At 38.5% G+C, this 53,812-nt stretch overlaps 2 protein-coding genes across 4 annotated transcripts; one reads left to right on the forward strand and one right to left on the reverse strand.

Annotated features, from left to right (window-relative positions):
• Positions 1 to 3,877: 3,877 nt before the first annotated feature.
• commd7 (COMM domain containing 7) lies at positions 3,878 to 12,903 on the reverse strand. 2 transcript variants are annotated; one of them, XM_088081708.1, is made up of 10 exons: positions 12,744 to 12,903; positions 11,436 to 11,489; positions 11,070 to 11,172; positions 10,296 to 10,352; positions 10,071 to 10,108; positions 9,142 to 9,232; positions 6,043 to 6,092; positions 5,882 to 5,930; positions 4,137 to 4,228; positions 3,878 to 4,088 (listed from the first exon to the last, which is right to left on the reverse strand). In XM_088081708.1, exons 1-9 carry the CDS (start codon positions 12,822 to 12,824, stop codon positions 4,152 to 4,154), a joined length of 600 nt encoding a protein of 199 aa, XP_087937834.1. In that variant the 5' UTR covers positions 12,825 to 12,903; the 3' UTR covers positions 3,878 to 4,088; positions 4,137 to 4,151. The 2 variants fall into 2 exon arrangements, with proteins under 2 accessions (XP_087937834.1, XP_087937833.1); XM_088081707.1 differs by having other exon boundaries at positions 3,878 to 4,228.
• A 1,358-nt stretch (positions 12,904 to 14,261) lies between these two features.
• On the forward strand, positions 14,262 to 52,301 carry dnmt3bb.1 (DNA (cytosine-5-)-methyltransferase 3 beta, duplicate b.1). 2 transcript variants are annotated; one of them, XM_042491547.2, is made up of 22 exons: positions 14,262 to 14,576; positions 22,358 to 22,466; positions 35,016 to 35,166; positions 36,090 to 36,175; positions 36,274 to 36,411; positions 37,630 to 37,773; positions 39,563 to 39,721; positions 39,823 to 39,930; positions 41,815 to 41,956; positions 42,053 to 42,175; positions 42,676 to 42,720; positions 42,872 to 42,951; positions 44,089 to 44,201; positions 44,338 to 44,521; positions 44,884 to 44,968; positions 45,082 to 45,227; positions 47,386 to 47,476; positions 47,590 to 47,735; positions 48,088 to 48,173; positions 48,414 to 48,483; positions 48,592 to 48,710; positions 48,943 to 52,301. In XM_042491547.2, the coding sequence occupies exons 1-22, from the start codon at positions 14,569 to 14,571 to the stop codon at positions 49,082 to 49,084; spliced, it is 2,475 nt and encodes an 824-aa protein (XP_042347481.1). In that variant the 5' UTR covers positions 14,262 to 14,568; the 3' UTR covers positions 49,085 to 52,301. The 2 variants fall into 2 exon arrangements, with proteins under 2 accessions (XP_042347481.1, XP_042347480.1); XM_042491546.2 differs by having other exon boundaries at positions 14,263 to 14,576; positions 47,587 to 47,735.
• The last annotated feature ends 1,511 nt before the right edge of the window (positions 52,302 to 53,812 follow it).

Genomic DNA, 53,812 nt, shown 5'->3' on the forward strand with positions numbered 1-53,812 from the left:
ATCCTGATACACCTTCTGGAGTAGAAGGAGGAGCTGATGAGTCTCACAGCCCGGGGAAATAAAGCTGCTCCGTAATCTGGTGGGACAGCAGCAAATACTTGAAATACTATATATATAAATATTACTTATTTACTCATATTATTACTTACTAGAAAAAATAATAAGAAATTAGTTAAAAGTACAAGAAAATTAGCAAAAAGAATTGTTTAAAAGTTAGAAAAAAGACAATGACCTAGGCAAAGTGCTAAATATAATAAATAATTTTCTAACATAATTTTAAATATGTAATTAGAAATAGTTTTTCCTGTTGCTTTTTAAAAATATTTTTCTAGCCTGGAATTTGTGAAACATTTCTTGCCAAGTCGCTCATTGCCTTTTTGGTTACCATTTGTTGAAAGATATAAAAAATATTTAAAAAAAAAAAAAACAAACTAAAAGGCATCTGAAAGTAGTGCAAGAACAAAAAAAACAAATTAAAATAGCACATTCAAACGAGTGCACAATTATCAGTCTGTCTGGAAAGAGAACGTGTGATGGAAGAAGGACATGTTAAATACAGTGCTGGGTGCAAAGGTTATATATGGCAGGATGTTGAACTGGATGCTTGACTTCCTGAGGGAAAAAGCTGTTGCTGAAGTGAAGTCTGGGGTTACAGACACTGATAGATAATGACACGCTGCAGAGTCATGAGTCTGATCATGTTCAAGATAATGATAAATTATGTTTGACAAAATACAAAGAATACTGCAGCAGTTTGAAAGAGAGACAGAAACATTTGTCATTCATGTGATGACACATAAAGCAGTAAATAAAGGGGATCCAGACGTGCAGCTTCAGGCTGTTAGAAACAAACCTCTGTGGTATCTGCAGCTCTCCACAGTAATACAACACCACAGATAACCTGGTGAAAAGTACATTTTATGAGTGCAACTGTTAACATGTTTACATGTTTGTAATTGTCTTACAGTAAAATATTGATATATCATATGCAGTTTGAGGATATTTGATATAAGAGCTAGATGCTGATGGTTAGTGAGTATAGCTAGCCAAAATTAGTTAATTATCACCAAAAAAAGAACTTAAATTATATTATATATTATAATAATCATCATAGTAGTAATCATATTTATCATTAATGAATAAATGAATAATTTATTTATTCATTGGTGATACTTACCTAATTTTAGCAAGCTATGTTCCCTATTTCTACAGCTGCACAGATCCACATCAGTTTATTTATACTGCCCTCACAAGCTATTTAACCCTGTGAAACCTGATTGGATTGATTTCTTTAAAAAAAAAAATAAATAAATAACATAACATAAGAAAAAAAGTGAGCAACATCACACGAAATGTCCCACAAATTGTGAGAAATTAGCTGAAGGTGACAAGAAAATCATTTCAAAATTTGTTTTTACAAAGGGGGGATCATTATAAGAAAATTATCAAAAAAAGGAAAAAAATGTCCAGAAAGATTATTTTGAGATACTAACTTATTATTATTATTTTTAATTTTCAATATCACTCATTAATTCAAGAAATTAACTCATTATTTTGAAATATTGTTGCATTATTGTACGTCACTAAATCATTATGACATACGAAGTCTTTATTTCTTTAATGTTTCTAATTATTTTGACCTAATTACTAATGATTATTAATGATTTTGAAAATTTCTTAACTTTGTTTATATTATTTATGTTAACATACAAACACATTATTTTAAGCAATTAACTGATTATTTGACATACTAAGTCATTCGGAGACACTTACTCTTTTTTTTTAGATTATTTAGTTAAAAGTTAAAATGTATTGGCTCCTTTTTATTCTTTTTTTTACCTTCAATATACTTTCCGAGCCAAAATGTCAACTTCAGGATCTACATTTATTAATTTGGCAGACACGCAATAAAATCCACAGCAGATCAAGGAGAAGCCTACGAGTATAAAACGAGATATTTCGTAGGCGGACAGCTGTGAAATGTGCTGAGCGAGTCGTAGAGACATGCAGACACATTACTTCGAAATGAGAGAGTCATTGTTTCCAAAAAGTTTGTCAGAACAAGTAAGAGTCCTGCACTCATATTTTTACCTAAAGTTAAAATGCACTGCGTCAAAATCCAAAGTATCAAAAGTAAAATCATTATTTCTAGTTTTCTAATTTTTCTGACCTTATTACCTATTATCTTTGGAAAAAGTATCTCATTATTTTAACATACAAATGCGTTATTTAATAAATGTAATAATTATTTTGAAATACTAAGTCATTTTGAAGTCGTTTTTCGAGAAAGTTACTCGTCATAATGACAAATGAGAGTCTTGCATTCATATTTTTTAAAGTTAAAAAGTATTGGCATCAAATTACATCTCAAATTACATTAAGTATCGAAACAGACAAATTTCTCTTTCACTCACTTTTTGGGACAAAATGTCATTTCAAGGATCTACATTTATTAATTCGGCAGACTCCTGCATAAAGCCGCATGCAATAAATTCCACAACAGATCAAGGAGAAGCCGTCGAGTGTAAAACGAGATGTGTTGTGCACGGAGAGCAATGAAATGTGCTGAGTAAGTCATAGAGACACGCAGAAAACATCCCACACGGCCGATAAGTCTCTGATGAGTGATGAGCTAATTATTGCAAAAAAGAAATTCTGAGGAACAAAAGCAAACACTTGTAGACACTCGAACATCTGAGACACTCAAACCTCCGAAATCTGTCTCGAGGTTAATACGTATCAGTGTTTGGTATTTATCACGATCAAGGCTTTTATCGACATTTATTAGTGGAGGTGTAATGCATCTATCTACTGTACTGAAGTGCATATTTCAGGTACTTGTCATTTAAGTATTGCAATATTATGCAACTTTATACTTCTACTCCACCACATTTACAAGTAAATACTGTACTTTTTACTGCACCACATTTATCTGACAGCTTTAGATACTTTACAGATGACAGTTTTTCATCCTGTCAGGAGAAAAAAACTGTATCTCAAGATGTAATGATGATGAATGTTTGTGATAAGCTAAAGGATAAAGTGTTTCCTTCATGTGTTGAGAAAACTCCTCTACTTTAAAGATGAATAACCTCTTTTAAAAAAAACATCCTGGATCAGCTGGAAAATGCAGTTACTTTTCATATTAGTACTTTTATAAATAAATAAATAAAATAAAACAGTAAAGTTATAAGAAAAGAACCTGAAAATTAGTGATAAAAAAGTTTTTTTTTAAAAAATCATACATATACTGCAACACAATTTTACCGATAATCATAAATATAGTTTTCTGGACATTTTTTCCTTTTTAAAGATCGTTTTAAAATGAATTTATTCTCTTGGTCTATTTTAAAAAACTTATTTTCAGGTCGTTTTAGTTTCATGTCTTCCCAGTGTTTTGCTTCTGGTCTTTTTTCATTGTTTTCAAAAGAAATCCAACTGATCTGCTCAAGTTTTAAAGGTTTAAATGTCTATGTTGCTTTTTAAAGGGCTGCTTATTTTATTTATCTTTCATCTATTAGAGCTGCTTATTAACATTTTGTCAAATGTTTAACAGAGCACAGTTATGCTTTGGCTGTAAAAAGCCACCACGCTCTATCATGACTGTGTAAATGAACTGTTTTATGGAATATTCTTTGAAATCAGATCATTATTCATTCAAAGAAACAACATCAGGACTGAACGTGATCAAACAGGTCTCTGAGGTTACATTAACTTTCTCTGCATAGTTTACAGTTTCTTTTTCTGGATCCAGATGCCAAATTTCCCCCACAGGGCTCGCGCAGGTTTCATCCTTGTGACAGCCGAAGAGAAAGTATCGACGAAACGCCAGACTTGATTCACAGCAAGGTTCTCAGAAAAAAAAAACACTATAAAGTGTTTTCTTCTATTCTCATGTTTATTGGTAGATTTCAGTAGAAATGTCGGCGGTAAATAAAAATTTGTTTGTGTTTGAGCTTCAGTCACTGGGGAGATGTTTTGTGTCTGTGCCACACACAGACACAAAACATGACGTAATACATACCACACACTGCCCTGCAGCTCCACACACATACGCACGCACGCACGCACGCACGCACGCACGCACGCGCACACACACACACACACACACACACACACACACACACACACACACACACACACACACACACTCAGCTGAAACACTCCATGCTGGCCTTGGCTCTCTCCATCTCATGTAGGAAGTTGTAAAACTGTGGGAGCGTCAACTCTGAAAGAGATGAGGGAAGAAAACAGGAAACAGTTAGTAGATAAAACAGTCTGAGTACTAATCTATGATACAAGATAAAAAAAAAAAAAGTTAGTTTTACTGCTCCCTTTCACACTTTGCTATAAACAGCACAGTTTTGATCCACAGCTTCATGACAATCCTTTTTTATTTGCCGTTGTAAAAACTGGTCTGGTGGCTTTAACGGAAAAATGAGAATGAATAAAGAGTTTGAAATGTCTGCTTTGCTGCAAATATACCAGAGAAGCACTGAGTGATCATGACCAGATGACGAAAACATCAGATTTTAATTTGATTGGGCCTTTATTTTGATTTTTTTTTTAAAGTCTTCTTACAACTCTAACAGCAAATTCATTATAAAGAGTCGGTTCACTCAAACTGAAATTATAATTATCATTACATTTTAAATTTTTGAAACATGAGTTGTGTTTAGCCACCTATATAGTTGTGGTTTTATCTATTAGAGGTATACTTTGCCGATTTTTAACCAGTTTTGTATCCTGACAAAGTGAGCAGTACGTGTAGATGAAGTGTAGTAAACTCAGAAATCCCTCCACAGAGAAACTTCGCTGGATGACAGAGCACGAGTAATTTGGCTTTCGGGACATTGCTCAATTACAGGCTGTACTTATGCATTTTTGTATTTCCTGCAATGCACGCCGCCGCCATGGAGACATAAAGTATGGAAGTAGACCAAGATCAAACTCTCTGAAACACGAACCAAACTCAGATCAAACGGTAAAACTAGGCAGCGCTGATCAAATACATGTTCAAATATATCTTTATTTGATTTTTTGTTTAAATGTATTAAGGTATGTATAAGGGTTGATGTATTTAGTAGATGCGTTTTTTTCTTTTTAGATGTATTTATTTACGATTACGATAACGATAATGATTATGATGATTATCATTATTATTATTGCTACATGTTTGTCTACATTTTTCCTTTAACCAGATGTTACTGCAAACACTCCTGGAGTGTGTAAAGGCAAAAAGGCAAAAGTTCACATTAGTAAAAAACTCTGCCAATACAGGATTTAATAAATATGATTTTTCAGCTGCAGGGGATCATGAAAAGAGACTCTGAACACCTGTTTGAGCAGTTAGAGGCACAAAAACAACTCATGTTGATCTCCCTTTTAAGCTCCCAGACAGTCTTTTTTCTGCCCCGCTAGACTTTTCTTTTGTAATGTATTTTTAATTATTGGTGCTCAAGAGTTAAAAAACAAAACATCTGTAAAACTTTTTTTAAAAGAAGCAACAGAAGTCTCCAAACATCAGAAGAATGTGAAAGTAAAATAAAATCTTCTTATTTTCTCTCCTCTGCTCCTTCAAACTGTGAATTCCTGCAGCGAAAAACATCTCTCTGCTTGTGTTAAGCAACACAGCAGCACATATTTACATTTCAGCACAATAAAAAGCGAACCTGCAGACCTCATTTACTTCTGGAAATGCTTTCAAATATTTGAACAGCTACAGCTCTGCATGATATCTCCTGCTTCCAGGATACACCTCCTCACTTGCAGCACAGAAAAAAGAATCGATCTACCGTATTGTGCACATGAGAGGTTGTTGCTGAACTGAAATTAATGATGTGAACGATTGCAATCAGTGCTGTTGGTGTCAGTCGCTCACCCATGTAGACGTTTTCAGTGGAATTCCCCTTTCTGACCACCAGCTTTAACTGTAAGAGGACAACAAAACTGTTTTCTACAAAACTGAACAAACAAGGGTAACTCTGTGTGTGTGTGTGTGTGTGTGTGTGTGTGTGTGTGTGTGTGGGCAGAGCTTTATACCTGCAGAAAGATGTTTCCCACTTTCTGTACTTCACTGGTGCCAACAGTCACTGTGGAGGTTAGAAAAAACACCATGACACTTAAGTTTTTTTTACACAGAAACTAAACAATGTGCACGCTCCAGTGTGTGATTTTAGACATCATGCCGGCATCGTTGGACCAAAAGAGGGATAACAGGAGTGATGTTTAACACAACAGCCTTGGCTAAGACATAGGCCTCAGTATGGATTAATAAACAAAAACAATGAGATAATGGCAATAATGATCATTTACCGTTTCTGTTATTTGGCAGCTGATCTCGGTCTCTGCTTAAAGGTTACGAAGCTGCCACGCGTCATTGTTTTCCCAATTTGTGATCATTTTCAGCCACTGTTCTTGTACTTTTTAAATCCCCCGTGGTGGGTCGCATGAATAGCATGTTGCCAAAATGTCACACCCGCAATGCGCAAGATACTGTCCTGCCAGCTGAGAAAAATTCTGCCGCTCCATTTCGTAACTGTACCTTTTACAGAAAACAGCGAGGTAGAAAAAACAAGTAAAATTCACGTCTTCAAGAGGTAACGTAAAAGGGGCCTTTAACTGTGCATGAAGGCAAATTTTCACATTTGTGGATGGTAAACTTTTTGTAAATTCATAAATGTCTTTTAAATGTAAAACCAACACCAAAAAAAAAAAACAGAGTCAGCTTATGTTCTCTGAAAATGTTAAATATTTCTACAACTCTTTTTAAGCAAATTATATACATTCAGAATTGTACAAGATGCTTCTAATTGCTATATCGTAGGCGACTGGCTGAATACGTCTCTTGGATGAGCAGTGAAACTTCTTCAATAAACTCAAGCAGGTCCAGCTGCCGATGTTATACACTTAGAGTTACGATGACCTGGATGACTGATGTAGCAGCGGCTTAGTACACCAAATTCTATATTATTTTTTATATTAACTTGTAAGTGAGTGCCACAAACTTTTAAAGATTTTTAAATAAGGACAATGGGTTCGAGAGCAACAGATCAGCAAAATACTTCGCATAATTTAGCCACGTTTAGGTAGCGGGTGAGGCTCACGATCATATCTCAATTAAAAAATGCTAAAAAAAAATCCCACGGTGAACTAACAGTCTTAAAAAAGTAGGAAATATGTGACCAACAAACACAAAACACACAAAAATGCTCTGACCTGCACACTACAGCTGAATTTTGGCTCAGGTTTACAATGACAGCACAAACATCTCGCTGTTTAAAATAACATAAACTCTAAAAATGAAAAACAGTAGCTGAAAACCGATGCAATGTATGTGTGTGGAAAAGCTTTTTTTGACAGTGGGTCCCTTTAATACTCCGAGCAACACTCCCCTAAACTGTGGACTCTGCCTGGTGTATTACTAAGTGTTCACAGTGCACCAGGAAGTCGGACCGGTATTACTCAGCATTCTCCGTGTCTCGATCGGCAGGCGACACACGCTGCAGTCAGTCCCTGAGGGCCACATTCTTCACCAACAATAGTATAAGATGGCCAGTTTGAATATCAACCTGTGAGACAATAAGTGGCCATAATGACTCTCGCACTGATCAAGTCTCCACAGATGTCCGACTGGATTCATCCGCCTCAGTGGGGACATGCAGAGACACATTCTGTTTGACCCTCTGAAGCTGTTTGCATGTCAATAACAGCACAGTCAAGCAAACTACAGCCGAGTGCAGCACGTACAGGCACTCCCCGTCCATAAGCTGCAGCAAAGTTTCCTTTAATATGAAGAGCAGCTCGACAAAAGCTCAACACAAAGCGAATGACTCGGCTGCTCAGCGTATTAGCATCTCTATTACCTGCGAGTCTTAAGGAGTCATTAGGGTTGTATGAATAAACAATGAGGCCTGATAGAGAGCCGTCAGCTGAGGTCTTCAAATGAGCCAGAACAAAGAATTAGAGGACATGAGCTATGCTAATGGCCATGTTAGAGCAGAGCCAGCGGGTTCATGAATATGTGCTGGATGTTTGGGAGAGGAGAGACAACTGCAGAGCTCTGCATGTGCGCAGAAATAGACTTTGAACGGATAGTTTGGATTTTTTTCATGGAGTTGCCTGGGGTGCTTATTCATAGACACTACATTAAAACAGTATATGTCAAATTGTTTCAGATATGTTACGAAAAGGATCATTTTTCAGTGTTTTAAAAGGAATTGTATAACTGTACTACTGTATAATTTGAAAAATGATTAAAAAAATAAAAATTTGAAAAATGAAGATGTCAGCAGGCATGCCCCCACTTTGGAGAAGCAGACAGGAGTCCAATACAAAAGCTAAGCAATGCACTGCTGTGGATACAGTTCAGCAACAAAAAGTATTTTATCCATAAAAAAACCCAATATAAGTTTAAATGTACGCTATTTTGAGAGTATTTTCATTGTTTTACGTTGCCTGTTCTGGTGGGAAAGCTATTAACCATTTAAATTTTTTTTAATTTGATTTTATTTAGCACATATTAAAAATGACAATGTTGTGCATTTTAAGAAAAGGAGACATGCAGGGAAAACCCCCAAAAAACTGATTGTTAGTGACAAAGTTCTCCATCTATGGTCTGGTCAAAGCCACCAGACTCCACTGACAAAAAAACTAATTTAACCTCGCTGAATACGGGAGCTGCCGTTCGACCGCTGCCTCGAACATTTGGTTATTTGGTGTAATTGTGTGACTTTAATGAATCTTAACTAACATTTTTAAATACCAAAGTCACACAATAACACAAAAACAGAGCTCATCATGGCAGTGGTAGACCAGCAGCTCCTGTGTTCGCTGATGTTAAATCACAGTTTTACGGCTTCATTTTCCTGCTGGAAATCACTGTCTGACATTATGATGAAACTGTGAAAATACTTATTATATGGCATACATTTGATCTGATGGATTTTTTTCGGTGGCTTAATTAGTACATTGCTTAGCCTGCTTCTTCAAACTCGGCTCGTGCTGACTGACACCTACTGCGTGTAATACATTAACTATAAATAAGTACTTCTTACAACTCCACTTCAAAAAAAATACTGACCTTTAATTGAACCTATGATTTTTTCAAGAGCTAAAATTCGTGGTTTTGCTTCGTCTTACCTCCAAATTTCCACTCCATGTCGACCAGCTGGTTGACCATCAGAGTTTGTGTCATGGCGAGTCTGGACAGCGCTGCGTAGTGCTCCCCCCACTGCAACAAACACAACAAAGACTCCCGAGCTCGAAATAATGACATCTGGCTTCATAAAAAGGCATTTTGTGCAACTTTTAAAGATGATTATAAACAATGAATTTAAGGGTTGTTTTCTCAAAAGGATCTATTGGATTGTCAATTGTATTTTTTCCATTAGAGAGAAGTTTGTGAATGTTTTTGGCACTTTTTTTAATCCTCTAACATGGAGTTGTAATATAACTACCTTCATTAAAACACTGTATTTTAGTGCAAATTCAAGGCACTTATATTTTGTATAAGTAAGTCATTATATGCTACATTATAGAAGATCTACAGGTAAATATTTTGCTTTTTACTACATTTTTCTGAAAGCTTTAGTTACTTTTTCAGATCAAACATTTTTATTCCCTTCTTTTAACCATCATGTCTTTACCAATGAATAAATGCTGAATGTTTGTGATTAATTCTCCTCTTTCTTAAGCTAAATAAACTCGAACAGCAAACAAGCAAACGTGATGATCTTATGGAAAATGATGCACTGCTGTAGATTAAATTACCCAGCAGGATATAAATGAGTTACAATGACAACAACCTGAAATATCTACAGCAGGAAAATGACACATACACATTATTGCAGTTGGAATATTCACCATATAGTAGTAAAACTGTCATTTTACTGCACAATGAATACTTTTACTTTTCACACATTAAGTACAGTCTGCAGATTACATAATATTATTTCACTGAGGTTTCAAATGCAGGACTTTAACTTGTAACAGAGTATTTTTAGGATCTAAATACTTCTTCTGCCACAGTAGCTGTCTTACTGATGTCCTCAGATCATAGTGAAAGTTACCTGCTGTGAAAAGTGAGCCGCCTTGTCTTCGTTCAGTCCTGAGGAATCCACAGACAAACCAGATTCAGTTTCACGTGTAAAACATTTTCAATAATGATTAGAAGCGTGAGAATTAGCTTCCTTCATACCATGACATGCCGTCATGAGAGGAAACTATCCAGCAGCTATCCTTAACCACCTGTTTTAAAACTGACCCAGTTAATGGCGAAGGATTCGGATGCGTACCTAACGTCACGAGGTCCTCTTTGATCTGCTCGGCTGTCAGGTTTTTCTTCAGGGCGCCTGAGGAGAGAGCAGACAGAATCTCCGTCACTGACACAGAAACCTTCCTGCAGCTGCAGCCCATCTGTCACTTCATCGCCCAACTTTCATGACCGTCAAGTTGAGTATCGTGGGAAAATTACAAAAGTGGTGCATTCAAACATGAAATGTCTAAAGAACAGATACTATCGGCAGCAAAAGTTGCAGAGGTGATTATTTAGAACTTATAGTTCAGTTTTAAATTGTATATTGTTGTATTTTTCAGCTGTTTTTATTTTTATTTTTCGTTTTCAGTTCAGTTTTTATATTCAGTGAGTTGACAGAGTGAGTTTGCTCATTTTAGGTTAGTTTTTATTACTTACAGTGTTTAGTTTTAGCTTAGCTTTTATTTGTTTCAGCATTAGTTTTTTTTGTTTTTTTACCATAATTCAGAGGGTCTTTGCCATCAGGGCCCCTCTGCTTTGCAAAGACCTGCCTGAGGAGATATGGCGGGCAGAATCAGTGACTTAAATCACTTTTTAAAACCCATTTTTGTCCGCTCGCTTTGATATAATGTCATTTTATGTCCTTTTTACCTCGTTTGCACTAACCTACAATTATCTCACAATGATAAAATTATGTAAGAGGACACACTGAGACTTATTTCTGCACCAGCAGGAGGACACAAACAATTCTGTGTGTGTATTTTCGTGTGTGTGTGTGTGTGTGTGTGTGTGTGTGTGTGTGTGTGTTTCCCACCTTGTGGCACCAGCAGGACGCTCTTCATCAGGTTCCTCAGAGGACCGGCACTCATCCCATGTTCCCCTGCAAACTCACCGAGCTGCTGCATGAACCTCTCCGTCTACACACACGCATGCACGCACACACACACACACACACACACACACGTATTCATTTGCACACACATACAATAGGACAGGCGATGTTTTTCCTCGGTTCAGTTATCATGGCTAATCACTGAGTCCAAAGTCCCATTAACATAAAAATTGTGTGTATGTGTGTATGCGTGTGTGTTTGTGTGTGTGTGTGTGTGTGTGTGCGTGTGTGTGTGTGTGTGTGTGTGTGTGTGTATCTCTGGGTGTGTGTATGCGTGCGCATGCTCACCTCTTTAGGCTCCAGCAGGAACTGGAACAGAATTTCAGTCAAGCGAAAAAATTGCTGCACAAAACAAAAACATGAAAATCCTGGTTAATATCTGAAGCCGTTTTTGGGAAAAATCGACTTCAATCAGTTTTTTATATCAAGAAAAGCAGCTTTATCAACAACTATACAGATATCACTTCATGATGATGTGTTGATTTTTTTAATTATTATTTTTTATTTATCGTAGCCCGACACTATAAAAACAAAAACTATCATTGGATTTTCAAATTTCCTTTGTGGGCCGAAGGCCTCCATCAGAAAACACATAAACAAATCTGAGCTTAAAATAGTGATAGTTTATCAGAACTCATTCTACTTCTCGTTTAAAATTTTGCCAAAAAACCCAATATTTTCAATAACACAACAAGCGTGAAAAAGGCATCTTTTAACTTTCAAACATCAAAGTTCTTAAAATACAATAACAAATTTATGATGGAGTGAAGGTCAGGCATTTTTGTGAGCCTCGGGGAGGGATAAAAAACAAGCAAAAAAATTAAATGAAATTAAAATAAATAAACAAATCCCAGCTTAAAATAATGATAATTCATCAAAACTTTATTCACTCATCATTTATAATGTTGCCAAAAATAAACCGTCTTCTGTAACTAACAAGCATGCACAACAAGAGTGAACATGGCTTCTTTCAACTCCAGGAGTTTGTCTTCAACTTTTAACTTTCAAACGCCGACGTTTTTAAAATATAATAACTAACTGATATCAGAGGGAGGGTCATGCATTTTCCACCAATTGCTCAGGGAGGCTAAATGAAAAATATTTGTAGATTCAGGGAGGGTAAAAAAAAACATGCTAAGAAAATACATAAATTAATTTAAATAAATAAGTAAATAAAAAATAAAATGAAATAAAAGAAAAGAAAAGAAAAGAAAAGAAAAGAAAAGAAAAGAAAAGAAAAGAAAAGAAGAGAAAAGAAAACATATGAAGCCATCCCCCAGCCGCCCCCTCCTCTGTTAAATAAACAACAGTCCCTAAAGGCTCACAGTATCTGCACCTCAGTCTGCAGTCACGTGATTCACATGAGCGCTCATCTTCTGTGTTTACTGTTTGCTCAACGACACAAATCTCGTACATTCATAACCGCGCAACCTTTTTTATTCAACGCAAAAGCATCTAAAGCTGTAAAGCTTTTCACAAACACGCTGGGAGGAGAGTGAAAGCTCAGAGACGAGCTGAGCTCAGATCCTTTAGCTAACGAAACTGCTGCTCTCTGCTTTATTTTCTGCTCTTCTCGGTGAAAAACGCTGTTTTTACCTGTTCGTTGAGTTTGTTGAGGTTCTGAAAGTCGGTGCTGACAGAATCCGGTAAAACATCTTTGGTGAAGTGAAGCTGCATCTTTTTAAAAGTGTTTTTTATCCGAAAAAACGTCAAAGCTGCTCCGCTCTGTATCAGAGTCCAGTTCCGGGTTTTTCCAGTGCGCATGCGTAGCAGAGTGGCAGAGGAAATTAAAGCTGATTTTTTTTAAACCATGAAAATGCGGTTTAGACGGCAAATGATCAGCGAAAACTGTTAGTATATGAATATTATATATATATATAATTGTGTATCTATGTCAATGGTAAAATATTTTATTCAATTTTTTTTGTATTTTATTTTATCTAAATTGATGATTTTTAAAACTAAATTTATTTTTTATTAGCTGTTCTCAGCACTCAAGTCACTTTTTTTCAATCTCTTGCTTTTGACTCTTGAGATACTGTAACTTGTGCATTTCCCTTTGGAATTTATAATGTCCTATTTTATCTTATCTAAAATTAGCCTAAAAAGATAGTGATATTATAAACAATAATATGATTAGATTACTATGGTAGTATATAACCAGTGGTGGAAGTAGTACTCACTTTCCTTTCAAGTAAAAGTAGCAGTACCTCTAAATATGTAACTAAGTACATTCTGCAGCCTGCTTAAATACAACTTTGAGGTATATTTTATGCTAGGTCTACTTTATACTATTATTTCACTATATTTCAGAGACAAATACTTTTTCTTTTCGCTCTATTACATATCTTCGATACATTGAGTATTATATACATTTTATATATTGAGTATTTCTACACTTTGATATGGCTACTTTTACTTTTAACAGAGTATTTTTACACCTTTGCATGGCTACTTTTACTTGTAACAAACTATTTTTAAATGGTGTATCACTGCTTTTGCTTGTAAGAGCATTTTTACACTGTTGTAATACTATTTTACTGGTATTTTACTTTTACTTAGAGTATTTTTTACAGTGCTTTGCTACTTTTACATGTAACAGATTATTTACACTGTTCTGTTACTACTTTTAAACAGTCTATCGATATTTTTAACTATCAACAGAAATTTTTTACACAATGTATTGCTACCTTTACTCGTAACAGAGTATTTTTACGCTGTAGTATGGCTGTTACTTTTAAGAGTTTTTTTTTTACACTGTAGTGTTGCCACGTTAACTTGAGAAAAAGAAAAGTCTGAGTACCACAGCTCCCCCCGCTGATTATTTGTCCTTATTATGACACTGGATTAAGTGTTAGAATAAAGAGCTATGTGTGGTTTCTGTTCAGTAACAGTGGGTTTCGCCTCCCCGGGGCAAAAAGGGAAAGTCTGTGTTTTTTTCCTAAATGAAATATGGTGAAGAGAGAAAGAGTAGTTGTTGATGAGGGAGTTAAAGAAAGTAGTTCCTGTTCACATGTTTAACCTGCGGGGACAGAAAAATGGGAGTTGACATTCCCACCTGAGAATAGCTCTGCGCGACCAATCTGCGCTCACCTCTCCCTGCAGGTCTACAAAACGAGGTCCGACCCACACAGAGGATCACGCAGTGTGCAGTGGGACGCACGCAGAGAGCACGAGAGAGAGAGCGAGACACTCACTCACGAGGAGAGAGAGAGTTTGCACGGCAGAGATCTGCAGCAGCATGCTCCAGCAGAGTGAACAACTTCAGCAAAAGGACTAGAGCGACTCCTAATCCGAGCTTCAAGTTCAAGGCGGATTTTTTTCAACTTTTCCAAAAGACAGTTTCCACAAATTTGCCTCCACGGACAGAAACACCTCTCCTGACTCATTTTCCAGCCGTGGATGAGCGCAAGAAGCGTGGATGGTTATGTAAGTTTCACATCGGGGAGGGAGGGAGTTTGTGTGTTTTTTGCAGGATTTATTTGCAGGAATTTGCCGAGTGAATAATTAAAACTTGACATAGAAACACGCATATTTCTTCTAAATAACTTTTTTTGCGCATTATTGGCGCTGTTTGCGGGGTGACTCGGTGTTGGCGGTGTGCTTTTTTCATTATTCCATCGTGCACTTGTGTGAATTTGCTCGGTAGTTTTGTTGCCCATGTGCACGGCGAGCAGAGCTGCAAGTAGATGATAAAACTAATTCAAATCAACCAAAAATACAAATAATTACAATGCAGATGTTTTTAGTGTTGAGTTTATGAAGCATTTCTTGCAGTATTATTGCAAAAACCTTTTGAATTGAGCGCATCTGTGGTGCACACTTGTGAGTTTAACGCGTGTAGTAGTGCACAGTCTCTACTGAATAAATTGTGATATTTTTCCACTTTACAGTACTTGTATCTGTTGTTATCATATAGTCATATCACATAGTTAGTATTGATTCAAGAATTGAACGCTGTTTCTGGTGCTGATTGGTGAGTTTGAAGCGATTTATCGTGCGTATTACACCAATATATTGCCTTATTACGGCGACCTGTTGGTGCAAAAAGTGATTTAACAGTGATTTTACAGCCCCCCCTGTGGTGTCCCTGCAGGGTTAACTATGCACCGGTGCTGAGTCTGGTTTAACTGCACGACTTCTTTGGTTTGCACGGCAGGATTTTTGCACGTTTTGTCTGTTTCCTGGTTTTGAACGCGCTCCGGTGTTTGGACATGTACCGCAGGTTTACCGGCTGAACTTCCTTCTTGGATTTTCGCTCTCTTGTCGCTCTGTGATATATGAAAGTTTCGAGCTCGTTTTTTGGGGCAAGGTGGGAACAAATGTAACAAATAGAAGTTTTCGCATTTATGTTGGAGTTACTAGGCTAAAAGTTGTTTTTTTTTAAAAAGCACGCGGTGGAAATAAAGGGGGAGGAGTCTCCAAAAGTGAATGATACAGTTAATTCAGTGAAGTATTGTAGTAGTATTGTAGAAGTAGGTGGTTGAGTAACTTTGCCCTCCAGAGGGCACATAGACCACCCTCATGCTCCAAAAGCGCCCCTCAAACAAGCAGTAAAGGAAAAAAGTAAGTGTAACTTTAGGTAACTTTTTCTACTTTATATTTCCACTTAACCACATTTCAGTGGCAGATATTTTTTCTGCACTACACAAATTTGAAAAAAATGTGTTACTTTGCAGGTTAAGTTTAATAATACAAAAAAAAAGGAATAACTAATAAATTATGATGCATTATTGTAAGGCAATTAAAGTTAGCTCCACATTTACCAGCTAAGAGATATTCTCATTAATGGAACATATTTTTTTTTAACTTTATTGCCAATAACAGCAGTGAACAGACAATTAACACTGCAGAACAACGCAGTCAGAAAGAAGGGAAATTATAGTTAGTTTTTTATGGCATAGGCTACAGCAACTCATGGTTATGTTAAAGAAAAAAATTCTAATTAAATAAATACATTCACATTGTAGTTTTCTTTTCTGTTGTTGTTTTATACTAATTTCAGTTCATATTTTTGCAGCTTTTTAGTAATTTTTTGCAAAATATTCAGCCCTTTTTGGTTAGTTCGTTGTTGCCTTCTCACAATCTTTTTGAAAGAAAAAAAAGCAAACATATTTGCACAAATTTCAAAGCATTAACCACCTGAGATTAAAAATCTCTTTTTCAAGAGTGTAGTTTTCAAAAAACTAAACTCACAACTAAACGTTATGGACATGAAAAAAACAACAACTCCATAACAAACAAACAAAAAAATAAAGAAAATAAAGTTACCTCAGGGAAGGCCTAAAAAGTATGTTGATAAACTCTATAATTAAACCATAAAAACAAGACATTTAAATATCAGCTAAGATACACAGTGACGTTTTTGAAACGCAACAATAACTTTCTCTGCTACTGTCTTTGCTGCAGGCTGGAGATAATGTAGCATTTTGTAACTGCTTGACACTACATGCAGTGGTGTGAAAAGTGTGTTTTTGAGTAAATATGAATACACTTACCGGAACGCTTTTGTACGTTTTAAGTCTTGCATGAATAGATGTGGTATCTTCTTTCAAAACAAATTGAATAGCTCCATTGAGTTTGCGAAGAGTGTGTGACTTTTAGTTTAGAATTAATCCTGACGGGATCTGATCTGTCACGTTCTGATTGTAACGTCTCAGTTTCTTAGGAAGATAATTTTATGAGTAACACCACGGTCTCAATAATATGATGATAGTTATGGATCGAGTGCCAGCCACGTTCCTCATCCTTTACGCAATCTTAATACTGATATTTTGTCCTGGCACTGACAGTGATGTGCTTTATATTTTATGACTGGGCTTAAGGTGAAAAAAGAACATACTGAACATACTGAAAGATTGGTATGTTGATAAATCATTATTATCATCATTATTAGTTATGTACAAAACTCTATTTTAGGCTTTGCTGTGATTAACTAAAAACCTGCTGTCAGCAGAGTGTCTGGCGTTTGAGGTTGGTTCACCTCAGTTAGTTTGCCGCAGGGTTTCAACTATTACACATTTATAGCTGGATTTATTTCACACTGTAGTCTTCTGGTTCCTCATTTATCATGTTGGAAGTTGTTTACAGGAGAGGTTGAGATTTTTTAATTGCTCACGTCAGAGCTCAGCCGACAAAAATTCTGTCTAAACGGTATGTTTTTTTTTTTCATACGTTCATACAGAATATATCTCCAGGGATCAGGAGAAATTAGGCGAGATATTAACATGTTGATAACTGCTGGCGAAGGGATTAAACTGTGAAATAATGTCATAGCCTTTTTTAATGCTTGCAGCTCCTGCAAGAATGCAAGAAGAGTCATTTATAGTGAAGCATAGGCTGCATGCAAGTACACTGTTGTGAGCGTTTTAATTTTTTGATGGTGTGTCTGCATTGCTTCTGTCTTGTGGCTTGGTCCACGTTCGATATATAAGATCAAAGATCAAGTGTAAATTGTCACGTTGTTTTGAGAGGCCATCTGTGTTTCTGTTCTCTTGCTCTCTTTTATGTCTGCCTCTCTTAGACACACACACAAAGCAGGACTTTTGCAGAGCTCCAGAATGCAACTATTTTGTCACATTTTGCATCCATTGAGCTCTACTGCGATTTGCAAATACGGTTAATATTTGTATAGGAGAGCTGCTGGTTTCTAGCCTACAGTGAATAAATCATCACGTTTTACAGCGCTACGGTAACAATCTAACTTAATGAGTGGTAACTTTATTGTAACTGCAGTTCATTTAATCATTTTGTATTTTGGTAGTTAACATTAGTTTAACGGACATTTAAAAAATATCAAGATAAATATTGTGTATTGTGATATAGCCTTTAAAAAAATGGCAATTAAAGCCATATTACCCAGCCCAAGGTGAACTCCGTCAATCCAACAATATCCCCATACATGGGCTATTTTTACCCTGAATTTAAATATGTATAGGCGATGTCATGCCATGAAATAATGAAAAGGAAACACTCAGTTTTTGTAATCACAAAAAAATATGGTTGAACTGTATTTTCAGTACCTGATGAACACATTTATAACACTTATTTCTTTCACCATAACTCTTCTTACTTTGGGTTGTAAAGTGTTATATATTGACTATCATCCTGAGTTTAGCTGCAAAACTTTTATACACTACACTAATGAAGAACCAGTGATGTTCCAAGTTTCAGAGTCAGGTCTGTAAATATGCACAAAAAGGCATTGTTAGTTTTGTATGAAAATTTATTACATTATTCTATTACTTTGTTATAGTATTTTTATCATTGTAATTTAATTTTAATTTCAATTTTTTAATTTTTGAAGGTTTTCTTACGTCCCTTACAATCAAGAAGGCATTGTGACCTTTAGTAGGGGTCAAGCCCTCAGTGATTTAGATCCTCACAGTAAGGATAGTTAGTGGATGACATTTTTCAGGCTGAATGCCATGAGTTTGTGGTTTTGGACGCATCTTATTTACAACTCTGGGTTTTTTTTTTTCGATAACTGTGGAGAATGATTGAAAATGATGATAGAGAATGGTAAAAAAAACTTTCAGATGTCTTCTTGTGTCCAAGCGTCCTTGAACCAAATATGTAGTTTAAATCAGAAAAAAACTGTAAATCCTCACATTGGAGAAACTAAAACCAGATATTTTTGGCAATATTACCTTGGTAAATCACTTAATGACAGTTGGTTGGTCAACTAATCGATGAATTGTCCCAACATTGTTTGTGAAACAAATCAATATGGCAGTCCTGTAATTACGTTGTACATAAAAAATGATTTAACTGCTTTAGACATTGACGCAGTGATTGATTTAACTCTGCGGTCATTTTTTAGGCTTTTCGCCGCAAAAACTTTTTCTGACAGTTGCACAGAGAAATGTTCTCTTGTGGATGATATACTGTATGAGCCTGCGTGCCTTTCGAGTTCACTCTGTACAATAGGCAACAAAGTAGACAATGTATAAACTGTAGAGCTCGATCGGAGCCTGAAGGGGCCATAAAGTACATGACAGACAAGGAATGCAGCCCCCAGCGAGAGACCCTGAGGAGCTGACCCCCCCTTACCACACACACATTCATGTTCATACCCTTTGGGGAGTGAACAATCCCCTCTTGCAATGCGGTCCCTAATCTCCAGCCACCAGACACAACTTTGATGTGAACCCCTCCTCCCTCCCTCCTTCCTCCCCCATACTTCGTGTCCCCTTTTCCTGGGCCCCTCACTCTCTGCCCTCCATCCTTCCTCAGTTCTTCTAATTCATTCTCACTTCTCTGTTTCGAACCACGTTTCTGCAAAGATACAGTCATGAACACCTAAACGAAACGATGCAGAGCTGGTATGGAGGAGTTAATTGTCACTTTCAAGCAAAAAATCTGATTGGTTTTTCAGATGAGGAGAATGACAAACATCAAAGATAAAGTCCATTAAAAATGGAAATTTTCAGCTTCCACTCCCACTTATAGTGTTTCCAAGTGGTAAGGTTGGTGCTGCTGACACAAAGACAACCACCTTTTTTTTGTAACGACACAGGACACACTGCTTTTTGTTTTCCACAGGTGATTCATTTGTTCCTCTGTCTGTCTGTGTTGTTTGGGAAACTGATGGTTAACAAATGTATGTAATTTTAGGCTTGGTATACACTGTGTCCCAGGTGAAAGATGACCATTGGGAAAGAGACGTGTTATCTTTGGTCGTGGCTTTAAAACAATGGTTGTACTTCACACAGTGAGAGAGGTACTCATCAACCAATGACACACTGCTAAATGCTAGTACATGCTAATGAATAATTTCGAGCTCTCGTTGCAAAATTGGCACACCAAGTTAGCCTCTTTTCTGCAGCCACAACGACGTCAACATTCTCCTCCTCCTCTTCAGACTTTTTCCTGACACATAAATGCCAGACGTCAGTCATAGCCTGTGATTCAGTAGGTGATGTCATCGTACCCAAGTTTATGAAGATCCATGACGCTGAGTGTGGTTGCACTAAACTTAAAAGATTTCAAAAATCTCACAGTCGGTGGGAGGCTTTAGTTGTTATCGATGTAAAGCCCATAACTCGACTCACTTAATGCTGTCAATAAGACATGCAGACTTCACCTGGTATAATGTTTTGATTCCTTCCTGGATGATTTGTTTTAAAAGACAGACGTAACTGAGCGTTATTGAGAGATGTGTTGTTAGCCTACTTTACCGGATCTACACATAACACCAGGAAAAAAAGCCAATCCAGACCTGAATGGCAGCAGGTACCGGTGTGGTCTGTATTGTGTGTGTAGGTGAAAGGTCAAAGGCGTGGGGGGGCGTCAACATCCTGTGTAAGAGATGAACTCCCTCACCTCTCTGCAGCCGGTGGAGTCCCTGCTCACAGTTTACTATGTATTGATGTCAAAGATGTTTGTGCTAGTCAGAGGGCAGAGCCAGCCTCTGCACACAGAGCGACATGACTTCCTCCAGTGTGCCACCAAAGAGTGTGTGTCTGTGTGTCTGTGTATGTGTATTACTCATGTTGTGGGGACATAAATTTGTTCAAATATTGTGGGGACTCACCATCTGTTTGGGGGTCAAAAGGTGGCTCCCCACGACATAAAATCTCGATAGTTAATCACAGTTTATTGCAGTTTTTAATCGCATGTTTTCAATTCCATTATTTAAAAAAAAAAAACAGTTTTGTAGTCAGATGTCTTGTTTTGTCTGCTCAAAAGTCCAAAACTCAAATATATGATATACAACAGAGGAAAGTAGCAAATCCTCACTTTTTAGAAAATGCAGCCACAGATTTTTTGGCCGAGCTATTGATTCTATGGATAATTTGGGTTTGTGCATCACAAGGACTGTTTCTAAGTGGATAATTGGTTAGATAATATTTTGGATTGAATTAAGTAGAATTGGTTGAACACACATGTTTCTGTTTATCTCCCTCTGCACAATTACTTTTTTCTGCTTTAAGATTTTTTTTGTTTTTTAATTACAATGGCATTTCTCCGTGTTATTATGTGATTTATTTCTACGCGTCTCCGACAGATTATCATGAGTTTAAGTTAAACTGACAGTCGGCTACCTGAGGTCTGCGGCTCTCTCTGCACGGGCTTGTTTAACAAAGCCATTGACCTGTCACCTCTTTGAAACTTAAACCTAAGCATGAACACACATGCACACACACATATACAGTATACTGTATCCCAGTACACACATACATGCATGCACACACACACAATTATATCCACATTAAAGTATGCATTCACATGCAGCAGCGTGGATCCTCCAAAGAATGTACAGTCACACAATGCAAAGAATGCAGAAGTGCTGCATACATAATGCATGTACAAATGCATACTTTCACTGATTTTTTCTCACACACACACACACACACACTGACAGGCTTGTGTATCTGTTTACCTCAGGTTTGTATGGGCATGTCAAGTCTGTTCCCTTTCACTGTTTTCCACTTTTCTCCAACACTTCACAGAGCAACAAAGCTGCGTTTCTACACCAATTATGATTATTTTAACCAAAGTTTAATGTGGGATAAAAGTTTGTTGGCTTAATTTTTATGCCACTAAGCCAGTGACAACTGTGGCTGGAAGCATTATGTTTTCAGGCTGTCCATTCATCCCAGTCTCATGAATGCGATATGAGGGAATTTCGTCAAATTGGGCACAACTCAATGTCATAATTTTAGGAAGTGAAGGGGAGGCGTTTGGTCAGGTTGAAGATGTGTGTGCGTGTGTGTCTATTAACATAAACTGTTTAAGTCCGAGCAAAGTGATGCTATTTTTTTTTTAATGGGGAAAAAAGACATAAGCAAGACATAAGCAACTCAGGTAAGAAATGTTTCACAAATTGCTAAAAAATGAGTAAACTTAGAGAAGGATTTTTCCAAAGCTAGTGATAAATGTCTATGGAAAAAATAAAACGCTTGGGAAAACATATATTGTTAATAACATGATATATTGCAAAATTGTCAACATTTTTTAAAGCATTTTTCCAAGTCATGTTCCTGTTTGTTTTTATTTTTTTCACTGTTTTTTTTAGGGTTTTTAAAATAAATTTTTTGCTGCTGATTCTCATGTTTTGAATTAAAGCCAATTTTCTTGTGCTATAAGGGGTTAACATATGACTTTTAGAGAGAGCAACAGGGCAGCAAACAAACATTTAAAGGCGATGCTGTGATATTGATTGGTTTGATAATTTTCTGACTGACTCCGCTTTGTGTCTCGTTCAGGTTTGAAAAGGAGTCAGGACAACCTCTGGACCAGTCGACCGTGACAGCGATGCCTTCCAACAAATACTCTGGTGCTATCATGGAGGAGAGCAACAACATGACGGCCACGGTGAGTCACACACACACACACACACACACACAAACACACGCACACATAGGTTTCACAACAGCCACGAGAGGTCACGGTGTACTTTTTTCTTTGTGTACATGGAAATAAGGGAGCCAAAATCGTTTACAAACCAAAGCCAGCTAATTAACACCCACACACGTACCCATCGACACACACACACACACACACACACGCACACACGCACACAAACCTCTCTCTGAGCCAGCTGTGGTTTTAAAAGAGAGAGAGAGAGAGAGTGTGTGTGTGTGTGTGTGTGTGTGTGTGTGTGTGTGTGTCAGTGCCAATGCAGATGTCTCAACAAGAGTGCCAGCATGTTACACGGGTCTAATTGAGAATGCATGTTGGCTGTGAGGGAGTGTGCATTTCTCTCTCTCACACACACACACACACACACACACACGCACGCACGTATTTACATACATGCACACCACAGCTGCATCCACACAAGACAATGTGAGATTGAAGGACTGAGGCAACAAGGAGGGAGGAAAAGAGGAATGGGGCAAGGAATCATGGAAGGATGGAGGACATGACAGCGCAGCACACTAGCGTCTTTATATGCATTCTCACACACACACACACACACACACATGCATATTTTGTGAGACACACTCTGCAGAAACTTTCACAATCTACACACACGTTTACTCTCAGTGTCACATGTACCCACACACACACCAACACTTTCATTCACTATCACAGTTTCATAACTCACACACACATACGTATCACACACTTACATGCACACACACACATTTATTCTGGCTCCTGTCGTCCGTTGCGGCTTGTTCCTCTTTCTCAGGCTCATATATCACTCTGTCTGAGAGGGACACTTCCCTCTCTGCACCATCTGCTTTCCTTTTCTTTTCTCCTCTTTTCTCTCCATCTGTCTTCATTTTTTTCTTATCATCACATCTTTAATCCCTCTGCTGTTTGTTGTTTGTTCGTCTCCATGTTAACCGGCTTAGCTGCCGTCTTATCATGTGTGATGTGTAGAGTTGAGGTATTCAATTCAAGTTTAGACAGCCTGACGGGGAGGCGGGTGATGACTTATCACTTTTCAGATCATACACTACAGTTTGCACTTTAAGTGGGCGATTGTGCTCAGTGGTGTTTCTGTTAATCTGGCAGTTCCTGATGTGGGAAGGTGCCTCTTTACAAGAAATGTTTAGGATTTAAGTGAAAGTAGATTACCTGAGGAGACTGATGAGTATTTTTAAACCTTTGAAACCTGAGCAGACTGGCTTGATTTCTTTCAAAAACTTGACCAGAAGGCAGTGAGAAATTTGAGAAGTGACTTAAAAATTAGCCAATAAAAATAACAAAACTGAAAATTAGCATTAAAACAAAGAAAGGGGAAAGTAAAAAAAGGAAATGACTTGGGGAAAAAGTGTGAAGAAATAATAATAAATCTGTAACATAATTTTCAATATATAACCCTTTGAAACCTGAGGAAATTGGCTTAATTTCTTTCCTAAAATGAAATGTGAGAAAAAGTGTGAGAAAAAGTGACCAAAATTATATGAACGTTAACAAAAAGTAAAAAGAAGATTCTGTAATTCTGTAACATAATTTTCGATGTTCACTCTTAAGAAACATATTGAAACACATTAGTTTTATTTCTCCCAAAAAAGGGTGAAGTTGGCACCAAGCATCTTAACAAAACATGGCAGAAAAAGTAGCAAAAAAGGTAAAACTAAATCAAGAATATTACCTAAAAATTAACCAAAAATAAAAATTAAGTTAAAGCTTTGACATAGATGCATCTAATCAATGAAAAACAAAGAATATGCATATTACAAATTTTGCGGGTATTGATACACCAGTAGGAATGTCTAAGTCCTATAATTTAAAAAATGTATTAAATTAAATTGTTGTATTATCATATTTCTTTTTAATATATATAGAAGTAAAGTATGCCAAAAAGAGAAATGGTAGGTTTGATAACATTTTATGAAGCCAGAAGCCCATGTCATATCCAAATCCTTTTAAATTCTCCACCAATATATTAGATGTAATCCATTAATATTTAGCTTTTCAGGCACTATCAATAACTGAAGTTATGAACGACTGAATACCCAACACCTAAAATTTGAGGATTGTCTTTTAAAGATGTAAAACTCAACGTTGCCAGATAGATAACGTTGTTGCTAAATGGCCTCTGAGTGTTTGCACAGTGTTTGAGAGGGAATCACAGAGTGACTCACGATGTGAAACTACCAGGATACAGAAGTAGAGGATTTGTAAAGAGATTTTTCAGACCCCGACCTTAACCAATGTGGTGTTTTTTAAATCTCAGAACCCAATTCTAGTCCAAACAAACATACATATTGAGGGTGCTTGGTTTAGGCTCTTTCACCTTTAACCTGAACTGGAGTTTGGACTTGCAGAAAGGTCTTTAGCCTCAAGCATTTTGGGATCAAGCATAAATTTAGGCCTGGGTGAGGTGAACAGACATCTGAGGACAGCCGGAGGGTAGCATGAGAAAACAGCCTGAATATTAACGACAGGGTCAGCAGTTAAATACGAGTAAATTATTTTTTGGTTTGAGAGGATATGACTTCTGATGATCGGACAGTGCACTGGACTATTGTACTTTTACTTTAAAGTTGCCACACAAGTACAAGTAAAAGTGAAGTAACTTTAAAGAAATTTTGCTACTCAAGAACAAGTAAAAGTACCTGCGTACACATTTATTTAAGCAAAAGGAAAAGTATATCAGTTACCGCTCATTAAGTTAGACTATTACAAAAGAACCATTAAATGTGAAGATTTATTCTCTATGTTGGAAACAAACTTAACAGCGCTCCAGTTCATATATTAATAGTATTTTTAAGTCATAGTGGTGCTCCATAATCACAGTCTGGAGCTCTGCAAAAGCCCTGCTTTGTGTGTGTGTGTCTGTCAGAGAGAGAGAAAGCCCGAGGAGAGAGAGGGAACAACAAGTTTCATGCTGGTGGCTAAATAAAGGACTTATCGCGATTAAGTCGCCGCTACGACGCATCCAAACGACATACAAACATGGAGGAGCTGGATTCATGGAGTCGTTTGGATGTCGTTTGGATGTCGATACTTTGGGTTGGTAGTTGCACTGAACCACCAGCCCAAAGTATCGCTATTTGAAATCTTGAGAATAACTCAACAATAAACTGTTTAAACATTACATACTGCACCTTTGGGGAAAAAGGTATGATTTTTATATATTATTTGGCAAATAAAAAGCTTTATTCCTAAATGCCAAAGCTTAATTTCTTTTGAAGATTTTCCAGAAATGTACTGACCCTTTGCAACCCTCCTCCCAAGCTGCAGACAGGGTGCCTCAGACAAACAGGTCATTTTACGTCACATAAAAAAATGTAAGACAAGTTAGTGCGGTGCATCTTGGATTCGTGTCTTACTGTAGGTATCAAAGAGAACGGCAATAGTCCGCTTCATTCCTCTGTACTTTTGTAAACTGTATGACTGCGTGTTTGTCGAGGCTTGCAGCATCACAGACGAAAACTAAAAAACACTTTTTCCTCAGTTCTTTGTTAACAAAAGACAACAATCTCAGGGCTTTCAAACCGCCTCAGGTGACGATTTACTGCATGCAGCGTTTTGAAGCAGCCGTGTCCCAAGTGTTAGCCTTAGACCTGCGTCTCTAATCATTTAGGCCTCGCTAAGATGTTTTGACAGCGCCGTCGGAGCGCCGCGGGGCAGACTGTTGCTCAGTGTGGAATGTGTGTGTGTGACGTAGGTGAACTCTGCACAGTGAAAGGCTTTACACTCTGATTTACCACACACACACACACACACACACACACACACACACACACAGAGTCATAGAGAGTGCAGACATGTTCCACACACTTGACACTGTAGTGATAGAAATAGTTGTAGTTGCAGTGTTTCTGCCATAAAAGAGAGTAAAGAGGGAGGCAGAGGGGAGAAAAAGGATCATTTGTGCTACTTTAATGCTTCACTGGGCTTGTTCACGTCTGCCAGCAGCTCAGAGGAGGAGGAGGAGGAGAAGTGATGGATATCCAGTAAGGCAGGTTAATGGAGGGTAATAATGATGATAATAGACACAGCTACCTGGCCGACATCAAATCCCATTTTCTGTTCACTGATTTAACTGCTGCTCTATTCCTGGCATTATATGAGAGATCTCACTAAGTGGAAGTGAGATGAAAGTTTGTAGCAGAAACTGTCACAAAAAAACAAAAAACAAAAATTAAGCTGGTTTGTGTCTTGTTTTTCAGCTTTTAATCTCTAAGCATTTGTAGCCACAAAGCTGCAGTCTTTGCTGCCTTTTCTCTGTGTACCTACAATTGTTTTATTTTAATTGTGATGAATAAATTTACCATAAAGATATAGCAATGTAATCTATAAATATTGCACAGTTGGAAATATCAGGGGGATGTTACACTATGAAAATATAGAATATATGGATATGTACATGTAAATGTGCATATAAATGATGATGATTAATTAGAAAGTACTACAGCCTGATCAGCTGTCCTGTTGTAGGCAGCTTGCCACAATATCCATATGCAAGTAAATACTAATTTATCATTTTTTAACCATTAATTCGGAGCACTTTTTGAATATATGTACCATCACACTCAGGCTGCAGAGCGACTCTGGGCAGCCGAACGCTGAAGTAAAACTCAAGCATGTGGTGATTTATGTAGAAACAGAGCATGGTAATTCTTAGAACGACAGCACTCTTGTTAGTGTGATTTTTTTAATAGAAAGTTTGCTTTCACTCACCAGCTCTGTAGCAGCTGATTATCTAATCCAGTTGATCTCAAACTGCTGCTGACACACACAAAAAAGAAAAAGAAAGCTTTTTTTAAAACTTGCACTGTACTGTTTCCAGCCTTTTTTTATGGTGTGAATGAAATTGAGGCAAACATTAATTTGCTGCTAAAGAGGGAGGGTTACATCTCAAGAAAGAATTTGAGGGAGATAATGGGAGCTGGAGTCAGATGGAAAAACCCTGAGGTCTCTGCTTGTCTGTCTCTTTGTCTGTCTGTGCAGCTCGGTAGAAGAAGAGTTATGTGTTAATCAAAAACTGAAGTTGCAAATTAGGCTAAAAAGTCACTGAAAAGAACTATTCACCGGTTGATGAATAATTTTGCTGCAAAACACACACAGAGCCGTCATAGTAATCAGGCTCCAGGTGTGAATGTGCGACTTCCCTCGTCTGTCACCACTGCCCGCAGGCCGCTGCTGTAAATAACCAAATGTTTCCTGTCTGCTTCAATAATGTTGAACAAACAGACACTGTGTTGAGGCCCTCAGTCTGTGTCATTAGCATGGGCAGAAAGATTTAGCTCTAGAAAATATGTCCAAAAACTGGAAGTTTATTTATAGATTAATAATTTGTCATTTTTTTATTTGTATAGATCAATCTTCAGCGTTTTTATGGCATATTTTTCTGTCAAACATGTCGAGAAAAAGGTTGTAAGTTGGATATTTCATCAGAGCTGCTGCCAACTGGCTCCACAAATAGTTAATTTTTGCCTCTGAGGCACGAGAACAAAGTGTCACTTAGGGTCGTAAATAATCTTCATCTGGATTTCTCAGGATCATTTAAAAAACTTCCACTTTGCATTCTTGTAGATTTACACTGGATAAGTCTTAATGTACTTTAGTCCAAACAATGCCAGAGGCTAATTACCACTTGGAGCATGCGAGATAAAGAGTTCAGTCTTGTTTTGAAGCTTCACTGCGTCTTTGTGTCTCGGCTTTCTGTCTGCAGCCCTGTGGTGCACTCTTTCTCTGGATTGTCATTGGTTAGATTTACCCGTCAATCAATGCCTTAAATTACAAATACTGAAAGGGCACATTTCATGGATGTGGGGGCTGGGCCTCATTCATCGCTATGAGAGCTGCTCAGTGGCGCGTGAAGCAGAGAAAACTCTTTTTCCGGGTTTAGAAAAGTGTAACATACCCGGATCTACTGGCCCGTAGAGCATGCGTAGAAGTGATTAACGACAGCCGAATGCAGCCGAGTGTACCCGAGCATTGACTCCGACTCACTGGCTCGCTCACTCAGATGACCCGAGGAACAAAACAGAGCAGTGCCACTGAAGATCGTGGAGGCAGTGATTGAAGTGAGATTGAAGTCACCATGTCACCACGTGTCACGATGTATTCAGTGGCCTCAAACACCACCACCGACATCTATTGGCTGTATTTATTCTTTCAAAGCGGAGAAAATTTGTCTTATATCTTTTCAAAACAGGGGGAAAAGGCAATCAGCAACTTGACATAAAATGCCCTGCAAATTGCAAAAATGTTGTAAAATGTGGCAAGAAATTACCCTAAAAAATAGCTTTAAAAAGAAGGGAGGATTGTTGGAAAATTATCCCAAAAATATGGAAAAATGTCCTGAAAACTTGCCAGCCGAGTCTTAACTGGGCAGCTGCCAGGTGCGAATATATGAATGCGAAACAGGAAGCTGCTCAAATGAGCCTTAGGGTCACTTTATCTCCTCTGAACTCGTGTTTTTCATGTGTTAATGTGTTAGTAGTGGAGTTTGTGGCAGCTGAAGCCACTAACTTACAGCTGTGCTGCAGATTCAGATTTCCTCCAGCTGTGATCGTTCATCCAGGGCTGCTAAATATCAGAGGGGACATGGAGGTCATGTTGTCTGAAATTCACTCTGTCCAATTCCATTTTCATTTAACTCGGTGATATTTTTCAAATTGAAAGCGTATGAAGAGAAAATGTCCAGGTTTTACAGGCTGAAGAGCTCCCTCAATTAAAGGGACAAATGTAATGGTAAAATTTAAAAACAGAAAAAAAACTCAGAATAAAGTGAAACACTGCACAGATGTAAACGCACGGACATTTTCTACAAATTTAGACTTTTTGATGTTTCTAGCGCTTTGCCAAGACTAAATGGGGTCGAGTGGTAGGTGTCCTGCACTAAAAGTTAAATGAATAAATGGTCTGAAAGTGAAACATACATTGAACCTGATTGGACTAAGATTGTGTCGATTTTTGTCCCCCGAAAGCAACTCACTAAAACAGAAGTTAAGGTCACCCTGCATTATAAATGTGTTTTTCTCATGTTTATGTCCCCTAAAATGTATCTTTACTGACTTTACTATCAGTGCAAAGTTTGTCACTCAAAAGGTAATTTCACATTTCTCTACTGAAGGGGGCCATGTCTTTACACCAATTTTGCCTACAAGCTAAAAAACAACATAAATAAGAGATGCTTGCTATACTTAACATTTTGATGAGTTTGGTAGTTGTCGATTTTGGTAGCACGAGCAATAAATAGGCACAGCATCCTCACATGCCTGCATGCAGACTGTGAAGGACTCTGAGGCCTCAGAAAGCACCTATGCATGACCGTGGATGAACCATAGATTCATATAAATATTATACTTTCGTGTAATAGTTTTCTACGACAGCAAACTAGCTCCATCTGGCCTGAAAGCACAGTTACACGTGTGGCTTCCATTCATGTTTTTTGTCAGACTTGGATACTGAGCAGCTCCAGTCTGTGTATTTGTCTGCACAGATGGACAGATAACGAGTCCACACAGTAGCCGTACTGCAGTATAAACACCTGTGAGGGCTTTTACCAACAGCTGTTCCTCTTCTGCCTCTCCTCAGCCAGAGGTGCTGTTCTTTCTTTCATCACTCGTCACTCTCATTTACCAAAAAGTCTTCCTGTTCGATCTGCTGTCACTCTTCACCTCCGTTCACCTGCTGTCAATCCTGAAAACATATCAAGAGGAGGCGCGTTCACGTTCAGAGGCTAACGTGAATAGTTTAAAACTCTAATGTAATAAAACAGCATCGTCTTATCGAAAGCTAATATATGACTAAAAATTCCCTCTTTAGCAGAAAAATTTAACTATATTTGGATTTTTCTCATCATTTAGCCTCTAAAAGCAAACATTTTGATTTGGAGAGTGCTGAAATTATCAGTTGGTTTGTTAAATAGTGAAATACAGTTGTACATTATTATCCAAAAATGCCCAACATATTTTCTGTTTCCAGCTTTTCAAATGTGAGGATTTGCTGCATTATATTCTTATGTCTTTGTAAATGACATTTATTTGTATTTTGGACTGTTGGACAAAACAAGCAACTTGGAGACATTACATTGTGCTCTGGTTACATGCGATTTTAATTTCTTTCTCCTTTTCTGCCAGATCAGTTCATTTCTCTGTGCAGAGATCAGCTGAGAAATTGGTTAGACAGATAAACACATTAGGTCAAAGAAATTTAGAGGATCCATTTGAAATATGTTTATGAAATTTGTCAAAAAAGTGAATATTAGCCAATATATCTAGTTTTGTAAACTACATCAGTATTCCTAATGCTCTATCACAAAACTGTGAACACTGTGAAGATTATTTATGGTCCTCGGGAGACGATCCCTAATGATTTTGTGACTCTGATCTTTTGTCTTAAGAAGCTGTTAGGTGGCCTCAACCAACATAATTTTACATAATTTTCTGTAAATGTTCATTATCCTTAGAAGATTATTCCTGAAGTTCTGGTGACCGTGCTGACCCCCCGCCTCTCGCCTTTTTTGTCTGTCTCTCTCCCTCCTAATTCCTTTCAGCAGCTCTCGCTCTCAAGCATCTTGAGCGCACACTTTTCAGACAAGTTCATTGAGTTCATTCATTATAGGGGAAATTTGGCATCACAAACACGCTCACACACCACACTCATTCCCTGTTTTACGACATTTAAAAATCACAAACAGCCTCAAATTCGCATAGCTGTGATTTTCCTTGAAAAGTCAGCACGATCTCACAATTTTCCATCTGCTGCACAGCTGCTCTGTCTCTTTGCTTTGTTCTGTCTTTGTCTCTTTAGCACCGAAAAATAAAGACTAATCATGTGTGAGACTGAACCAAAAAAATCACACTTAATTGTTATTATTATTATTATTAAGCAGTTTACTGTGAGCAATCACATTTCCATTCACTCCAGTTGTCTACCACACTGACCTATAATAAATGTGTGTTAGTTTGAAGATACCGGCGCGTTGGACAATTTATGAGGACTTTTATGGGGGCAGGTACTAGGATTAAGTGCCTCAGTGCAACCCCGAAAAACTATTGGGTGGGACGTCAACAAAACAAGCGTGTATGCAATGTCCGAATAATCGGAATGACGACTTTCCAACTGGGAAAATTCACATGAATGACGTCTCCTGTTGGAAAACCTATTTGGCAGAGATGGTTTCATTACGCGAGTTGCCGACTTGATGTCATAAGTGCATAAACATGGTAGGCAAAATTTAATGTTTGGTCAATGGTAAGAAACTTTTTTTAATTACCGTATGGAAACAGCCTCTTGTTTAACACTCTTAGTATTAAAATGCAACTCATCTTCCGTGTAGTTCCCATGTTGTTCCCACTTAATGACCTCAAAGCACATGAGCACAACAAAGTCGGAAGAATGACTTCCCAACTCGGAAACTCCAACATTACATAAATGCGGCATAAATGAATGATTACGTCACAATTAAAACTGTCCAGTGGGTCCTATCAGGGACCTACACTAAAATGGAGACACAAAGGACCGACTACGAGGCTGTTCCTGTAAATGCTCCCACCTCCTACACTGTAAAATCTGACGGGGTGGTCTTACTAACAAAAATTTAGGAAACCAATTGCCTTGAAAAATGTAAGTAAATATAGCTGTAAGCCTTCATTTATATTTACTTTCTAAGTATTTTTTAAATGTACTTAAATTTTGTTTTATGTAATTGAAGTTGTTACAAGTTCAAAATGACAACTTTCAGTAAACCGAGTTTACTGTGCCTTATATCTGTATTCTGGTGGCTGCAAACTACTCAGTCATATTTGCATTTTCAAATTAACACAAAACTGACAGATGTCTGAACTTCATTATTGTCAAAATCCTAGCTGTCATGATCAAGTTAAGTCGGACTAACTTGGTTTACTGAAGTTGCAAAACTTAGAAAAAACAAAGTGATTTCACATGTCATTTTTAAGTTGCAACAACTTGACAAAATTTAGTAAATACAGATAGAATTTTAATTAAATTCCACAAGTAGAAGTCAAATACACTTGACTTTTTCAAGGCAATCGGTTTCCTATATTATTTTATGTAAGATCAACATGTCAGATTTTACAGTGTAGGTTTTAGCCCGAGTTTTCCCATTGGAAACACAACTATTGTTGCTGCAACACACAGATGACCTTCTGGCATTTCACAGCATGAAGCAGCTAATGCTTAGTTACCACTGCTGAACATCCCTGGTTTCATCTTTCACACACAAACACACATGCGTACGCACAGACACATGTACATATTTAAACATACACACTCACAAATCTCCCAACGTGTTACCTAATTACATCAATATCTGCTTTTTTGTTCTCTGTATTCCTCTAATCTAAATGGAGAAAGCAGGATTAGCTGGAATCAGTACCTTTAAGTTGGATGTCTTAAATTCGTGTCTGGGCAGGTTGGTTTCTTAACCTTCATTGAGGTGAGAGATCAGGTGATGCAGAGAAAAACAGTAATAAAAGCTTTCCTGCTCACCTTCAGGCCACCTGTGTGACGGCGGATGACTCACCGTCAGCGAGAGTTAATACCTCATACATTCATCATCCGCTGTGTTATTCTTGTGCAGTGTTTGTGTTGAGTCAGAGAGGATACCTCAGGTGGACATGCGGGTGCACCTCATGGTCTCTGACAAGTTAAACAGTTTAGATATATTGGCAGTGTAAATGTTTGATTTGCGCACCTAAGCAAAATAAAACAGCAAGAATGTGTTTCATTAATAAAAACAACGCCCCGAGGGAAGGGAAGGTTTGACTTTCAAAAAGACATTCATGCCATGCAGCTTTTTTAAAAACCTTTTTTTAAAAGTGATTTGTCTTAACAACTGCTCTGTTTTAATCTTTTGTCTTGTCAACGAAAAACTTGACATTTTAGTGTTTGGGATATTAGTCATACTTCCTTTTGTTTTTTGAATTGCTTGAGGAAAAAGCTTCATATCAGATGTAATTAAGTAAATATTACTGGTATCTATAGCCTCATTCCCACTGCACAAAAACATGCCACCATCTGGCTTTTTAATGCAATAGAATTACTTACGATTGACATTTACATGTCAAATAACTCTGCAGTAGACATGGGTTTTAACGGCATGATCAACATTGATGGGAACACAACACCCTGGTGAACGTGGTAATTTCAGCTCCTTAACTTGCGAGATGCAATGACGCAGCCACTAATTACCCTCCATCTCCTTTCAAGCTGCGCTCAAATATTACTCCAAGTTAGTCTGCACCGAGTTTGAAAGAGAGACTGAATAAGTAAGAGATATATAAATAGAAGAAGACACTGAAACGTTTTCAAATAACCCTGTTCCTTCTGCTGTCTCCTGTTCACTTGTTCTCCAGCCTGTCCGTGATGTCGCCCGGACACACCAACAAAAAATCTTCACGTACACACACAAGCTAACAGAAAGGTAGACGCGTGTGCTGCAGCTGTGTGTTCACTGGCAGCGGGATTGAAGCCAATTGCCCATATTTAGTGGACATACAATACACAAGCTAATATGCTGAGGGATTTTAAGTGCTCTGAGCTGTGTGTTACTAGATTACAGGAATATCTGGTGACCGCTTAGTATCAGGTATCAAACCTGTGCAGTCAAAGACTGGTGTTTACTGTTATATACTTTGGACGCTATGCATATCCGACAGACTGACAGGTTAAATCTGGGGATGTTGAGCGTTGATGTCAGTCGCCGTATCAAACACGCTGTGATCATCTTCGGCTTTGGGTGGGCCGTCAGGTGGAGGCTGCCTTTAGGTGTGTTATTACTGGCAACACTTCTCCTTCTCTTCCATAGTACTTAATTATGTTCTATTAAGTGGTTTCTAGACATCATGGTTTTAAAAAATGAAAAGAAAGAAATTAAAAAGAGTTTGTGGAGTTAAAACGATGTCCAAGCCTGGAAACCTGGACAGAAATCAGTCCTTTTATACTGCGTTCAGACGCAGGGAAAAATGTCAATAAAAGTATTTTACAGAATTATTATCTAATTAAATCAGGCCTTTTTTTGACTCTCCATTTTTTTTTGTTTATTTGTTTGTTTGTTTGTTTGTTTGTTTATGCCCATTTTCTGGTATTTTTTCTCGAACTTTTACTAATATTTTACTTTATTTTTCTTCTTCCCATGTTTTTGAAAGATCCAGCGACAAATCCAAAATTAATCCCGAATGTGAAAGTTTACGTCATTTAAGAAGCAGATTGTTAAAGCAGTTTTCCAGAAAGAATAATGCCTTTGTAGCAGAATTTTCAGCATGGTATTTGGATGTGCCTAACTGAAGTGCACCTTGGGATTTGTGGTTAACTCTCTTCACTCTATTCTCTCATCAGTTTCACTCCTCACTTCTTCGCCGTAGTTGACATATTTCATCACTTAAGTCTTCCTCCTTATCGCATCAATCAATCAATCAATACTTCGCTTAAAGTGAATGAGTCACCTTATCTAACGCTCCCTTCCTTTTCCTCTCTCTTTAGGCGCCGGTGAACGGAGACACGCCTCCAGCTGAGGGCCTATCAGAGAACGACAGCGGATTGGAGCTGATCAATGAGAACAGCCCTCTGACCGCGGCTGAACCGCCATCCCCCTTCAGCCCCAAGCAGAACGGAGACGCTGCCTCACCTCAAGGTAACACACACACATACACACACACACACGCACAGACATCAGCATAAGTACTTAGGCAGTGACACATTTTCGTATCTTAAACCTCAGACAATAATCCACACAGAAAATGAATTGATCCACATTAAGAATATTTTTTGTTCTTAAAATGTTTTAAGGTGCCAGTGTGCATTTAAAAAGCATCATAATAAAGCTGTTAATTAATTTGCCAGTTGCTAACCTTGCATCCTTAGCTCACTTGGACAAAAAATCACCCAATGGCAGCTTTTGAATACAGTTACGTTATGATTTTCTGTTGGTTTTGGCCGCTAAATGGGGCCAAAGGGTCAACTGATACTGGTTTTTCAGGGCAGATAACATTTATGCATTTAATGTGCTTAGTTTAACTGGGATTATGTGCAACTGTATGTCTGATGTAGTTTTTGTTTAGACTGTAAAGGTGTGATTATTGTTTTTTATTGTAAGTGTGGAGTTTTTATCTGTGCAGATCGTAATGTCAAAGGCTTTTATTTTCATGCCATGGTCATGTTGGACCTTAAAAACACACTGTGACGCGTTTCAAGCCTTCATCAAAGAGTCAAATAGATCTCAGTGTATCTGACGCAAAGAGCACCTCGATCGGACTGACTTTGAGTCCAGAAAGTGCTCCTTTTCTTGCTTTTTTTTTATCTTAATCCTGTTTGTTTGGGATCACACAGGAATCACTGCATTCTCCCGAAACTGGGGACTAAACTGATTCTTTCAAAGCCGACATTTAGCACTTTAAGCTCAAAGGCAAATCCAATGTGGTGTATTTCAGAGAAGAAACAACAGAGAAAATTGACAGTCCTGCTACTCTCTGTCTGCACGTTTTCTCTTGAAAATATTAAGTTTCATTTCGGCCATCTGTCGAACCGTCTGTTGATCTTCTCTCCGTCTCCTCTCAGATGGTAACCAGTGTACGAGGGGGAGCAGGAAGAGGAGCAGGAAGAAGTCAGAGGAGGAGGAAACTACCTGGGACTCCTACAGCGAGGTATGACCACAAATATGTGATTTCGTGGAAGTGTGTTAATAAATCTTCTTTGGGGAAACTTGACATTAAATTAACTGTGTTTGTGTGTGTGTTTCCAGGACAAGACTTCAGGAGCGTCTCAGCTGAGTTTGAGACAGACACCTCGACCCAGAACCATCTACCAGGCCGGTCTGACTCCACATGCACACAACAAACCTCGCAGACAGAGCCGCAAACAGGAGCACAGCATGTTACTGGTAAACCACACACACACACACACACATACACACATTTTTTTACCCCATGCAGAGATGTTGCTTCTGCAGAAATGTGTTATGATTAAAACATTAAACCATGCAATGTCGCCCGTTTTCAAATACTATTTGTCCCTTCTTATTTGAATGACTTCCCTCAGGACTAATTCTTATTTACTAAATACCCAAATCATCTAAATCAGGTCCCTGTCCGACACGGATAAACACAAACATGTTCTTTGACCCTCATTACTTGTTGTAGTTTGCAGCGCACAGTTTTGCAATACTGTGGAAAATTCTAAGCAACGGTTCAGTCAGTTCAAGTTTGTTTTCATTTCCCCACATCCTGGTGTCTCCATAAAAAGCCGTGAGTCAGAGGAATGATGTCCACAACTATGAAGAAGAAGTGGTTGTAAAAACAAATTTTCCTTTTGAACTCCTGCAGATTTGAGCTGTTGAATACATCAGAGAATAAAAAGTGCTCATCTGTTCTTTCTTCTTTTGTTTGTCATTGGGAATCCATTAACCCTCAAATTGCGTAAATTGAAACTGCGATTACGAAGTAAGCCTTATGGAAACATCAGTCTCGAAAAAATCCCATTTATCTTGAAAGATATAAAAAAAACATACTTTTTTTTCTTTCATAGGAGAAATAGCAGAAATAACGCTGCTAATGTTTTGAACATCCATCGCCATGATTCTTGTAATGTTATCACCAGAGGAGAATTTGCATAACATCACTCAGTGGAAACACAGTCATCTTGCAGTTGTATAGTTAACATTATTGTTTGTTAATTCAATTAATTAACAAACAATCAGCATAAATATGTGAATATTTAAATTATAATATTGCTAATGTGCTGAGTGAGTAAAGTGTTTTAAATACAAAACTGTGCCTTGTGCTACAAGTTTAAAATATAAATACGTGTGCCGGGGCCTTCAGGTCCTTCAAAGGGTCTTGAAGAAGCTGCAGTGATTTATGGTGGAGATGACAGGGTGGTGTGTCTGACTGTGTGTGTGGTGGAGATTGTTTATGTTTCTATAACAGTCTGTCCTCAGGTGTAGAGCACTTCTTAAAGGACACTTAAAAAGTACTTATCATAGGTATGAAGGAGGGATAATAACAGCCGTAAAAAAAAGTACCTTGCATGTCTTTTTCTGTCTTTTACTCTCACAAAAATATTCCTTTGAGTCTAATAAAACTCTATCTCTCTCTGGCAGTGTGGTGGTGGCCCTCGGGTGGCTGTGGTTGTTTCCGGCGGGGTACCTGAGGCCCCTCGTCTGGAGCTGATGGAACAAGACTCCAAGGACTCGGCCCAGAGCATCAGCACCTCATCCAGCTCAGAGATCCAGCCGGAGTATAATGTAAGATGTGTTAGAGAAACCAGATGTGCACCCACTCACAGGGGAAAAATGTAATAACTGATGACTGTTAACCCATCACCACTTCAGTTTTCAGATTACGATGCAAAAACATTTGTAAGCAAGTTTAAAGGATTGCGCATTCTTGGAGGTTTGAGGTTTTGGAGCACTTTCCCATTTACACTTAAGGGTAAATTAAATATACTTTAAAAAAAGTCTGAAATTGACCCACCAATCGTCAGAAATATACCTTGAAAGCACTCTTGAAAAAAGGGTTTAGGATGAGCAAAGGGGAAGAAAAGAGAGAGTCAGGCAGCTGTGCAGGAGAGACGGCATATTTTAAAAAGGGGAAGTGGAGGTTTGGCAGCGATAGAAAGAGGAGGAGGGTAACTCCCTTCACAGACCACAGAGCCTCCTCCACCTGGCCTTGTGTTAATGCAGGTGGCCACAAACACACACACACACACACACTCACACACATGCACACACAGAGTCTGGCTGTGTTTGCTCTGTATCAATAGTTTCATTCAGGTCAGGATGACCGCCAGTCTGCACAGCCAGGCTTGTGTGTGTGTGTGTGTGTGTGTGTGTGTGTGTGTGTTTGTGCGCTCATACAGATCTGCATGTCTTCTGCCTGCACGGCATCTCACACACTTTTTTCTGTGTTTGTGTGTGTTTCCACTCGTCCCCTGCTGAATCAGTGGAGTGTAGCATCCTGCAGAGGAGTCAGACTCCATTACAAAACCTAATGGGTTTTCTCTCCTAGAGCGGACTGAAGGATCACATAGCTTCAGCTCAACTGGGATTTGTTTGCAAGTGTAGAAATCTGCTCACAAACCAGCACACATAACGTTCAAAAGAAAAACAAGGGGGGGGGGATTTGTGGTATTATTGGGGGCGTTTGATGTTTTCTTTAAGACTAAAGTTCAAAGCTAACAGCAGAAATAAAGGAAACACCTGAGCAAAGGAGCAAAGTGTAGATTGATGCCGAGGAGGACAAACCCTGATGCTTAAAACATCTGAATATTAATCGTGATAAAATTTAGATGTGATGTTGAAATTTAAAACTTGCTTTTCTTTGTGACACCTAGAGGATCAGAAGTCAGGGTCAGAAGTTAGAGCTTATTTTTATTTCTATTGTATAGACTTAAAGGATTAAAAATACACGGTACATGAGTTATAGCTCCGCAAAAATGAGTGACTTCAAAAATGACTTAGTGATCGAACATTGATCCATGGTCAGTTGTTTGCTTGATGTGTCAGGCCCCTTAACTTTTAGCTATAGCTGTAGGGGAAAGTTAAAGTGTTTCTCCCCAAATATCAACCTTTTCCCTACTTTCTTTTCTACATCTTCATCCAAGATAAATGTTAAGGGTTTCTGCAAACTAATATGTCAAGGTTGGTTTTCAGCTTTTGCATCAAACAAATTTCTCTCAAAATTTTCTTTCTTTCTGTCAAACCATCAGTCTAGCTCTCTTCAAGTCACCTTTATTCTTCCTCTCTTCATCTAAAAACTCATGAATCCTCCTTTCATCGAGGCATCAAGACAAGAAGATATTTCTGCCAAAGTGTCCTTTTTTTCTCATCTGTACGCTGCACCTGCAGATCAGAGGAAGAGAGAGGTTCCCAAAAAATCTTTCATCAGTAACTTGAATTTTCTGCCCTAATTCCCTCCTCTCCACACCGCAAACTTTTCTTGACTCTACATTTTGTCACCATGTTGACTCTACTTTTTTGCATTTGTAAAGTAGTACAAAGCACAAGATCGTGACCTTTTCTCTCCTCCATTCAGGACAGCAAGGGTTTTGGCATCGGCGAGCTGGTGTGGGGGAAGATCAAAGGCTTCTCCTGGTGGCCCGGCATCGTGGTGACGTGGCGCGCCACCGGCAAACGGCAGGCCAGCCACGGCATGAGGTGGCTGCAGTGGTTTGGAGACGGGAAGTTCTCTGAGGTGAGGACAGGAGGAGGAAAACCAAACAGACTGAAGGAGTGAAATAAAATAACAGCTGTACATGTCATTCTTTGTCTGATGCCACGTTTGTTTCTGTCCAGGTTTCAGCCGACAAACTGGACTCCATCACCGCCTTCCCAAAGTTCTTCAGCCAGGCCTCTTACACCAAGCTGGCCTCCTACCGCAGGGCGATCTTTCAAGCACTGGAGGTGAGTGTCAACGTGGATCTTTCTTTCGGATATAACTCCCTTAATCTTTACTTGACCTTTGCTTTTATTTGCAGAGCAGAGTGCACCTGCCCTCCTTTGCCTCAGTGCAGGTGGCTCCAATTACACTGTCGATACGCAAGAGTGTGTGTGTGTGTGTGTGTGTGTGTGTGTGTGTGTGTGTTCAGGAGGTGACGGTGGTGGATTATGTTTCTGATCTGAGGTCTGCTGTAAAAACATACTGTGAGGTTTTCCTGCCAAGAACAATGCTGGTTCATTGGTAGGGCATTAATGCACGTTTACATTACAGTGTGTGTGTGTGTGTATGTGTGTGTGCGTGTGCGTGTGCATGTGTTCATTCACCATTGGCCAAGTAAAATAAACACAGATGTGTCAAAAGGATTCCTCCACACTATCATTACCTGTATCTTATCCCGTCATTAAAATAAGACGGAGGATGACAAGAGAGGAGAAAGTCAGATTATTTATCAGACAACATGCAGGTGGAGAGACAGACGGAAAATATGCGATTGCACATGAGATAAAGAATATTTTAATTGCTTGAATCTTGGCCAAAAACTTGCACCACAAAAACTAAAGTCGACACTAAACAAGCAGGCATGTTCTGCACCTGCGTGAGAGGAAATTACTGTCCAAAGCAGAAGGTGGTGGTAGTCAGAATTCATTTCTCAAGAAGAGACAACAGAAAACTGACAGGACCGATTCGACACGCAGCCTAGTCAGTAACACAATGAGTTGTTGAAAGAGCAAATGACTTCAGAGTTTCTGAATTCTCAGTTTGAAATTTCAACTGCAACACCCTCTAAAGTTGGAATTGCAACTTGGAAAGTAGGAGAAACCCCACCTCATCACAGAAGTTTTTAAAACTTGAGCGGATCATCTGCAAGTTTTGAATCCACAATTCCTTGGTGAAATCGTGGATTACCAGATCCCAGACATCCCTCATACGTGGCCCACGTGTAGGGGACTTTCCATTAACGCTCACATAACACGCCTGTGTGGCCTTGGAGTAGAAATAATGACGGCAGAGGAGGTGGCTGCAATTAAAATGAACCTGCTAATGTTTTGAACGTCCATCGTCATGCTTTCATGCGTCATGCTTCTCTGAAAACTTGCACAGAAAGTACATTTTTGACCTTTAAAAAACAGAAAAAATGAATTCATTGAAAATTGAATTCATTTTTTTACCTTAACAAATGTGAGTAAGAGAACGCACGGGTGGATGTCCTTACTTGTTAGCTACAACACTTCTCTCCATCTTTCATTCTCGTCTGTGTTTGTGTTACGGAGACTCTCTCTCTCTCTCTTTCACTCTGTCTGCTTAATGACATTTAGCTGACAGATGTGTTTGTCTGTCAGGTGTGTGTGTGTGTGTGTGTGTGTGTGTGTGTGTGTGTGTGTGTGTGTGTGTGTGTGTGTGTGTGTGACTGCAGGCCTCTCCATGCTGCTGTTTTCTCTCTCTCTGCTTGTGGCCACTTTGTTTCGTTTACCTCGTTCGCCCTGTCTACATCCTGTCATCCCTCTGCAACTCGTCTCGATCCTCGACAGTCACTCAAACATCTCAATAAGATTTTTTAAAAACCCTCCTCCACTCTCTCACTGTCTCTCTCTCTACTTGCCATTTCTCGCCTCCTTTCTTCATGGACTAGAAAACGAGGAGGAAGTTTAAACCTTTAAAACTGTATTTTTTCTCTGATAGTAACAAAACCTGTCATATAATTCATAATAAAATGACAATGAGGACATTCTGCTCCATACTTTTGATGCTCGGAGCTCATTTTGCAAAAGTGAATTATATTTTGGAGCTTTCTGTCACTTTCGTTTCATTTTAAAACTGTCTTCATGTCACATCTGTCTCCCTCACAGATGGCCAGTATCCGGGCGGAGAAAAAGTTCCCTCCCTGTGAGTCGGACAACCCAGACGACCAAGTCAAACCCATGCTGGACTGGGCCAACGGCGGCTTTCTGCCCAAAGGAGAGGAGGGACTCAAACCTACACACACTGCCGGTGAGCAAGGCAGCAGCACTGGACCATTCATAAACTACAAAAAACACAAGCGAGGAGATAAGAGTCAAATTGATCCGTCTTTGTGTCCCCCTGCAGACAGCAACCCTCTGGACCACCAGGTCCTCGATGTTTCCCTGCCAGAGTATTTCCCCAGCGCCAAGCGGCCCAGAGTCAGCCTCTGTAAGAACAAGGCGGCGCCCGAGGAGTCCTACAGCAGAGGTACAGGTCAAAGGTCAAACCCACTGTTTGGGGTTAATTGTTAGTGTGATCACGATACACTTAGAAAATCAGTTCTTTGGATGATCAAGAAATTTATGGCATCACAAAGTTTGCTACGATACCTTTTTGATTAAATTCAGAAGCTTGCTATCGACGAGCCGAATACTGCGTGCACGTGATCACAAGTGACATTGACAAACGCTGCTACTCCATGCCATTAGCAGAAAAAATGAAAATGTTTGGACTTTTATGCGTGCCCAAAAACTGCCAGGAAAATGCACCGCACAGCAGCAAGAGAGGAGCGCGCTGTACCAAACGGAAACAATGGTTTTTGCTGGCGATGCTTTTTTGGCGATGGGTCTCGGTGTGATCGCCCCCTAACTGAAATTTCTGCTTTGGTAAAAACACTCATTGCAAATTGTTGAGTGAAATGTGAAACTGATGAAAATGTGTTTGTCTTTTCATTTTCATTTTTGACATTGTCTTTTGTTTCCTTTCAGAACAAATGGTGAATGAAGTTCTGAAGAATAAAAGAAGTATAGAAGGTAAAAACATTTTTACGTTCGGTGTTCCTGTCTGACCGGTGTGAATTGATTTGTGCATTATTAACAGTCTCATTCAGATTCACCTTTTCTACTGCTGATTAATGTGTATGTGTGTATACGTGTGTGTGTTTCTATATGTGTGTATTTGCAGAGTTCTGTCTCTCATGTGGAAAGATGAGAGTAGCAACCTTCCACCCGCTGTTTGAAGGAGGCCTGTGCCAAACATGCAAGGTAGCGCAAAAACACTATTTAATATTTCCCCAAATATGCAGCTCATCCATTTGAATTATTGAGTGTGACGTTTTCATGATTTCCTGCATTGGTCATGTTTCAGGTGCATTAAGGGGGTTTTTATCTCACTTTTTCGTTGGCACACATGCTGACACATCATACTAGTGAAAGTGACAATAACTCCCTTTTAATGTGAGTTGAAATAGAGCTACATTTATGATTTCAAACTATAAGTCAAAATGTCCTAAAAAAATTATTCTAAACTTCAGATATTTGCCATCTCTCACTCAATAACTCGTTAAATTAAATGAAACATTGTGCAAGTATCCGCTCTGCTCAGCTTCTATGTGCAAGGTGTTTAGTGGCTGCCAATCCGCTAACCTGCCCTGGAGACATTTCATATCCCAGACGTTGTGTGCTTAGGCAAGCAAAAAAACCCAAACATTGCTGAATGGGAAAAAAGGCTGAGTCACTGTGATATTAAGGCTGCTATGCGACAGATTGGTTTACCACACGATGACCAGGAAAACTGACCAGTAAAAGCTGGATGACTGGACTTTGACCACAGTTCGTGTCAGCGGAGAAAGAGAGGGGGAAGATTTTAGTGATTCATCCCAAGTTTCCTGGAACATTACGTTAGGTCACAGCCTTGCCCACGCCCATCACTTGTACCAGATATTCAAACTGTAATGTCTCGCTGTCAGATCGCACCTAATGTAAACTACCGAGAGAAATAGAGCATGACGTGCGGCTTTATACTGAAAGACAGTTGTGATATCTGTCCGACTTTCACTGATATAAATGTTGGAAACTCCTTACAGTTTAATGCAATGCAGTTTTTTTATTATTAACTGCTTATTTATTTTATGTTAAAGGGACCATGTACAGTTTAAAACATAAATGTTACCATTTGATGCATCGCACCAGCTTATAGCTTAGAGCTAATTAGCATCAGCAGTCCCTCGGCAGGTGTAATTGTCGCCTCGTCTTCCCACCAAATAATAGAAAAGTATAGATAAAGACTCGGATTGTTAGTGTCTCGATAGTGGTATCAATATCAATAATGATCCCAATCCTCAGTAAGAAGCCAGGTGTTTGAAGTAGTACCTATAAGTATTTTTATTTCTGTGTATTCAGGATGTGTACCTGGAGATGTCCTACATGTACGATGACGACGGTTACCAGTCCTACTGCACCGTTTGCTGCGGAGGTCGAGAGGTTCTCCTCTGTGGAAACGCCAACTGCTGCAGGTGTGACACACACACACACACACACACACACACACACACACACACACACACACAAAGAACACATTATATTAACTGCTTCCTTGTCCGCAAATGTCTTTATCTGTCCATTCACCTCCTTTTTCTCTCCTCCTTCCAGGTGTTTCTGCGTGGACTGTCTGGACATCCTGGTTGATCCCGGAGCGTCCAACAACGCTCGCTATCTGGACCCGTGGCGATGTTACATGTGCCAGCCGCTGCTGCAGTACGGCGTCCTGAAGCGGCGGCACGACTGGAGCCTCAAGCTGCAGGCATTCTTCGCCAATGACAATGGACAGGAGTTTGTGAGTCACTTTGGATGTTTTTTCTTTAGACGTTTGGTATCATTTGAAAAGCTTAAATAATCTGTGGGGTTAGTGTTTATTTACGTAGTTACTTAATTTTTTTTCTTGTTTAGCTCTGTCTTTCTTCTCTGTAAATAACAATGAAAATATGTAGATATTTGACTTTGGGTATGTGGGTGTATGAATATATGTTTAATTAATTAGTATTCATACAAAAGCCCTGCAGAGCACATCATCAGTCTTTGGGTAATGAAGTGACATCCAACTTATGAGAACAATTTTTAGCCGCATGGATAAGAATAAGACACTAGATGCTTGAAATAGAATTTGTCTTTATTTTCTGTCTTCTGTTTATCTTTCAGGAAAAACCAAAGATTTACCCAGCAGTCCCCGCAGAGCAGAGACGACCGATCAGAGTCCTCTCCCTGTTTGACGGCATCGCCACCGGTGAGTGTGTGAATGATGAGAGACGGACGGTGAATGGAGGGATTTGTGCCAATTTCTTGATATTTCACTGATCTGGAAGGCTCCATACAAACGGTGTATGTCTGTGTCTCCAGGCTACCTGGTTCTGAGGGACCTGGGTTTCAAGGTGGACCAGTACGTGGCGTCAGAGGTGTGTGAGGACTCCATCTCAGTGGGCGTCGTCAGACATGAAGGAAAGATCCAGTACGTCCACGATGTCAGGAACATCACAAAGAAAAACGTAAGAAAGACACTTATTTCACTTCAATATACATTTTATAACACACATTCCTGCTCATCTCCCTTTTATAAACCTGGAGTTTAATTTGTGTGAATAAGGATCCTTAAAAAGTCTTAATTTATCTAAAAATGGGGCCTTAATTTATATTAAAATGACCTAAATTCATCTTACAAATGTCTTAAAATTCATTGGAAATAGGATTTTTATGAATCGTTCTTTTATTCTGATGTTACATTGTAAAATATCAAAATAACTGGTTACATCGATTTTTTGGTTCAATTGTTAAATAGATTCGTCTCATTAAACTCGTAATGATGGGAAGTTGTTGAATCTCACACACAGAGTGAGAAACACAAAATCGCCAAGGAAACCTACTAGAAATGCTACTACTACTTCTGTTGGTAAACTAAATAGATACGTTTATGACAATATAATATTGTCATTGTATTCCATGTTTTCCACTCTCAAAAGGATTGTTTTTTGTCTAAAAAGGACAAAAACATAATGTTTAAAGTTACAATAAACATTTCGGCAAAATAAAACTGTCCTTCAGTTTTGGTTATCAGAAAAAGAACTCATGAGTCAGCAGAAAGGCATCAGAGAGACACGTTTGTTTTTAATTCCTTTTCGCTTTTCGTTCTGCAAACATTTATTTTGTTTTTATTGACCTGCACAGAATATTTATAGCTAGATGGATTGCTGCACATTTTAGAGCATATGCTTACTTTTTTTCCAAGGATGGACTGGATTTGGGTGTAACGTTTGGACAGAACCATTAGCCTAGCTTAGCATAAGTGCTGCCTTCACATGCTCCTCGGAAATGAGTAGTTTGTTTAATCCGTGCACAAACACACATGAAAAAACAACAAATTCTGGTTTTATTTTGTGATGCACAGTTTATCGGTCCGTCTCGTGACTTGTGCAGCAGCTCCTCTGGCTGCAATTTATATTTTCAAACAGATGCAACGCAAAGCCGGGCACAAACATAAAAGAGGCATCAATTTAACTAGAGAGAAAATGAAAAAGTGTGTTACACATAACACACACACACACACACACACGAACCAAACAGAGGCTGGCAGCTGCAGTGACGTGGTTCAGTTCAGAGGACAAAGAGCAGTTTCAACCTCTGTAAAATCCCCTCAGGAACCCTTTTAGTTGTTAGTCACACTGAGTGTAAGTGTGTGTGTGTGTGTGTGTGTGTGTGTGTGTGTGTGTGTGTGTGTGTGTGTGTGTGTGTGTCACTCCTTAATTCCTATTTCTGTCTTTCTCTTCATGTCTTTCATTCCTCTCTTCCCTCATTGTCTTCCTGTAAAAGGACTCTTATGTTCGGGGAAGGAGACGTGTGTGTGTGTCTGTGTGTGTGTGTGTGTGTGTGTCTGTGTGTGCGTGTGTCTGTGTGAGAGTGTGTCTGTGTGAGAGTGTGTCTGTGTGAGAGTGTGTCTGTGTGAGAGTGTGTGTGAGTGAGGTGAAAGAGAACAAAGGTTGAGCAGATGTTAGAGTTGAGATGGTGGGTTAATTTAGCAGTCTTGTGCCTGTTGCTGGTTAAATTAATAAATTACATGTGTAGCTGAATAGATTTAATTGATATGTCAGTTAAAAAATATTAATTAGAGACCATTTCAATTGTCGCATAAATGTTTGAGGATAAAATAACCATAAATTTCCAGTTCAAACTTTACGAACATGAAAATTTGCTGGTTTTCTTTATTTTTGTTATATTACGCTGGAGATGTTGGGGTTTTGGACAATGTCTCTGAAAAAACAAGCAGTCCTGAGCATTTTAAATTGTTGGAACATTTTATGGACCAAACAGTTAATTCATTTTACAAATAATCACACAGATTATTGGAAAAAAACATGTTAAATTCAGCCATAATGCAGACTACTGCTTTTGTTATAGCATCAGTTTAGTGGAATTCTATTTATCTTTATACAATAATAATTACATAATGAGAAAACATCTACATGCATAAAATCTTGAATCAACCTGATAAAACTGGATGATCCTTGGTGCTAAAAATCTCACAGTTTTGCAAGAAAATCTGCAGAAAAATATAAAATCTCTATGTTTGTCCGAGTGTAATTTGTTGTTTTAGTCGTGCAGCAGCTGTGACTCCCTCAGTCTAACACTTGGTGGTGCTGTTGTCTCTCTCAGCTTCAGGAGTGGGGTCCATTTGACCTGGTGATCGGAGGAAGTCCCTGCAACGACCTGTCAATCGTCAATCCTGCAAGAAAAGGGCTCTACGGTAAATACCCGACAGAGAAAGACACATCAGAGAGTCTTTACTGAAGCACTAATACAGGTTGGTTGTTATTGTCTTTGGGTTTTTTTTCTGATGATGTTTTCTTGCTCCAGAAGGCACAGGGAGGCTCTTCTTTGAGTTTTATCGTCTGCTGAGCGAGGCCAAGCCCAAAGAAGGAGAGGACCGGCCGTTCTTCTGGATGTTCGAGAACGTGGTCGCCATGGGCGTCAACGATAAGAGGGACATCTCACGATTCCTGGAGGTGAGTTACAGGGACTGTAGAGGGTAAACAGCTGCAAAAAACACAAAGCAAGGACATCCACGAAGGAAAGATGATTATTTAAATAAGGCAGGGAAAGGCAGCTTTATTGGTATGGCTCATTTTGAAAAACAATTTAAAGGTCTTTACACAGAGCAATAAAATATAACATATCATGAAAGATACAGATTTACAGTAAAACACTAAAGAGGTAAGATATAAAGGGTGAAATAATATTAAATAATAATGGTGTATTAGTATATAATGCTATAAAATACAATGAGCTTATGAGTAATCACTGTGTCTTTGTGTGTTATTTATTTTTTAATTATTATTATTTCTGTTTTTTTTGCAGTGTAACCCTGTGATGATCGACGCTATCGAGGTCTCTGCTGCTCACCGTGCCCGATACTTCTGGGGAAACCTGCCGGGCATGAACAGGTAGGGAAAAAACACAACGTCTCATCATCATTTTAGAAACAATGAGTCCTGATTTCTAAAATATCAAACGAAGATATCAACCTGTGACTTCTCAGTGTCAATCAACATGTTACAGCACAGTATCTGAGACTAGAAGTGTTACTGTAATTTTCACAAAAAGCTATATTTATTTATATTGTGCGTGCGTTTTGCTTATGGTATCAGATACATACAGATACATGTGATGACTCTGTGTTTCAGGCCTCTGTGTGCCTCTGGGATGGACAAGCTGGAGCTGCAGGACTGTCTGGATCACGGCAGAGTCGCAAAGGTTAGAGATGTGCACAGAGTGCAGACTCATGCCACTCTTCTTAGTTCTTTCTTTGCAAAACAGCTTCTTGGTTGCACTTATTTGACTGTGTGTTTGTTTGTTTTGTAGTTTGGGAAGGTGCGCACCATCACTACCCGCTCCAACTCCATCAAACAAGGGAAGGATCAACACTTTCCTGTCCTGATGAACGGGAAGGAGGACATTCTGTGGTGCACTGAGCTGGAGAGGTGAGCGGGAAAATCACACATAAACACTGTTAACAAAGCCTTCAAATGACAAAAGATCAAATATTAGGGACGTGCAGATCCATCGTAACAACATCGATATCGGCCGATATTCGCATTGTTGATTGTCATCATGCTATCGGCAAAGGAGAAGATATTCATTGATTCATCAGACTGCTTTAGTACCATTGTGACACTGATTGTGATGGTGTTTGTGTACTTTCTCACCCTGCAGGATCTTTGGCTTCCCTGTCCACTACACAGACGTGTCCAACATGGGTCGCGGTGCCAGGCAGAAGCTTCTGGGCCGGTCCTGGAGCGTCCCCGTCATCCGGCATCTCTTCGCACCTCTGAAAGACTACTTCGCCTGTGAATAGACCCCAGCCATCACAGAGCAAACCGACGCCACTATGATTGAACACCAGCTTTTCTTTTGTGATACTGGCTCTGAGAAAAAAGTGGTGGGATTGTCTCCCGTCTGGCAGGCAAACAACCAGTTTCACTACGAATGAGTGAAGCTGGGAAATAGTAGCTGTTAGTTTGTTTCCAGCTCTTTTTTTTGGACCCTGGTGATAATACACTGCAGTCTTAAACACACACTAGATACACAAATACAGCAAAGGTTTATCACTACCCCAAAGTGTCAGGAAGAGAGAGGGAGGCCGGTCAGACTAGGATCCATAACAGAGGCCAGGACAGAGCTCCTCCTCCCTGGAGGTTCAGCCGAGTTAAAAAGGGAAAAGACGACGACGCTGATTCTTCTGCTGTGTTCATAAACATTAGGCCTGTAGAGTGACTTTAACAGGATTTTATTTTTGTTTTAAAATGCCCGTAAAAGGTTTTGACAACACTTAGTAGTTGTAGACAAATAGAGACCAACATAGCACAGACAGTACAGCTGTTTAAGTGGCTTTGTATCAAACTTTTTTTTTTAAATAGGAAGTGTAAAAACATTTCAGAGGTCGCTCATCATCTCCGTTTAAAATGTGTGACAACAAGCTGCTGATACAGGCTGTTCATCGAAAAAAAAACACTTGAACCAAAGTCTTTAGATGGACAGTTTTCGGACTTCCTTGCTGTTCCTCTAGCCTCGTGCCTGAATGTGTTTTCTCAAAAAAGGGTTTCAGCAGTGTAGAAAAGCCAAAACATGATATTTTTGTCAAAATTCTAAGATAAATGGCCCAATCTCAACTGGATCATAAAAGATTAACCAGATTAACATTATTTTGTCAGCATTTAACAACAACATTTCCCATGAGTCTTGTGCTGTGTTCACACTACGAGCAACGCGGCGACTAGCTCGCCGTTGAATTGATGCTCGAGTGCTCGTTAATGTAGCAATGTCATCACGTTTGCTCCTTGCCGCAAATGACCTCGACAGAGTGTCATCTGAAGTTCGTATTTAGTCAAAAATATTATCATCTTTAAACATTACATTTCGACACCCCCCAGAGAACCACAGCTAGAAACAAAAAATATAATTGGTTGAGGTTTCACCACATCACTGGAGCGCTGTTGTGCGTCACACTCGTCTGCAGTGACAGTTAAAAGCGCTTTCATTGAAAAATGATTTGTGTCGCTCATGGTGTAAATGCAGTATTAGCCACACAGGGACAAGTTGTAGTTGTTCAATTCTAACATTTAATCTTTGTTATAATGTTGATAAAAAAGTGCTTAAATCATCCGACGGAGCAGAGGAGGATTTACGATTTGATTATGGAAAGAAAACCCGAGTACTGTAGGAAAACACATTCAGCAATGGAAGCTAGTGCAAAACAAGCTAACCTGGAGATGAAGCAGGAATTTGTCTTAGATTAGTTTATATTGTTAGTTAAAAAAAAAGGAAAATTTTACTTTTAACTTTTGCTTTGAAGTTCGTATGAGCAAAATAGCTTCCTTAAAATAAAAAAAATCTAAATGTTTATTAAAGATAATATTAAAAAAAAATTTGTGTAGATAGTGTGAAACTTTAAGTTGTAATATGACCGCGAAATCTCCCTGAAAGCTACAAATACTTGAAACAAGCCAATGCAAAAACAGAGATAGAGAGAATGGTTTTTCTTGTCTTTTTGCCAACCATTCCAGACAGCTGAGAATGAAAGAGTAATGGCATTTATCCTACTGATTTTTATCTTTGAAATAACGTAATATCAGTTCACTGTAATGACTGGATGACAGGAAACACTGTTGAACACACAATGCCTTTTTTAAACTCAACACTGACTTTTGGTTTTAGAGTTCTTTATTTCAAAAAAAGAGGACTGACATGAAAATCATCTCTGATCTCTGATGCTGGTTGATACTGTGTGGTGCACATGCTTTTGTGTACAGTATGTAGCCTATAAATATTTTTTACATTATTTAACTTCAAACACCAAGTTTGTTGCAAAAATGTAAATTTATAATGCACATTAACAATGAGAAACGTTGTTTTTTTAACCTGCATTTATATGTCATACTGTATGCCTAAGCTTTGGCATGTTCACCAGACAGAAGAATTTACTGGATGGTTTGTTTTGGTACCAATTCTCTTGATGTGACCAAATTCACAAAAACTTGGCGCTGTCTTTTTAAAAATATCTTTTATTGTTTGTTTGCGAACTGGAAGATTTTGAAATGCTGTCGGCTGTCACCAAATCGTACTAAATGGGCATTACCTCAGACAAAGGGGCAACTGTACATCCCTCCTCCTGTAGGATCTCTGTTCTGTGAATATATACTGTAGCTTTATGCTCCTATATGCCCTGTGTTTGTATATATATATAGCTTGTATTTTATCACTGGAACTTTTTTTACACAATGTTTTGCGTACTGTATCGACAGAGAGGTTTACAAGTGTTAAACTCTCTTGTATGACCAGGAACTACATTATTTTTTTAAAACTCAAAATGCACAACCTTTTAAGAACTTTTTTCTTTCGTGTTAAAATGACCGGTAAATTTAGAAATGTACTGGACTCCGCTATGGTGCTCAAAAAGGCCGCTGTAAGTGCCACCAGGAGCTTCTTTTCGTTTTCAGTTCTGATTTTAAAGTCCTTTAAAAAAACCAAAAAGTTATTGTTTACATGCTTCATTAATACTTCTGAGCTTGTTGAATGTTTTGCTTGAAAACAGTACGCAAAAAAATCTAGTTTTTATCTTTTTTGTAACTGCTCTTTTAAGACTTTTTATATTGAGAACATACAGTATATATTAACAGTATAAAGCTTTTTTTTAAAAAAAAATTGTAATGTTATAGCACATTATAGAGCATATTAATCAATAGCTTTTTGATATCTTGCGTTATTTAGATGTAAAGCATTTGAGTGTAATTGTAGGCTCGATGTGAATGATGTCTGAGAACAGTTTCTTTTATTGCTATAACTTGTTAGTGCTTTAACTTTTATCAGGATTGCAGTCACCGATTTTTTTTTGTTTCGCATGTTTACCTTTTTATGAATCTAAAGTGCAAAAGCATTTCAAAAGAACAGATTCTGTGCTATTTTTATACTTTGACTAGTGGAAATGTGTTGATGTATTTTTTTTATGTTTGTGTACTTCTTATAGCAACCTATATATAATTTTTACTCAATAAAAATGTAGCTTGGCCGCTGAATACCTGTGTCCTGTGTGAGATGCCAATCGATTTGTGTGCATTTATTTTTTGTTTTGATATTTACTTTGACGGGTCTGTTAAAGTTAGTAAGGTTGCAAGTAAGGGCTATTTTCATTGTTGGTAAATGTACTAATTTGTTTTTTAACGACTGCATTAATTGGTTCATAAAATTGTAACAATAATTACAAATTCAAATACCTTATTCTTAAAACAGCTTGTCTGATCAATTGTGCAACCCCCCAGTATTAAAAAAATGTGACGATAGTTGGAATTTTACATGATAAATAACTTCAATGTTTTATTAGTGCCGTACTCAAAAAAATGAAGCATTTAATCTAAGTGCAACCACCTGGCGCACCTCCGCCAAACCACGGCACAAGCACTGGCACCTCGCGGCACCTCCGCCAAACCGCGGCACAAGCACTGGCACCTCCCGGCACCTCCGCCAAACCACGGCACAAGCACTGGCACCTCCCGGCACCTCGTGGCAATCAGTGGCACAAGCACTGGCACCTCCTGACACCTCCCGGCATGTCTCGGCAACCAGTGGCATCTGCTGCGACTGCTAGCGGCACCTAGCTGCGGCATCTGGGGGTGCCACACGAGGTGCCACAGTTAGGTGCCGCTGCCGCAAATTGAGCCAGCCCCTGCTGAAAAAATAAAGCCTATAAAATATAGCAAAACAATGGGCTTGATAGAGAGCCTTTTAGTACCCCACAATAAAAAGTGTGCCAAAAAAACAACATTATTTGGCATTAGACTCATGTTGTTATGATCAGTAGCATGAAATGTGACATTAAAGTTTGAAAAAAGTAATCAATCACTGTCCTCATTCAGCCAAATACCTTTCATTTGCATTTCATTCCTGTCTTGCTCTCCACCAACCATCTATTCTTTCAGTATACCTTATAATTTAATCTTTGTTGCCCAGTATTAGTGAGGACAAAGCAATGTGTGGTCAGGATATTTATTCTTACAATATGGACAACAATTAGCAGGCCTTGGCAATGAAAATCTTTGGCCTTACACCCTTGATAAGTATCTTTAAAGACGAAAATCGTGCAAATAAATGCAAAATGTGAATCTAAGACATAGCTAAAATACCAGCCTAAAATATAAAAACAGGTCGAAATTAAATTAAGTATGCCAATATAACTTTGTTCAGACAGTATTCCAAAATTGTATGTAGACAGAATGTAAACAAGAATAAACAGCTCTAAATAAATAATAAAAAGTTTTTAAAAAATTACACAAATAAATAAACAGTTTAAACAATAAGTTAAGTAGGCTATGTGAAGGTAGTGACAGTATAAAGAACAAGTGTGTTGGGTTAATAACGCGAGACTTCAGTTTTCGCTGCGGTGTCAGCGTTTTTTTGCGCAAACATCAATATTTACACATTACAGTTTTGTAATTACATTGTATCAATCACTTTAAGTGTTTAGCTACAGCATTATAACAACGAGTAGACGCTAATGAGCTAAAAGGACCGACATGAAGTTAGCAAACGT

Source organism: Plectropomus leopardus, chromosome 9 (assembly GCF_026936395.1).
Source record: "Plectropomus leopardus strain MGB_pleo_1.0 chromosome 9, ASM2693639v1, whole genome shotgun sequence".
Taxonomy (NCBI): domain Eukaryota; kingdom Metazoa; phylum Chordata; class Actinopteri; order Perciformes; family Serranidae; genus Plectropomus; species Plectropomus leopardus.

What these genes read in the sequence shown, in the direction of transcription:
- dnmt3bb.1 (XM_042491546.2), top strand. An exon ending in ATCACGGCAGAGTCGCAAAG is followed by an intron (nt 48,484 to 48,591) that starts GTTAGAGATGTG and finishes TTTGTTTTGTAG; the next exon opens with TTTGGGAAGGTGCGCACCAT. An exon ending in TGGTGCACTGAGCTGGAGAG is followed by an intron (nt 48,711 to 48,942) that starts GTGAGCGGGAAA and finishes CTCACCCTGCAG; the next exon opens with GATCTTTGGCTTCCCTGTCC.
- commd7 (XM_088081708.1), bottom strand. Translation starts at nt 12,824, where the DNA reads ATGCAGCTTCACTTCACCAAAGATGTTTTACCGGATTCTGTCAGCACC. An exon ending in CGTCCTGCTGGTGCCACAAG is followed by an intron (nt 10,353 to 11,069) that starts GTGGGAAACACA and finishes CTCTCTCCTCAG; the next exon opens with GCGCCCTGAAGAAAAACCTG. An exon ending in CGGCTCACTTTTCACAGCAG is followed by an intron (nt 9,233 to 10,070) that starts GTAACTTTCACT and finishes TGTTTGTTGCAG; the next exon opens with TGGGGGGAGCACTACGCAGC.